The sequence below is a fragment of the Macaca nemestrina genome, chromosome 6, assembly GCF_043159975.1.
Source record: "Macaca nemestrina isolate mMacNem1 chromosome 6, mMacNem.hap1, whole genome shotgun sequence".
Classification (NCBI taxonomy): domain Eukaryota; kingdom Metazoa; phylum Chordata; class Mammalia; order Primates; family Cercopithecidae; genus Macaca; species Macaca nemestrina.
In genome coordinates, this window is record NC_092130.1 from 102,538,296 (window position 1) to 102,610,384 (window position 72,089).

The 72,089-nt window shown below is 42.1% G+C and overlaps 1 long non-coding RNA gene across 1 annotated transcript; it reads left to right on the forward strand.

Moving 5' to 3' along the window:
• Positions 1-24,336: 24,336 nt before the first annotated feature.
• On the forward strand, positions 24,337-55,413 carry LOC105475148 (uncharacterized). Its single transcript, XR_983164.2, has 3 exons — positions 24,337-24,534; positions 42,356-42,542; positions 54,372-55,413. It is a non-coding gene; the product is annotated as an uncharacterized lncRNA (long non-coding RNA).
• Positions 55,414-72,089: the final 16,676 nt, after the last annotated feature.

Here is a 72,089-nt window from a genome sequence, read left to right on the forward strand (position 1 = left end):
TCCCTATTCTCTGGCTGCTCATGTGTGAGCAGCCTACTATGGTCCTGGGCAGCCCAATTAAAAGGGGCATTGTAAAGAGATAGGAGGCCCAAATAGATGAAGTGGAAGGAAACATAGAATGGAAAGAGGAGAGAAATCTTGTTTGGCAAATAAATTATAAAGTAGTTGATCATTCGTTTCTCTAACAGTGCATTTAACTAAGGTAATCCTACTGTGATTCTTGCTAAGGGGTCCCCATTCTACAGTAGAGAACAGCAGCCATCACAGGTCACTTCTTAGCCACTGCAAATAATTCAACCCGAAGAGCCCCAGTTACAGAGACATAGGCAAGAAGGAAGAGTAAAGTGTGTTTGCATAGTGCACAGACAGTATTATCATTAGCATGATTATTGTTTGAGGAAAACCAAACAGAGCAAGAAGAGCCTGTATTTTTTCACTCTTTATGGAATGCTTTGCTAAATACAGACACAATTGTAAATCCTTCTGCTTCTAGGACATTTCATTTTGTTTGGATCCTACTGGTTTCCTGACCAGTCAGAGAAACCTCTTGCAGTCTGTGAATTAAAACACAGTATCTCCTCCCTAATTGGTCCTGATGTTTGTAAAGAGCTGTTTGAATTCCCAAAAGGGCCTGAATAGCAAAAGAAATGTAATTCTATTACTTTAATGCCTACGTAGTAACTCAACTAATGGCTATAAAATGTTGCCAACAGGGGGCCCCTAGGGACTTGGAATTATCTTTTTATCAAAAAACATTAATGGATGTTTGTATATAGAAGATTAAAAGAAAAATGTACTACATGGCTAAATTCTATATAGATAAGATTAATTTGTTTGTAATAAGCATACTGGTTGAAGAGGAAAATACATCCTGCTACATAGTTAGACACAGTCCACTCCTACATGAAATTTGAAAATTCCCTCTTCTTCCCCAATGTTTAAGATATTTACATTACTTTTCTTAAGTCCTTTTGGGGATCGTCATTTTCTTCAAACTCCACCTTCTTTCTTATTGCAGAACACAAAATATTACCCTGTTTCTCTTTCTTCCACCAATAATCCACTCCATGACTTTGCTGTGTTCTTCCCAATAGGGTCTGTGGAGTGGGTTTTCATCTAACCTATTCCTCATGTTCTCTGAAGACAAATGTGCAATCTCTTGTCATGTATTGATTTTGAAACAGACAATAGCTGAAATTGCAAATGTGGGAAAGTTATGAAAGTTCAGACACATAAAGTTATTCAGATCCCAACCCCAAATACCTTATTTTCTCAAACAGCTCTCATAAGCTCTCTAATAATGTTCTTTTTTTCCTCCCTCAAGTAATCTAGGTGTCCTCAAGGAGAGGTTTACAAGTGTCCCCAGGCCCTCCTGCCTAGGGATCTGAGCTGTCCGAGGCTACAGCTCCTCTTTCCTGTTCTCCAACCAGGAGTCACTCTTGCTGAGCGTATTAGGCTTGTCCGGCAGGGCGGGCTCAGTTGTGATCACTGAGTGCCAATGTTAGCCATGGCCTCTGGTAGAGTCAGGAAGAAGGGCTCCCATCCTTTTGTGTCACACTGTGTTAGATGTGGGACATGAGCCCAGTGGGCTAAAACAGCTATTGAAGCAGTTGCTCAAGTTTTGTTATGGTGCCTTTCCCTAGGACCTAACATGTGGCCTGAGGGACTGGGCTGGGCATTGAGTAGTGACCACTCGCTCCATGTAGATTCCTCCTACACCTTCTTTGAATTCTAACATTTTGTTACTCAGCCCTATTCCTGGCTTCTTCCTCTCTTAGAATGAGGTGTCTCCTGGGGGTACCTGCGTCCTCCCTGAGAGTGGAATTTTGCCTGGTACTCCACTAGACGGTAATGTGCCCAGATCATACACTTTCCAGCATCGGGTACAACGCTGGCTTGTTCCCAAGAGGCTGCTCATTCCCAATGCACTAGACCTCCATCTGGCCCAAGCCACCAGCTTAGGCCCAGAGAGGCCTGGACTCTGCAAGTGGATGGCAGAAAGCCAGGCTCAAGCTGAGATCCTCTGCACAGGGATGGTCTCTGCTTCCTAATTTTGAAATAGTAATAGAAGACCTGGCTGTTGGCCCTCTGTTGTCCATTTTCTTTCTGAGTATAGGGGTCACCAAACTCTTCCGAGATAAAAAATATACATTTTGAAATATTGAGTTTTGACTCTCTGTGAAGGCCTGCAGGGGGACATCAGGGATACCTGAATGGTTGCTGTCTGTTGCCTTTGGCCTCTGCTGTGTCACAGCCATGACCCTGCTTGGGCATTACTGGACAAATCTCAGAAGCATAGTCTTCTACCGATTCCTGGTTATCTTTTGACAGATTCAGAATTTAGTGTGATCTGAGTTGATAAGATTTTCCTAATTTCAACTTTCACATCAAGATGGTATGCAGCAAATTATATGTGATAATTATTAAGGATAGAGCAGATTTCAGCTTTGCGACTAGAAAAATACAATCCAGGCTATTCATATTTGAAAAATCTTGAGAAATTTTCTCCTGTGCAGAAGAAACCAACTTCAGAAGTCATGAACGTGTTAGACAAAGATAAGAGCCAAATCTAAGCTCAATAAAATATTTACTCTGACAGCTGTCAAGTTTGCATTTGTTTAGAACCTGAAGTTATCTGTCAGTTGTCTGTGAAATTCACTGCTTTAGCTTTCAGCTCCCCAGATTCTCTTCTATTTGTTACCATTTTTTTCTAGCTTCCTTTCTTCAAAATTCACCCACCATCTCTCATAGCCCCACTCCCATTGTGATTTCATCTTTCCCTGTGTCCTCAGAGGTCTCAGCAATCCAGCAAGACAGTGTACAATCTAGCAAGGCTGTACAGTGCTTGGTGCCATGGAGCATTTTTTACAGCAGGTTCTGTAAAGTTGACTGTAGGTTTAAAGCAACCTTTACATCCTATCTGAAGTGAGTTGATGTATGAGTCAATGTTTGGTAAGTACTCAGAGATCCTTACATTAAATGTAAGATCCAAGTGCACCGTATTATTGCTTCACTTTATTTGTCTTTTGTAAAGCACCTGGTACCATGACAATATTCACTAAATAAATAATAAATGAAACACACTTCCTTCTCTGTTTTAATAATGTACTATTCATGCAATTTTTTTTTCTCAGAACAAAGAATCATTGTAGGAAGTTGCTCTGACAATATTAGGCTGATATCTTATTGCAGGCAGAATGAAGAGATAAAATGGCATGACACAGGATAACTGATAAAGTTTCTTTTCAAAACAAAGGAGAACAAGGCAATAACACAAAATATGATAAGCCAATAAATGATTCAATAGAATTAATACAAATACGAACGTAGTTCCTTTGATATTTTAATGCTTCTCTCAGTTATAGAACAATACCCACATGCCCAGAGGAAAATTCAAATTATAGTTTCTTGATCAATTCTATGTTGTTTTTCTTAAAAGAAAAATCTGTTGTCTTCTCTGTTATGATTCCGTCCTTAGGGAATCATGCCAGAGATGTTTAACAGAGAGCAGAATCATTGCCAAACATTTCTAGTGGGAACTGAGCTACCAAATATTTCCCTCAAATTATAGAAAATTGCCATTTGTAAAGTCCACATTATATTTAGCTTCTTAATTTAGGATTAAACATCTGTAACTTATTGTTAGGACATCCGGAGAGTTTGCAAAATTCTATAATAGGAATATTGTCTCTTTCTTTAGTCCCATGGTGTCTCCAAAGAAAGTTGTTTTGATCCCATTTGTAAAGATTTACTGATGGTCAAAGGAACCACTATGTAATTTCAGAGTAAAAAAATTGCAATGTAATGTTGACATGTTTTCACCCCAAATTGCCACCAGTTGACCAAGGAGTCTGATAGTGGTCACTGTTTAAGCTGCCTCACGTACTCCAGCTGGGATCCAGTGAAACAGAAGGGGCAACTTTATCTCTCACTCCTTGGGCATCAGCTGGAGACCAAGATGCTGCAGTAACACAAGCCTTGGAGGAATTTAGGAATGGCCATGATTTCCCCCTGTAGGCTCCACCAACAGTCAACTAGGAAATAGTATGACTTATTCTTAAAACATTAAAGAATGGACAGTGATCTTTTAATGACTAAATTTAGCCAAGGGGCTTAGAATTTCTGAAGGGTCAAGGGAAATGTAATAGAACTTGAGTCTTGCATTTACAAGCTTTTCAGATTAGCTTTAGTTCATTTTCTTCAAACATGGTCAAGGAAAACTTCTGAGAAGACACCACATTGAAGCTGAGCTTTGAAGGATGATGAAGAAGACATAGGAATAAAATTCAAGAGGAGGTTTTCTGGCTAAAGGAGTAGAGTGGGTGAAGCAAAGAAGTGGGAAGGGACATGTGGGCTTAAATATTCATCGGAGCTCCCCAGTAGCCCTGGAGGTACAGATGAGGCTAGAAACATGTTATAACACTCTGTTCTCCCAAATTATTGGCACTGATGTTATTTTCCCTGGAAAGGCTTATCTGACACTGGATCAAGTGCCCTTTCTCTGCTTCTAGAACCCTCTGCCCTTGCTCCAATTTAGTTCTTAGAGAAATATATGCATTTATTTATTTTTTCTTATTTGACTTCCTCTCTCTGTTTTAAGTTCTTTAGAGAAGGGTCCTTGTCTTCACCACTTCTGCCTTCTTACTGCCCTAGACAATGCTTGATAGGTGCTCAACGAATATTTTTTGAACTGAATAAACAATGCAAGCTGTTCCTTAAATGCTGCTTTTAAAATGTTTTAAATTTTGTTCAAAGGCCTTAGACTAATTGTTTTAAAGGCATAAACTAATGTATTAATAATGAATGTGAATATTTTTTATAGTTAAACTATTAAAATGAACTTACTCTAGACCATTATAGAGAGAACAGAATGCAATACCAGATGAGTACCTTTTGGATCCACCTGAAGGATTTCAGCTGTCAAATTGTTAAAGTACCTCTTTATAAAGGAGTTTAATCTGTGTGATAAATTGCTTATATAAGGGACTATTCAGATAGCAGTACAGTAAGTCCTCACCTAACATTGTTGACAGGTACTTGGAAACTGCAACTTTAAGCAAAATAGTGTATCATGAAATTTTACCATAGGCTAAATGATATAACAAGAATTAAGTTCCTACAGCATATTTTTGATCTCAAAACATCAAACTTCTGAATAAACACCAAAATACTTTGGATATCAAACGTTGAAATAAATTTGAGTTATACATAGATTTAAGAAAGATTAATACAAACAAGCAAGATCATTGTTCAACTGCTTATTCCAGTTCAGGGTCGACAGTGGTCAGAGCCTATCCCAGCAGCTTGGGGCACAGGGCAGACACCAACCCTGAATGGGACACTTTCCCATTACAGGGTGCACTCACCCACACTCACTCAGGGACAATTTAGACACACCAATGAACTGAATGTGCGCATTTTGGGGATGTAGGAAGAAACTGCAAGACCCTGAGAGAACTCACACAGACATGGGGAGAGCGTGCAAGCTCCACAAAGACAGCGGCCCTGGGCAGGAATCTATTTTTTCCCTTCTCATCAATGTTATAATGAAATAATATTGAATGAAACATTATTTGAGGACCTGCTGTGGAAGTGGGTAGAGTCCTTATAATCTGCTTGGGAAAAACTGTGTTGGAGAGAACTTGGACATGGGGTCAGAAAACATGAGACAGCTCTGGAAATGGCTGTGGGAACCTGAGAAAACTATTCAATCCCTGATCTTCAATTTCATATCTGCACACTAACAAACAGCATATCAGCTCTGCTTGCTTTGCAGAGTTGGGAAGATAAATTAAGATAATGTAGACATGAGATAATAAACTACAAAGAATTCTCCTTTTTCTTATCATAATGGTGCAAGAAACAAGTTGAATTGATATCCCAAATCCCAGGATGTTTTTTATTCACAAGTTCAATCACATATTCTAGAACTTAGGACTTCTGATTTGATATGGAATCCATTGATTGTACCCTCACCTCTTTCTAACCTGATAAGGAAAAGAATATAAATCTCCAGTAGAGACCAAGATGCTGCAGTGACACAAGTCTTAGAGGAATTTAGGAATGGCCATGATTTCCCCCTGTAGGCTCCACTAACAGTCAACTAGGAAATAGTATGACTTATTCTTAAAACATTAAATAATGGACGGTGATCTTTTAATGACTAAATTTAGCTGAGGGGCTTAGAATTTCTGAAGGGTCAAGGGAAATGTAACAGAACTCGAGTCTTGTATTTACAAGCTTTTCAGATTAGCTTTAGTTCAGTTTCTTCAAACATGGTCAAGGAAAGCTTCTGAGAAGACACCACATTAAAGCTGAACTTTGAAGGATGATGAAGATGATATAGGAATAAAATTCAAGAGGAGGTTTTCTGGCTCAAGGAGTAGAGTGGGTAAATGTAGGGTTACAAAAGTTTATCCTTGGCAGGACACTGTATACGCTCTGGTATTTAACACCAAATCCCAGAGTCAGATTCAGCCTCCAGGTAGTTTTTATGTACAGCTTATTAGTAACTGCATGGAAATATCCAATAGCAGGTTCTGGCCACAGTTATGTTGAGTGCTGGCGGGACAGATGAGTTCTATTCTCCAGAACATTTCTCCCATTTTCTGCTCCTTTCCAGGCTGTCAGGGGGTGGCTTTTACCAACATGCTGAAAGGCCTGGCCAGTTTTCCTTCAATGCTGCTCAGACTAGGTTACAGGGAGGGTTGGCGTGTTCACCAACTCTATTTCTACACTGACTGTTCTGACAAAATTTAAACCTGATAGGGATTTGTCACTCCCTGGTGGCCCTTTGTCTTGGTTTATGACAGGCTTATTATCCTTGATCTTCCAAACCCAGGGAGTAGAGGATAGGTGTTTGATTTCATATACCAGGTACTATTGACTTTAATTATCTTCTTGAAATCAGTCCAGCCTGCAGGGATGAGGAACTGAAGTCCCAAATCACCCTGTAGTTTGGACAGTCTCTAAAACCACAATGTGCATATAAAGCTTAGTTATGCAGTATTTGTCAGGAAAATGCCATATTTTGCTGAGTTGTGATTTTCTGATATGCCCCATTTTAAATTAGACCTTTTCGTGTGTGTGGCAGATTTATAATTCTGACAGAGAAATAGCTATAAAATATAAAATATATAACCAGCCAGGGCTGGAACACAGCCATATAATTTCTCCATTTGCTCTGCTGAAATTGGTCATATGTAAATCCTCTTCTTTGCTTGGTGGCAGGGTCCATGGATGGGAAAACTGGAAGAACATTGTAGAGTGGGAGTTAGTCATATCATGTTTAACAGCATTGAGAGTCAAATATTTTTTCTCAATTTCAAATAATTTCTCTTAAATTTTGGTTAGTTACTTGGGTCCTGCTTAGTATATCGTTTAGTTCAGTCAACTGTGGAATTAGAGCTTGATAAAAAAATATATAGCCAGGTGGCCAGACACTGTGGCTCATGCCTATAATCCCAGCACTTTGGGAGGCCGAGGTGGGCAGATCATGATGTCGAGAGATTGAGACCATCCTGGCCAACATGGTGAAAACCCATCTCTACTAAAAATACAAAAATTAGCTGGGCATGATGGCATGTGCCTATAGTCCCAGCTACTCGGGAGGCTGAGGCAGGAGAATTGCTTGAACCCGGGAGGCAGAGGTTGCAGTGAGCTGAGATCGCACCACTGAACTCTAGCCTGGTGACAGAGCAAGACTCTGTCTCAAAAATATATATATATCTGAATCTGTAAAATTAAAATGGTGATATCTGTCTTATCAGCCTCATGGCCAGGGAGGGGATTCTATGGTGGGAGGGTGTAGGGGGTAGGGTGTATGAAATAGAAGGCTCTCCAGAGACTGTGATGTTCTATAACTGTAGTGTATTGTCATCACTCGGCCTACAAATACAGATATTTGAGGAAATGATAAAATGCTGTTGAAAAGAAGGCGTTGTGTTGTGCCCAGAGACATCCCGTGGCTCATGGGGAAAGGATCGCCATCATGGGCTGCCATATGGACCTCAACTTACAGGCCCCCATGGGGACAGAAGTCACGACCTCGATTTTGGAGATTGGTTCAGTGTAGGAACCACATTCAAAAGTCTTCCATGTATAAATTCAGAGAAAGTGATGAGCAAAAACGTTAGAAGCTGGTAGAGTGATGATTAGACATGCATTTATTTGCTTTACTTTAATGTGGGGTTTTAAAAAACCGGTAGACTCTAACAACTTTGTCAAGATGCCCATCCCAACTTAAACCATTCATTTCCTCTTTCTTTATCTCTTACACTCCAACTGTGGAGCAGCCTGTGGCTTAGCCGGCAGCCAGGCATGGAATGGGGGTCGGGGGTGTGGATGTGGGAATGAGTGTGCCGGTCTTGGAAGCTGGAGTCCGGGGCTTGAGTCTAGACTGCACCTCCACTGAGTAACTCGGAAACCATACTATCTCATCAATGCAGTTTGCCTGCTTCACTGAGTTATTGTGAAGCTCTAAGCAAAAGCTCTACAGAAACTGTAGAGTCAGCCATGTAAACTATTTTTATTATTACTGTGTACATCAATGTGCATGAATGTGTGTTTATCAATGAAATAAGCAGAAAGGAGAAAAGACGCCATATTACATTTTTACAAATTGGCTGCCTAATTTGTGTCTTAGTTAAGCACGTGTCAGAATGCTTGGCTGCCTAGTTGTGGTTGTGAAGGATGTGTCTAGAAGTTACTGATCAAAATACATCCAGGAGCTCTGCCCTGGCTGCAGAAAGGGAGGCAATCTTCCACTGGTGATTTTCACATTTTATATTGAGCAAAAATAACTCTTTTCAAAAGTCTGTTTGATTGTCAAGAAGCTTTTCAAAAACATCTTCTGTAGGAACAAAAAGACCAAACCTTCCTGCCTGCCCACTTCTGCCCAAAGGCTCTCTCTCAGTTATTTCTTCCCCTCCTCCTACGTGCTTTCTACCCCATTCTTCCTTTCCTACACGCCTGCTTACTGTGTATTTGCAGTCCAGAAGAGGCAGCTGCCCACACAGATGAATTCAGTGGGTCAAGGGAGACACTGTATCCATAGGAACCTGAAAAGAGCCAGGCAGCCTCTGCTGTCCAACCCACGTGTTTTGGTGTGGCCAGACTGGCTGATGAAGGCGTTTTGCTCCAGTTATGACACTTAGGAATAGACAGGGCAGAAACTGCCAGCTTTGATCCAGACCCTGGGATGTAAAATGTGCCCAGCGGGAGCCACTGTGGGCAGTTGTCAATCACTTCCTCTTAACCCGCTCCTGGGATCCTGCCTCTGGCTCCAAGCTGAACACTCCCAGCTCCTGGCCAGGCTGGCTATAGCAGGTAAACTAGAAGAGAACCTGAACTGGGAGCTTATTCTTTCATTCCACAATGATCAAATATGTACTAAACATCAGATACTGTGTAATAGTATATAGTAGTAATAGAGGAAATAGTATATAATAGTAATAGAGGAAAACCCAAATAAATAAGATATGGTTCTTCCTTTTAAGAAGTTGACAGTTGAATGGGAAAGACAGAAATGTACACAAATAATTATAATATGTGACAAGTGCTAATTCAGGACCAAGCACTGTGGGAACCACTGGAGGAAGTCACAACCTCTGCCCAGATGCTGGGAAGGCATAAGAGAGGTGTTTTTTGGCCAGAGTTGTGAAAGATGACTCACATTCTTCCACATGGAGGAGATAAGCATGGACATTTCAGGCACAGGAATTTGCAAGAAGAAAGGCAGGGAACCAGGAGGATGTTCGAGGAATTGTGAGTGTCCAATGTGGCCGAAGCAGAGTCTTCAGTGCGGGTGGACGGGGCAAATGAGAGGGGACTGGTTGAATGAGTCAGTTTGGAAAGGGGCTTGAGAGCAGTGCTAATGGGATTGAATGAAAAAAGAAGCCAAGGCAGATATTTTAAAAATACCTTTCATAATGAAAATCTAAGCCTGCGGAAAGTCCACTGCCGGTATTTATGCTAGTGACATCATCAAATCTGTGTTTTGGATGGGAGCTCTGGGGCAGTGTGGAAATGTACTGTTGAGGGAGGATGGAGAAGCTGAGTCAGGGAGGTCCATTAGATGGCTGTTGAAAAGCTATAAGAAAGAGGCTATGAGAAGCCACAGTAAGGCAGAGTCAGGAGGACTGAGGAGGAGCAGCTTAGTGGGGTGTTAGACACAGTAAGGCCCCAACTGGTTGGGGAGAATGGTTTGGGAGTCACAAATGTTCTAACTTAATGGATGAGGTGGAGGGATAGGAGTGTGAGTAACCCATCCGGGGAGCCCAAGCCCAGGAGGAAGCTGCTGGGGAGGATGGGAGAGCTTCCGACTCTACTTTCCACTTAAGACAGCAGTTCTTTGTCAGCTATTGAGTTCAAGGGCTCTGAGTTGGGAAAGGCCAGGGGCTGAGTTCAGCAGGCCTGTGTCTTGGGACTAACCTTTAAAATATTTGAAAGCAGCGATTTAGCCCTCCCTTGGCTTTCTTATCACTAGAATAAAGCCATCTCAATTCCTTTAATCTTCCTTCCAGGGCCTTCAGTAATTTGGGTTGATCTGTATTATTCCTCTCACTTAAAATGCAAAGCCCCAGGGTAAGATAACACATGAATATTTCTCAAGTTATAGATGTAATTATATTTTTTATGTTTGTTGTGTACTCCTAAGTGAATATTACTTTAATTCCCAGCTTTAACACTTTATACTTATTAAATATCTTCTTTTGCTATGAAAAATTTAAAATTTTTAATTTATTGTTTTTCACCTGCTCACTAACTATTTCATCCCAACAATATGCTTACCAGCCCTCCCCTTGGTAATCAATGTCTTCTCAGGAGCCCCTGTGGTGAGCTTCCTCTTCTCATGACCTGTTATTACAGAATTGCTACATTGACATTGAAAGCAATGGCAAAAACTGCCATTACTTTTGCACCAACCTAAATTTGGGTAAAGTTCCAGACTCTGATTTCATTAAGGAAGGATATCCCCCTGGCCAAACATCAAATGAAGGAACAAACACAGCCTGTCAGGACAGTGGTGGTCTGGGGAAGTCTTCTAGGAGGTCCAAAGACTGAGTTTGCACTGGAAGAAGGACTGTGCTGGTATCTTGGAGTTCTTTGTCAACACAGAGAGAAAACAGCACACACTCTTAATGATGTTACAGTTGGAAAGCATTGACTGAACAGTATCTGGCCTAATCATTTTAGGCCTTCTGAATACCCTGCCTGACAGGTGAAAGAAAAAGACATGGAAATTTTAGGAAGTCCTGAGTTTCATTCAAAGATATTAATGAAGATGTTCCCCGACCCAGAGAATTCTTAATAGTTGGTCCCGCAGGTTACAGCTTGGAGGGATCTCCTTTCAGCCAGCCTTGCTCCTTCCAGAATGGTGCTGTCACTGACTCAAAGCCTCCTGGACCAGAAGAAGGTGCCCAGGAAGCACCTCCTGGGTCAGAAGAAGGTCCCTCCCCTGGGTCTTGCTACCTCCCTGGCCTCTACCAGCTCAACAAGGCCAAGTTCCTTCGCCACATGGCCTTGGCATTCTGCTGGTTCCCTGGCACTTTTCTCTTTGCTGTCCAGGATTCTTTGATGCCTTCACTTTCTTTTTTCCTTTCTCCTTTCCTCCAGCCGGCCTTTCTCATACAAACCATGTAACTCAGAAAAAATTTTTTTTTTTTAATTCTCCCAAGGATGATAAGTGTCACTCTAGTTTATAGAAGTTAATTCATTTGATACAATGGGCATTAAGGCTTAATTCTACCATGGCAGTTTGGTTGAGAAAAACTGTTGAGACTATGGAATATTTTTCCACCCTGGGAGTGGAGAAACGCTAGTCCCCTCAGTCCCACTTCTGTCACTAATGACATTTGTCTCAAATATTCTGATTTTGTTGGGAATTCTCTCTCATCTATTAATACCAAGGGCTTAGGTTTTTATAAATGTTAGGGAGAAAGAGACTGTCAGTGTTCCTCCCATGCAAACTCCTGCCCTGATGCGATGGGCTCAGGATTATACATTGGGGAATTGTTTGAATTGGGGAAGGACCAAAGAGGAGAAATACTAAGGGAGAAGAGGGTCAAGAGATTGTCTTCTTATTACCTTTAGATGACAGCTATCTTAAAATATATCAAGGTCTAGTAAGTGAGACAAGAAGTAGTAGGCTTGTCATACTTCAAAAGATACATGTGTTAAAGTTAAAATACTAGTTGCTGAAACTGATTCCTCTCAAATTTCAGTCACTAAACAAAATAAACATTTATTTCTTGTGCATATCACAGGGAGGATGGGGGTGGGGGTGTGTCTCTCTTCCACACAGTCATTCAGGGATCTAGGTTTCCTCATCTTGGCCTTGCCCTCTCCCTGCCTCCAAAGTCCCTTGCATTCAACTGGCATATGAGAAAAGAGCAAGGATCACATGTGGGAGGATTTTATGGACCAGGCTTGGTGAGATGTGTAACACCTGGCCTACATTCCACTGGTCAGAGGCAGTTCTCTGGCTCCAGCCAACTGCAAAGGAGCCTGGAAAAGGTAGTCCAGCTGTGTGTCCATGAAGAGGAAGAGGATGTGGGTGTTGGTGGTAGCCAAAGTTTGGATGTTTGAGGATCATAGATTTTGGCTCAAAATGAGATGCTAATTACTTGTGAAAATTATTATGCTCAATGGCAGGTAACCTCATGAAGTAATATGCTTGTTGTTACTAGAATGTTGGTTGCAGAACAAATTCCTGCCATTTCCACTTTGGAGTCATGTAATTACAGTTCCCAAACAGCATAGCAATTCTTCCTACTCTTTTGCTTCCACTTTCCCTGTGGTGCAAAATGTTTGGTTTATATTACTGACCAAAGAGTGGGCCACATGGTTTTACCTCTTCTGGGGAAGGTCTTTTTAATTTTTCTCTTTTTTCTTTTCTATGATTACAAGCTGGAGTATGAATGTTTAGGTGGCCTTGGTGGTCAGCAGGCAGGGCCCAGAGGAGCTCTGTGTGTGGGGAGGGTGAGCCTGCTCATTGCTGGTATACATGCCTCTGGGGACAAAAGTTATCATGGTCCTTTCACATCAATAGAGCATAAGTAAAGGAGAGCATAATTACCATAAGGGTAACATTCCAGGATCCTAGTATTTTAACATTGGAAGATATATTAGAATTCATAGAGTCGAACCCTTTGTGTGCTGAATATGAAGAGGAACAGAGGGGCCAAATTCTTTGTCCTCAGGGTTATACAGCTAGAATGGACAACACACAGTTAGAATCTGGGCCTCCTGACTCCTAGGCTTCAGCTCCAGCTTGCTCCTCTCACCAACAAAATGTCAGGATTTTCCTGTCTTGAGGATATTGGTTGGTGCAAAAGTAATTGCGCTTTTAGCTGTTAAAAGTAGTGTCAAAAACTATAATTACTTTTACACCAACCTACAAGTATTATTCAATCAACCTTGTCCAGATCCTGGTTGGAACCATATAGAGACCCGGAGCCATGGGAGGCGGGAGACAGATTTGGTTCTGCTTCCAGCTCTGTGTGACCTTGGCTGTGTGGAAGGCCCTTAGGTTCCTCAGATATAACCCAAATAATTTGATTAGATCAGTGGTTTTCAAATGATTTTCATATAGGGAGGTGCAATGTCTTCTGGAGCTCCCTTAGTAGCTATTTTGGCAAACAGGAATGGAGTTTGGCTATTTTATGTATCAATTCCTTGTTGACTTTTGTTAGAAGTTTCCATGACTTAAAATGGTTTGGAAACCCCTGGAGGAGATAGTCTCTGAGGTTCTTCCTGTCTTTAAAATTTTATGTCTCTTCTAAGTATACTTCATGCATTTCATAATTAAGGTACTTCATAGAGAAGCTGTTTAATTCATGAAAGAAGACACGAAGCTTTGAGTTGTTCAAGAACAAACCAAGGTTTTCTGTTTGTCACAGTTGCAGATTCAAATGCCTTTGGGATCAAGCAGGTAATCTAAAGGAGGAAGGACTGTGTCATGGACTGAGTGTGTCTCCCCCAAATTCACTTGTTAAAGTGCTAACCCTAGTACCTCAGAATACGACTGCATTTGGAGATAGGGTCTTGAAAGACGTGATTAAGTTAATGCAGATTCTTTGGATAGGCCGCAATCTGTATAACTGATATCCTTATGAGAAGAGGGAATTTGGATGCAGGCACGCACAGAGGGAAGATCATGTGAAGACACGGGAAGAAGAGAGCCATCTACAAGCCAAGGAGAGAGGCCTCAGAATGAAACCAACCCTGGCGACACCTTGATCTTGGACTTCTAGCTGCCAGAACTGTGAGGAAATAAATTTCAGCTGTTGAAGCCACATAATCTGTGGTGCTTGGCTACAGCCGCCCTAACAAACTAACACAGAAAGGTGTGTATGCATGTCAAGGAATGGGGAGTTGGGGGGACCCCGGCAGTTCTGAGTGAGCTCATCCCGGTTGAAAGGGGAAGGTGCTCTTCAGCTGGGCTGATTGTTGCCATCTGGGAATATTGGCTCAGAGGTGCCAGATGTTCTGAATTTTCAAGTGAGGCAAGACATTTTTTTAAATGTGAAATTTCTCAATTGTTAAGATATATGACATGGGCAAATAAAACATGTCTGTGGGCTGAAGTTGGCCCACAGACCACTAGTCTGTGACCCCAGGTTTGAGGAAACAATTTAAGTGACCTCATGAAGCAGGACGTAACTAGAGAGTAAACATTAAGAGCTGGAATACTGAATTAGAAGCCAGGACACCTGGCTGGCTTTCATGGCTAGACTATCTTGCTGTTAGACCTCGAGCCAGACCTCAATTCCCATTCATGTCAGACGAGGAGGCTGAACTCCCTTCCAGCAGAGGCCATCGGAGATTTCAAGTCTGAGTGCCATATTCTGTAAACATCAGAGAATTATGGCCAAGATAATTACTCTCCACCTGGCTATTTCTAAGAGTAAGTGTCTGATTTTCTAAAGTCAAAAAGAAAGAGATGGAATGTAATTAAATATTTAAGTACACAGGAGTAGATAAAATATCCCCATGTCTCAGAAAAGGCTACTCAAACTGGGAAAAAACAAAACAACAACAACAGCAAAAAACAGGAGAAATTGCTTCAAATGACTGTCATTAAAAATATTGGCAAAAGAGAATAAGAACTTCTGCCATTCATTATCAAAACCTGCTATATGAAGCTGTGTTCCTTTGCTCTTGTATTAGAATTGTCACTGCAGGGTTTTCTTGGCTCATTTTTTTTTTTTTTTTTTGGTCAGCATTTCAAGGACAAGGTATGGTAGACATGAACTAATAATAATAATGACTGAGCCCTTACTATTTGCCAGGTACTTTACATATACAGGCATTTCTTCTATAACATAAAATTACACTTTCTAGAAAATGTTGCTGTCTGCAAAACTTGGCATAAAAAATAATAGGACCTCTGGGAAAAATAGGGCCAAGGCAGACCATTCAAATCTCATGCAACTGTGATTAAGGAAAGCAATCACTGCTACCCGGGGAGATCATTTGGACCACCTTGGCAGCAGCTGAGAGGCTAGAAGCTGCCACATGGGTATTAAAATGCACAAAAGCAATAAAGATGAAAAGCTGGTAACCCTTTAATTAGACTGGCACTGGCAGGGTCTGGGACAGGGCAATGGAAATGTAGCTTGGAGTCACAGGGCTGTTGTTAAGGAGCACACAGGAAGCCAGACAACCTTCCACAAGCTGAGAGCTCACGAGGCTGGAGGTGCACCTACCTGAGAAGGTAGCCCTGGTGGCAGGTACTCATTTAAACATTTCCTGGAATACAGCAAAAAGATTTCAGCTGCTGTTGCAGCAGCCAAACCTCAAGCCTTTTCCTTCCCATTGAAGGTTATGGTTCTACTCCTGCTATCTCAGGACTTCTTGGTTAGCAAAAATTACCTACGAAATTATGGAAACCAGTGCAGTTTTCACATTATACTGATGTCATTTCTCTGTGATCAATCTGTGATGGGCTAATTCGTACTATGGAAATGGTAGCAGAACAGAATGTATTATCTTATTTAATTCTCACAATTCTATGAGGTATTGGAGGGAGCGGTGGTTTCCACATTAACATGCATCAGAATGACCTGGAGGACTTGTCAAAACAGATCCTGCTGTTCTATACCCAGAGTTTCTGATTCAGTAGGTCTGGGGTGGAGCCCAAGAACTTGCACTTCTAAGAAGTTCTCATAAGGTACTGATGTTGCTGGCTGGGGGACCACATTTTGAGAACTACTGTATTACAGGAAACTGATAATGGGCAAGATTTTATGACTTGCCCAAGATTGCTGCGGGAATGGACCCAAGGCAGGCCTAAAACTTGGGCCTAATGAGGGTACTAAGCATGAGAAATAGACCTTTTATGACCTATAGACACTTAGGAATGTGCTGAGGTTGGTTTCAGTAGTTACTTGCACCTAGTTAGCAGGCAGGTATGTAGCTTGGGCAACTGGAGGGATGGGTTTGTGGTCAGCAGCAGCTGTATATTTTCGTGGGGACTGGGAGACCTGGGGGGTCTATACCTCCACCTGCTGGCATGCTGTGTGGTCTCCTGTTTTGTAAGACATCTCCCTCAGTTTCTGTATCACCTGCTGTTTAGGAATTTACTCCTGGTGTGTGTCTGTTAGAGTCCCACCACCTGTCACATGATCTTTCCCTGGAGGCAGCTGGCAGGCACCCGGCCCCAGGATCTCTGACTCTAGCACCCAGGAACTCTGACTCTCGCACCTGTGTCCTCCCCTGCTATGGTCTGAACGTTTGTGTCCTTTCAAAATTCACATGTTGAAATCCTAACTCCCGGTGAGGAGGTGGGGCCTTGTGGGAGGTGATTAGGTCACCAGGGCCCAGCCTTATGAAGTAGGCCCAAGGGAGCATCTTTGTTCCTTGCATCATATTAGGACACAGTTGGAAGGGGCCATGTATGAGCCAGTAAATAGGCCCTCACCAGACACCAAATCTGCCCATGCCTTGATCTTGGACTTTGCAGCCTCCATGACTGAGAAATAGATGTTTGTTGTTTCTAAGCCACCCGGTCTATGGTACTTTGTTGCAGTAGCCCAAACAGACTAAGACTTCCCCCGGCTGGCTACAGTGCCCCCTGGAGACTTTTGTGAGAGCTTCCCAAAAGAGAGAAGGGAGTTTCCCTCTGACTGGCTTTTACCCCCATTGAGTGTGACTCGCTTCAGGGAGACATGAGACAAGGTATTCGAGTGTGGTCGCTCTGTGTGCTTACCAGATCTCTCAGTAACTGACTTTGCTTACTTTGCTTTTCAGGTTGTAAAATTCGTGGGGCAAAGTTGGTATAGAGTAATGATAGGAACAAGAATGCTGTCCATTTTTACTGTGAAAAAACTCCCTATTTCAGAAAGGTGTACATTAGGGTTGTGAGGTTGTAGGCTGAATTAAGATTGGAAGAAACTCGTTGATTATTATTAAATGCCTCTCGATATTTCAGAAGACGTTCCCCCACCCTGAAAGTATAATGTGATAGAAAGAGCTATGGAGTTAGGCAACGTGTGATTTGAGTTGTGCGATAATGGGAAAGTTACTTGTTTAGTCAAAGCCTCTGTTTCCACTTCCATCAAGTGGGATAATAATATGTACTTCACTAGGTTATTGGGAGGAGAAATGACCACCCGTACTGCAGATACATTTCTGATACCCACAGCTTCCTGAGCAGGGTATAGATTAGCTATATCTTTGGTTTCCCTGAGGTAGCACAATGGACCCAATAAAGTTCTTATAAAATGTGTTGTTCTCAATTTTGCACTTGCTTTGAAAGAACCAGAAACCGAGGTGTGGTGCCATCTCGAGAAGACAGAAGCAGAAGCCTGCCAGAAACTGGCTTGGTTGAAACTCTGGTTCAAAGCATCAGGAAGCTCGCCATTTTCCCTAACTTCTCACTAACATATATACAAAGTGATTTTTTAAAAAGATAACATGTACAACACTGAAAAATGAAAAATGACTAACAACCAAATTCCAGCATTTTGAAGAAACTGACATTAATTCTAAGCCAGATGGAGAGAACCAAGAATAACTGGTGTAGCTTTCCTCATATGTCATACCTCCACTTTGCCTCCCCGATTTGAAGACCTGGTGCCTATATCAAACAGAAACGTTTCCAGTTTTGTGAGGAGAGCAGAGTGCCTCTCTTTACGTTGCTCCCACAGCCACCTGCCCCTCTGCCTCTTGTCCCCACTCAGGCTGCCATCCTGTCATATTTAGACCAAGACCCCAAATCTCAGAAAAAAGGTGATCAGGAAGTAGTGGTGGGCTGACAATGGTCCAAGGCCTGTGAGTGGGATGGATACACCCTTGAATAATCCCCTCCCCTTGAGAGTGAGTGGAAACTGTGACTGGCTTCTAGCCAGTTGAGTAAGGTGAAGGTGATGGATGTCACTCCTGTGATTATGTTACATTATCTAAGAATTGTCCTAGTGGGCTGTAACGAGAGATTCTTTTGCTGGCCTTGAAGAAGTAGGCTGCCATATCATGAGTGGACCTGGGAGAGGGCCACATGTAAGGAACAGAGGGGTCCTCTAGATGCTGAGAGCAGCCCTGGCTGACAGCCAGCAGGAAAGCAGGAACCTCCATTCCACAGCTGCAAGAACTGAATTCTGCCAGCAACCCCATGAGCTTCGAAGAGGATCTCAAGACCCAGAAAGAAATGCAGCCAGCCAACACCTTGATAGCACCCTTGTGAGACTCTGAGCAGAGGACCCAGCTAGGCCATCTTCAGACTCCTGCCCTCCAGAGATTGTGAGATAATAAATGTGTGTTGTTTTAATTTGCTAAGCCTGTGGTCATTTGTTATGCAGAAAAAAATAAACAAACAAACCGGTACAATGAGTTATAGTCTTCATGATGTAAGCATTGTGGCAGGAAATAAACTCCCAGGAAGCAGAGCATGCTGGAAATGAGAATGATTAAATGGTTTCTCTGGAAGCAGAAACCAGATAGTGGAGGTCAGGGGAAGGTGCCACCTCAAGAAGACTGAAGGAGTCTGTGGGAAGTGAAACTTTGCCTGAGAGCTATAGATATACAAACCTGTCTTACAACTGTAAATCTGATAAAGAGATTCCAACACCCTGCATGTGACCAAACAAGGGGTGAGAAGGGCCAGAGAAAATCAACTTTTCACAAACTTACCAAGAAATATCCAGGAACAACAGGAAAAGAAACTTACAAAATCCTAATGTGAGACTAAAGAGAAGCCTTCCTATTGAAAATATTAAGTTCTTTTTCTATAGATTAATCTATAATTTAATGCCATCCCAATAAAAATCTTAATGGCATTTTATTTGGAATTTGACCAAATAATTCTAAATTATTCAGAAGAATAATCCCTTAAGAATAGCTAATATATTTTTGAAAAGAATAATAATGAGGGTGTCTTTTTGCCTTATCATAAAATTAAACCCGTCTTAAATTCATGATGATTATAATGTATATAGTATCAGCTCAGGAATAGGAAGGCGGGCTAATGGAACTCAACAATATAAGCCAGAACATACCCAAGGCTATGTACGTACACTTGTGTATTTGTGTTGTTTTGGTATACAATAAGAATATTATTTCTAATCAGTTAAAAAAAAAGACTGGATAAATCTATAAATGGTGTTGGGAAGAATGATCAACCAATTGGTACAAACCATTTATATCACTACCTCATACATGACACACACACACACACATTCAATCAATTAATAATTATGTTAAATTAAGTTTAGCTCAAAGCTGTCTCCTTACCTATGAGACTTTTGGCCTAAAGTTTCCTCCATACGTAGTGAACTGAAACCCAGCTGGATGTGTAAACAGACTGCAACCTACTCTTGTACAAATCACCAAGCTTTAGCCAACGAAAGGCAGCTGATAGTTCATACCAGGTTCAAATAAGGCAAACACAGAGCTGTAACCAATCAGGCTGTTTCTGGCATCACTTTTTAATTCTGTCTGTAAATTCTCTTTGATCACATGCAGTGCTGGAGTGTCTCTGAGTCTATTCTGGTGGTGGGGGAGGTGCCTATTTGCAAACCGTTCTTTGCTCAATTAAACTCTGTTAAATTTAATTTGTCTATAATTTTCAACAATTATAAAAGATAAAAATGTATAGGTTAAATAAAATATGAATGAATAATTCTGATGTTTTTGGGGGTAGAAAAATCATTTCCAAGCAAGATACCAAAGCCAAGAATCATTAAAGAAAACATGACTGTTATAGTTGATCTCACAAACAATGAGAACTTCTATGTGTCATAAAATTTCACAAAAATCTTGAAAGGCAAACAAATAGAGGGGAAAAAATGTGACATAAATGCCAGGTGTTGTTAAGCTTTGAGCTTTTACTGATCAGTTAGAAAAAAATAACCAATTGAAAAAATGAGCCAAAGCTAAAAAGAGGCAACCACAAAATACAGCAGCCCATGTGTTTGCTTAGCTCTGCATACTTTTCTTTTCCCCCAGAAATTGTGATTTCTCGGGCTTCCAGGAACAGCACTGTTGGGGCACTGCACTGCTCCCCAGACTCACTGTATTTTTCAGGAGCTGTCCAGTACCAATCATCTTTCTGTCAAGGCTGGTTTTCCTACACATTACCCAGGAATTTCCAGTAAATGACTAGACCGTCCTTCTATTAAATGATATCGCTAAATGGAGATTTTATACCCCTCCACAATTTCACCCTAAAGAATGGATCAATTACTAAAGCCTATTTTATTAAAATAATTATATTTCAAAGTAGGTATGGCTTTATCTTTTTATGATTATGAAAGCAATTCACACTTCTTGTAAAAATATTCCTGTTTTTCAGAAAGATATAAAGAAAACAGCAAAAATACCCTTCTCTTGTTGTCCAAAGATAACTTCTATTTTTTTGTGTGTGCACACATTAATGCACATACATTCATGTGAGCATGTGTTTACTTATATTTTTATAAAAATGAGATCATACTTTCTTCCCAGTTCAACCTTATATCATATCTTCCCTCGTCAGTAAATGTAGATGTACCTCATCATTTTAAATGAATGCTTATTATTTTTCAAAATGAATATGCTATAATTAATTTAACCAGTCTCCTACCGATAAAATTTAGGTGTTTTTTTTTTTTCTTAACCATTATCAAGAGCTCTGTAATTGACTCTTTATGCATATTTTTGGCCATGTGTTTGGCTGTTTCCTAAGAATAAGTTCCTAGGACAGAGATGATTAGTCAGTTGTCCTAAGGGAAGAAAGAGCCAGACAAGATGATTTGATGCAATGGTAAACTATGATATTTGAGGAAGAGAAGAGATACTGAGTTGATCACAGTCACTATCACTTGAATCTGTGCCCAGCCCAGCCCTGTGGCCACATGTTTGGGTCCTACGGAGAGGAGGTGCTAGCTGCACTGTTTTCAGACCCTTGAGACAGTGGGTGCATGAAGGAGAGAGGGTTGCTCCTCCAGCTCTGATCCAAGCCATTATGTAGCACTGGGTCAAGCCAGAGCAGGGGCAACCCCAGTGGGATGGGGATTGTTTGTATGCACTTTTCTGGACTTCTTGGGGACTCCCAGAAACACAAAGCAGAGGCTGGTAGAGACATGTGCCAGGGAAGTTTGAGTCATTACTTTTGCATGATTCTATCTATATGCAGCAGCAGGGAAGGCCTGGAGAAATTCAGTTTATACTATGGTTACTTGTGGGTATAAACCAACTCTGTGTGCTTAATGCTATGAGAATACTGAATGTACACTCTATTTTTAAGCACGTACACAAGGCTTATCCTTTCTGTCATTTTACAGTCTTAGTACCTTGGGGCTTGTTTTGTCTCACCTGTTGTGTACTCATAGCCAAAGTCAGGCCTCTTGGACTCTCTTGACAGCCATTTGCCAACTCAGCCATATGTCACTTAAGTTCTTTCACCTCTTTGTTTAAAATTGGGTATGCAATAGGTTCTCTCAAATGAAGCCTTTCAGTAATTTATAACCATATAGAGATTATGGTTTTGTCTTTATTCCCACTTCCTAGCACAGTGCCTTCCCACAGTTCAAGGGAATCGGGTATTGAACAATGAAGAGCAACCAAAAATCCAAAGTAGGGGAGTGTGGCAGACACTGTCTATTGTCATCCAACACTCATTCCCCTTCCTGCCCACTCTCCTTTCTCACTAAAAAAAAGTCTAATTTATTCAGGAGCTGGGTATAGGCTCATTACTTTCAGCCTTCTTTCCAGGTCCCCAATATAAAGCATGATTAGTTAAAACCAGTAACCATCATCTCACTTTGCTTGGCCTTTCGTTGGGTGAAGGATGAGGGTGTGATCCTGTTTTGGCTGCCAGTGAGATGTAAAGGACAGTCCAGTGAGGTGAGTGTAGTTTCCCAAATAGAAAAAGACAAAATCCCCCAAGAACGCATTTTTCTCCTACACCTTCTACCTCCCTGGAATGGGGAGGTACTATCTAAAACAGCAAGGACCATGACATGGTAGGCATGAGGATTCTAAGATGATGAATCAGTGGAATTGAGAGTACCTGGGTCCCTGAGGGCATAGAGAGCAACTGAACCCCCCAGCAGTTGCTTTTCTCCATACTTGCTGCTCAGTGAGAAAAATGAATTCCTACTTTTTTTTTTTTTTGGTTTGAGATGGAGTCTCCCTCTGTCATCCAGGCTGGAGTGCAGTGGTACAATCTCAGCTCACTTTAACCTCCACCTTCTGGCTTCAAACAATTCTCCTGCCTCAGCCTCTGAAGTTGCTGGGATTACAGGCATGCACCACTATGCCTGGCTAATTTTTCTATTTTTAGTAAAGACAGGGTTTCCCCATGTTGGTCAGGCTGCTCCCCAGCTCCTGACCTCAGGTGATCTGCCAATCTTGGCCTTCCAAAGTGCTGGATAACAGGTGTGAACTACCACACCTGACCACATGAATTTCTATTTTTAAGAGTCACTCTCAGTTGGGTTTTCTGTTACTTGCCACCAAAGCATTCCTAAGTGATATCTAGAATAAATAAAACAAGAGTGATGTGACTATCAAGGAGCATAAACTCTGGAGACAGAGTTGCTGTTTTGAATCTAAGTTATTTTATTTGCTAGTTAATTTTGAGACGTTGGCTGTGTTAGCCTCTCTGTGCCTCAGTTTCTCCATCTGTAAGATAGAGACAATAATAGCACCTACTTAATAGACTGTGCATGATAGTCCAGAATAAATCCCAAAATGTCAGCTTGACTTCTTTTTGCAGCTATCACAATATACAGGTATCAAGTTGGAAAATTACACCTATTTTTAATAAAAGAATGTAATGCATTTTTTAACACATCATTTGAAGTAAACTTGGATTGGAAAATGGTTTGTAAACTTTTTTAGCCCTTCTCATATTTATCGTGGCCAAATGTAAAATTGTTAGTCTCTGGGATGGCCTAGAATAAATATTTATGGTTTTCCACTCACATAAAACAAAAGAGTAGAGCTATTCCACATGTGTCTTAGACTTACTTGGCTCTAAGGAGTGAAACTCCACCTTCATAACTATAACTCCTACCAAGTTTGTATTTCTTTATGTGCCCATCTTTCCTCTATATTATTCCTTTATATTATTCCTTTATATAAAAGGAATAATAATTATATTATTCCTTCCTAAGTTTCTATTTTTTTCTCAGTAAGTTTTGAAATCTGATGGAGTTTGCATTTCTGCCTCTTTCTTCTAGTTGTATCTTTTTAAGAAAACCAACAAACAATGGTTTATGTTAATGAGGTGTCGAGAGAAATACAAAGGAAGCAGACACCAGTCTTTGCTCTTCTACTGTTTATAGTATTGTATATCAGGGTATGAAGTCACCTGGTGTTTTGCTTTTACAGGAGGGTTTATTAAGTATGAGGCATTGGGCATTCATATCATGGTTGGCCCTGAAACTTGGAGGTATTCCTCTGCCACTGCTGAAGAGCAGGTGGTTACTGAAAGAGAACAAGAGGAAGGCCCATTTAAAATCGGGTCTCAAATAAATTTGAATACCTTTGGAATTGTTTGTTTGTCCGGGCTTCTGATTTCAAGTGAGTTGTATGTGTTTGTCAGGTAACACTATGGCAATGGGAGCGTTAAATTAAGAGGTAAATAGGACATTCTATCTGTGGGTGCTGCCCTCTTGACTTGGAGGAGACAGGCAGGTCTGATTCTGGCACATTTGGGAATATGGGAGCAAACACATGCCAACTCCTCCAGGCTGCTAATCTTAGCTTGGATGTCGTTTGCCTCAGGCAGCCACAAGGATTTATTAAGCCCCCATGTGGGGCATGGTGTTGGATTAAGAACTCAGATTCTGTTGAGGTTCCAGCTTTGGAATTCAATCTTACACTTTTGCTTGAGGTAACAAAACATTCACAGTAACCTCATTCTTCTGTAATGCTCTGATGATGACTAAAGAAAAAATCATTCCAGTGAGCCAACATTAGGTATCCCATCCTCTGGCACAAATAATCAGGAAAGAGGTATTTAAATAGAGCAGAACCACGTTAGTTTGAAATTCGACGACCTGAAACCAGGCAGTCAGAGATGGAATCAGAGAATGTGAGAATCGGAAGGTAATTTAGTGATCACCTAGACCACCGGTTCCCAAACATTAGCATGCATTGTGATCACCTGGTGGGCTTGTCAAAATAGAGACTGCTGGACCCTATGCCTACAAACTATAATTTGGTAGGTCTTGGGCCTATCCGAGAATTAATAACTTAATTGGGTTGGATCCAAGAATTTGCATTGCTAACCATAGGGCATAGTGATGCCACTGGTTTGGCTACCTCATCTTGAGAGCCTCTGAATTAGAGGACTCCTGTACTTTACCAGTAAGGAAGCTGGAATGGAAAAGTTGATGAACTGTTCAAGGTAACAGTGCAGAAAATGAAAGAGCCAAGGCTAAATCTAGTTCTTTTGAGTTCAGGTTCATTGTTCTTATTTCTGTTCCACCATTCGTGACATAAATTTACTATGTCTACAATAACATATATTTTCTTAGGAATAATAGGAAACTCCCAAAATCTTTGCACTCCCACTTGGTATCAATTGACTTTGGGAAGTCATGTAACCACTCTACTGTTTCAGTTTCTGTAAAGTGGGAAAAATAATAATAATTGTAATAATAGGATGACAATCCTGTCTAATATGATGGTTGTGAGGATTGACATACAATATTATAGCTATATAGGTATATATGTCAAATATTTATAAAGTTCCTAGAATAGTGCTTTGCAAACTGCTATTATTGTTACTAAATATTAACTATTTCTAATTATTTTGAAAATATTTTATATTACCAAGATTTCACTCTATCTGGTCAAACTGGTTGATACAAGAATAGTAAAGGTGTCTAAGAGAAAAAAAGTCAGAATATGGCTAATCCCAAAACAGATGATTTAAAATAATTGGATATTAGAGTGAGCGTGATATTCTAAATTATCTCCTCCAGCCTCTCTTCCTATGTAGGAAACAGAGAAGTCACAGAGAAATTAAGCGATATGTCTAAGCTTTTATAGCTAATTAGCCATATTGCAGTTCTATAACTCAGTTTAATCCTATGCTAGTCAATATTTTTGAATGTAGCATTATAATATTGTCTTAGTCCACTTTCTTTTGCTCATAAGAGAATACCTGAGACTGGATAATTTATAAGAAACACAATTAATTTTTTATAGTTCCGAAGGTGGGGAAGTCCAAGGTTGAAGGGTCATATCTTATGACAGCCTTCTTGCTGAGACCCTGCAGAGTTCCAAGGTGGCATAGGGCATCACATGGTGAAGGAGCTGAGCACACTGGCTCATGTCTCTCTTTCTCTTTTTATAAAACCACCAGTCCCACTCCTGTAATAACCCATTATTCCATTAACCTGAAAATCCATTAATCCACGAATGGCTCTACCCTCATGGTCTGATCACCTTTTAAAGGCGTCACCTCTCAATACTGCCACATTCGGGATTAAGTTTTCAACATGAATTTTAGAGGGGACCTTTAAACCATAATGAATATCTTCTTACAGTTTTGTCTCTATTTCCTAGTGCTATGAATTCAGCTGAACTGTAGAGTTGACAACATACCACTGCTTCAGTATCTTGTCCTGTTTGTTCTGAATGCTTTTTCCTCAATGCTTTATTGTTGTTGCTGTTGTTGTTGTTCCTGCATAGGGCAAAATGAGATGCCTTTATTTCTATTAAGTTTCAAAAATACTCAGAAGGATATGTGAAGCTATTTCCTACCTGCATGTTATTCTCCTGTGTTTCCCCTGAAGCCTTCCATGTCTTGAGATGAGTCAATGCCTTGGAAAGCAAATTATTATTCAGTTTAAAAATCAAGACTCATTTAAAGTATCTAAATTCCAATTTGGACAGCAAAAGGTTAATAGTGCATAGAAAAAAATTCCAGCAGCCCACAAATCTAAGCATAATTATGTATGAACATGAGGCTTTTATTGCTGTCAAAATTAATTACTTTTCAACTTCCAGCTGTTAAAACCCTTCTGGCAGTTCTCCAAGCAATTCCCCTACAGTTACTTTTCCTTCAATTAATTTCTGGTGCAGTTCACAGGCTCCTGTTACATAAGAAGCAACTGAAAAGTTGACTTCTCAGGCTTTCTTTCTCTTTCCTTCCTTTCTTCCTTTGCTTAAAACTAGAAAACGACAGAATATGAAGCTTACTACTTTTACTCTTTCAGCTTGACTCTTAAAATCTAGAAACGAGCAGTGTGGAATTAAAGTATTAATGTTTATTATAAAGCACTTTATGTGTGTGAAGTGATTTGTAATAATTTTTATTAGCCATTTCTTTCCACTGTCCTCTGAGGTACATGAATGTTGTCATGTTTGCACTCTACAGCCCCACCCACTTTTCTCCCCCAGAAACTTTGCAGGAAATGGAATTTACAAATCTTCAGCACTGGGTTTAACCCCAATGGTATGCACCATTTATTTCTGGGATGGTGGTTACCTTCGCCACTCCCGTAGGCATACAGGTTTGTTGTGGTGGGAATTGTCTCAGAAGGAGAAGCCATGAGGTGCCTGAAGTTGCCCAGTAGCCTAAAAGCTCTCATGGTGGACTGCACCCCCAATCCCTATTCTAGAAGCAGCTGCCAAGAGACTGGTTGAGTTCTGAAGGGCAGAGGCCTATGGCAAACTATGCCATTGTGTTGGATAAATGATCACAGTGTATGATTGTATGAAAGTCTGCATCTTTGCATTTGCTTGGCACAGACCGAGTTTTTGCACATGGGTACTGGGTCAGATGTGCTGTCTTTCCAGTCTTCCTGGGATTCCAGAAGAATAGTTCTTGCATCTTTTCTCACTGCTGTAGAGATCGGAATGAAGGCTGAAGCTGTGCTTCCTAGAGACGGGGAGTTCTAATTCCTCTCACCTTGCCTGTGATATCAGGGCATGTGCTCTTCCACATCTGAGTGAGTTAAGCCAGTTTCATTTCCCTGGTTTGTCTCTCCCAGATCCCTCCAAAGTTGCCTGCCCTCTTCACATCTGGGGTGGAGGGCGCCTTCCCTGGGCACCCTCCTCCTCATCCACCCTGCTTCATGCTCTTCCATAATTGCACGTTAAAATGCTGTAATGAACAGATGCTTCTAGTGTGTAGTCTCTTTGTAATTTCTGCTATCATCCTCCATTTTCATGCAAAATTAACATATTTCCAGATGCTGATTCCTGAGCCTTTCTATCTGATAGTGGCAGTGCATGAGGTCTGAAACTGGGCAAGGGGCAGAGGTAAAAGAGTAAAGAGTAAAGAGGTCTTGCCTATTTAAAAAAATGTAAGAATGCAGCAAATACCTTGTAGTGCCTGTTTGTTTTATCATGAATATGCAGTTCTGTGCTACCCTATATTTATGTGGTTGGGAGGAGAGACTGCAGATGCAGAGGAAATCTTCATTCCATTCTTATCATCCAGACTCTAAAGTGGCTTGTCATTGAAAATCTGGGCTTTGAAAATTCAAGGCTGTCATAATTTAGGCTATGGAGCAAGATTTCTTGCCCAAACAGGAGTCTTGCTGGTCAGTGGGTCGGGGAGTGATTTGTGTGAATTTATCTCAGCTCAAGGCCCCTGAGGCTGGTTTCTAGACTGCCTTGGTTAAAAATAGCCTGCTGATGAAATCGCATCCTAGCTCAAATCTAGCCCAAGGAAATGGCTCGAGGCCCCAGCACCTTACTGGAGTATGGAGCAGAGAAAGAGTCACCAAGAAGTCATCAGGTTGTCCCTTTACTACAGTTTGCACTGCAGTGAAAAATCTGTGTCAACCTCTCCCTCCTCCTTTGAAAATTAGCTGGTTAGCTTCTCCTAGGACTGCATTGATTGACTCCAGTCAGGGTAATTTGGACAAAAATTACTGAGCCCCGAATTGATGGCCTAGAGTGAACTGAGTCAGGATTAAAACTTTCTCTGAGTCTGAAGACCACAGGCCAAGACTCTTCCTTTAGGAAGCTGCCAAGACATCTAAGGGACAGGCTGGAGATCATGTTGAGAGCACCAAGGCCAGGAAGGACTGCTGATGAAGTTTTGTCCTTCTGTTCAGTATTTAATGTACTTCCTATTTGTAAGACATTCCTTAAAAATTGCCACAGGCACAGTTTTTGTTAATTGACTTACATGACGTGCGTGAATATTATTTTTCACTTAAAACACCTTTTTGTACATTATGTGCTTGTTTCCTTAATTGGATACTTTGTGGGTGGTTTGGCTAGATTTGGTGTTCCCTAGACCTGTAGATTCTATCATTCAAACTCCAAACATCTCACCAAACTCTATCAAGTGTAAATTAAAAACAAATATGTATGCAGTCAACAAGTTGGGGAGAAGAAGTTCTGTTTGGCGTTAGAGTCACTTTGCAGTTGGCAAAATACAGTTACAGTAATTTATATTGCTGTTATTCCATCTGCTTTATGGCTTAAAATGTCCTAGATTGCCTCAAACTCTGTATATGCAATATTTTCCATTTATAAAATTTTCCTGCATAATCCATTTTATTTTTCAGAGAACTTTTGAAAAACAACATTGGTTAGTTTCACATTTCTAGAGCCAAGTTTTATGTGATATGATTTTTAATCTTATAAATGGATGATAAAGCCTGAAGAGATAATCCAGGGAAACTTCTAGAAAGTAAATGTTTGTCCCATGGACTCAGTGCAAATTCTGCCAACAAATGAACAGTTCACAGCAGCTGGACTTTGTAGAGGCAGAGCCCACGTAGTCTCAAGTAAATTCCTTCTGAGGCCTGCAGCTTTCTACTCCCACCCCCTGGTTATGCTTAAATACTTTCTGCCTCCATGTCTCTTTGGAACTTTGAATTTTTTTTTTGGAGCCATGGAGGCATGAGTGTTTATAAATTATCTTCTTCACTACTCAATTATGAAAGGACGGGTAGAAATGAGTGCACATGGTAAAGATTATAGGAAAATACATAAGTTTCAAAGTCTCTATGATTCTGGGACAGGGGAATGGAGGTGAGGGGATAGTAGCCGGTCCTGGGATTTGACACTCCTGTCTGTTCATTTGCCAGGAGTTACACTCACCCACTTCTGTGTACAGTATTAGGGAGGGAAGGTAGGGATGGAAATCATAGAGTAAAGAGGCTCATCAATTCCAGCCACATCGCCTGAGTTTTCAAGTGATAAATAGGATTGTTTGGAAGGCATTGGCAGGCTCTTTTCATGGCATAAGGTACTATTTAGAAGAAAATGATTCGAAGTTCTCTTCTTAGTTGAGAAATATTTGCAAGGATTTTCTGTTTTGCCTCTTTCAACATATAACACTATTAATTAGTTTAGTTTTGTTGTTGTTGTTTGTTTGTTTCCTGAAACAGGGTCTCACTCTGTCACCCAGGCTGGAGTGCAGTGGCACAATCCTGGCTCACTGCAGCCTTGAACTCCCTGTCTCAGGTGATCCTCCCACCTCACCCTCCGGAGTAGCCGGGACTACAGGCATGTGCCACCATGCCCGGCTAATTTTTTTTTTTTTTTTTTTTTTTTTTTTGAGACGGAGTCTCATTCTGTGGCCCAGGCTGGAGTGCAGTGGCCGGATCTCAGCTCACTGCAAGCTCCACCTCCCGGGTTTACGCCATTCTCCTGTCTCAGCCTCCCGAGTAGCTGGGACTACAGGCACCCGCCACCTCCCCCGGCTAGTTTTTTTTTTTTTGTATTTTTTAGTAAAGACGGGGTTTCACCGTGTTAGCCAGGATGGTCTCGATCTCCTGACCTCGTGATCCACCCATCTCGGCCTCCCAAAGTGCTGGGATTACAGGCTTGAGCCACCGCGCCCGGCCGCTAATTTTTTTTTGTATTTATTTTTTGTGGAGCCAGGGTTTCACCACGTTGCCCAGGCTGGTCTCAAACTCCCGGGCTCAAGTGATCTGCTGGGCTCAGTCTCCTAAAGTACTAGGATTAGAGGTGTGAGCCACCGCACTGGATCCACTAGTTTAGCTTTTATCCTACAAAACTGTCTTCAGTTGAATTATAACAATGCCTTACATTTGAATTCTACTGTCTAATTTTCACAGACCTTATTTCATTCAATACTCCTGTGATCAAGACTTTTTTTTTTTTCTTTGATACGGAGTTTCACTCTTGTTGCCCAGGCTGGATTGCAAAGGTGTGTCCTCCTCACGGGTTCAAGCGATTCTCCTGCCTCAGCCTCCCAAGTAGCTGAGATCACAGGCTCCCACCACCACACCCAGCTAATTTTGTATGTTTAGTAGAGACAGGGTTTTGCCATGTTGGCCAGGCTGGTCTCCAACTCCTGACCTCAGGTGATCCGCCCAACTTGACCTGCCAAAGTGCTGGGATTATAGGCGTGAACCACTGCGCCCAGCCCTGTGATCAAGACTTAATTGGAGCCGGAAAGGAAGGTATCATTAATTCACTGCTTTGGGCATTGAAATTAAGAGAAAAGTAACTTGTCCATGGTCACAGGGCAAGTTGGTGGCAAAGTGGGGACTGGAGCCAAAGTCTCCTGGCTCCTAGTACAGTGTTTTCTATTGGAAAAAGCAGTGTTTAGTGATGCGTATTAGCTTCACATTGGCATCCTTCATGAAGATGGTAACATCTCTAGTCCGTCAGGAGGGAGGTACATTGTGCTTTCCTCAGTAGATACTCACATGTAGGTTGTTCTTCAGTTTGTAACTGCCCACAGCACCTGTTATGCCAGGTTATTCTTACCTTGCCTGATGGATTTTCTGAACAACCCATAACCTTTGCTAGAAAGAAGACTGCACATATTCTATTTCTGGAGCCTCACCAGTCTGCCAGCAGTACTCAGGTCCCCAAGGTACCTACCTATTTCAAGTTGCTTGAAGCTGTGCTCCTGGGCACCTGGGAAGTGCGTTGGACCCCTAGAATGTACCTGCCCTGGCTGATACTTAACACAAAAGTTGCCTCGTTACTACTGTCCTTTTCTCCTTATCAGCTCAGTACCCAGGGAGGTGTTCAGGCCTGGACATTGCTCCTCAAATGATAGCTTGGCTTCATTCCAGGAGCTTTCGTTGTTGCCGTCTTATTGGCTGTTATTTGGAAAGCTTAGAGGTGAGGCTGGTTTAACAGGTCAAGGGTCACTGTGAAATATCTCAGTTTTGCTGCCCTGTAAAAACAGAATACATTCTCTGATTTTGACTGTGGTAAGGAGCTTGATGCTGGATTGATGCTAGAACAACTTCAAGGAAGTGCTGGCTTTCCTGAAGGTACAAAGAGTTGAAGCTATCACCATTTAGCTTTTAGATAAGCTGCACATTTTGTTCTTCCCTCCTGCTCTATTGCCAGAGTTTAATAAGGATGCCTTAGAATATATACTCTTTCCTTGCAATTTAAATCAATCACCCATTAATTGACACACAAACCTCTCTAGAAAGAGCTCATCTTCTTGGTTTTTGGGAATGTGACCTGGTTCTCTGCTCAGGTATAGGGTCACCTTTGTTCTCTCTGTATTTCCCAAGCTTTAGGTAAAATTTCTAACCAGGCATGGTTTGTCTTCAGCTCTATTTAATTCATGTCAGAGGCTTCTAGTCTCCTTTAGATCTTTTCCTTTCTCCCTCCAAACTTCAATTTGAAAATGAATTCCTAATGCAATAATATTAAGGCTGGGGCCTTTAGGAGGTGATTAGATCATGAAGGCTCTGCCCTCATGAATGGAATTCGTGCCTTTATACAAGCGCTTGAGGGAGTCTATTTGTCCCTTTTCGCCCTTCCATCATGTGAGAACACAGCATTTACTCCTTCTGCCACATGAGTTTGCAGCAAAAAGGCTCTTACCAGACAGTAAATGCTGGTGTTTTTATCTTGGACTCCCCAGCCTCCAGAACTGTAAGAAACAAATTTCTGTTTTTTATAAATTACCAAGTCTAAGGTATCTTGTTGTAGTAGCAGAAATAGACAAAGTCTCATGCATAGACTGATTGCTTTCCAGCTGCTCAAAATTATTTGCTGAGCAGTCCTAACTGGGTTCGTGTTTGATAGCATCTGTGGGTCATTACAAGGTTCTTTCCCTCTCAAAATTCTCCTAACTTCTCTTGGCAGCCCTGCCCTTTCTGTTTGTAATAAACAACTTCTCTTTTTTAAAAAATAGCCATTATGATGATTACTATCAACACTATTATAACAACACCATTACCTCCTACTCTTTGCCAAGCCGCGAGAACACACGAAAAGACGAAAAGGCTCTCTGCCCTGGGAGAGTTTCTAATCTGGGTTCAGGAATATCAACACTATTGATCACAAGTCAATTCCTGTCTTACTTCTAGGATAAAATGCTTATGCATTCCAATAGGAAATATAAGAGCATGATGCCTTAGCCCATGGTACTTTTGAAAGGCCAATGAGGAGATGTTCAGAAAACATAGGGACCCTTAAAAAATCATATCACATCAATGGGTGTCCACAAAAGCCTACCTTTAACCTCTTCTCTATCACCTGTTTCCAACTGATGGCCCTGTGATCATCCATAGTGAAACCACACAGGGTGTACTTGGGGGTGGCCTTGTTTGTTGCGGGGGTGATTCTGTGAGTGTTGCTGTAGCTCACCCTAAATTACTCATGTCCATCCTAAAGCACAGTGGAAGAGATGTACATGACTGTCAGACCAGAGCTTCTGCCAAGCAGAGGCAGGATGCAACAAGACACATGAAAGCAGAAATCTTCCTGTTTCTGTAACATTTCCAGCTGGAAAACCAATCAGAGCCACACATTCCAGCTACACTTGGGAAACACTGAAATATCCAAGTAGTAATCACCTAGGTATGCTGCTAACTGGAACTCAAAATAATTCTGGGGTTGCCACTGCCATGTGCCTTGTAGGCTTCCAATTACCTGTGCTCACTTCTCTCTTTTCTCCAAGACCAATTATTGGGGGAATTTGGCATTCCTCCTCCTCTCTGCTTCAGCCATTCAAAGGAAGGTTGTTATACATCAGAATGTCTGACCATTTTAATTAAGCCAGTCAAAGGTAGGTGCTGAAACAGTTTAGCCTCTGAAGCATGGATTAAACACTTAAGGTTGAGGAACATAGAAGTTAGTTACTGTCAAAGAGTTGGAAGAAACCCTAGAGTAGGATGATCATACATTTCAGTTTAACCCGAAAATTCCCTGTCTCAGTGTAATTATTATCACTTCTTTTCTCTCAAAAGTGCTCAGTTGAGACCAAAAATGATATAGCTACTTTGTCTTAAAGATTATCTAGTCTGCCTTTCAGTTTGGTTCAAATTTAATGTAGAAATTGTCTTTCTGTGAATGATGGAGACTTGGGAGATGTAAAAAAATAAAAATATATAAATAAATAACTTTCATTTTATTTAAACCTATTTATTTTTATTAAAACCTTTCTGTTTTCCTTCCAAACACATGGTCATCTGTTTGCTATTAATCACCAGTAATGGGGGACTCATACTTTGCAAGAAATCTCTAATTAGTGAGTTCTTAGTTCTGCATCAAAATCTTCCTTCCTCTGGCTTCACTCTTTGATTCTAGTTCCTTCTTCTGAAACAATCTAGAGTAAATTTCTTCTCTCTTCTACAAAATATTTTCCATTTTGGTGTATTTGTGGTGTCTTTTTCAAGAAAATACTCATGTTTACTTTACTTACTTTTTTGAAATTCAAAGGAAACTGATCCGATTTTGGACTGATACACTTTATTTTATTTTTTATTTTTTTGAGACAAGGTCTCACTCTGTCACCCAGGCTGGAGTGCAGTGGTGTGATCACAGCTCACTACAGCCTTGCCCTCCCGGACTTAAGTGATCCTCCTACCTCAGCCTCCTGAGTACCTGGGACTACAGGAGCATGCCACCATGCCCAGTTGATTTTAAATATTTTTAGTTAGCAACTAGCTCTTGCTATATTGCCTGGGCTGGGCAGGTCCTGAACTCCTAAGCTCAAGCAATCCTCCCAAGTCAGCTTCCTAAACTGTTGGGATTACAAGCATGAGCCACCTCACACAATGGGACTGATATATCTTAAAGACAAAAGCAAGAATTTTGCTAAGCTCTATTATAGAACTCCTAGGTACGTACATGCCCAATTGTTTGGGGATTGTAGGTAAGATCATGCAGGAGTTACCAACACAGTGACAACGCCAGCATCCTGTAGTGAAAACTTCTTTATGACATTATTTTATGAATGCAGGTGCATGACCTAGATAATATCTCTAAAACTTTACAGGCAGGACATAAGCATAATATGAAGAAACAAGGCTCTCTTTAAAGATTTTTCCAAGCTAATGACAGATGCAAGATTCATCTGTTTTGTTTAAAAAGAAAATGCATTTTATTATTGTAAAAATAATGCAGGATGATTGTTGAAGATTTACAACACCTCAAAAAAAAAGAAAGAAAGAAAAAAAAGAAAAAGAAAAGACCTACTTGTAATTCTACCATTGGAGATAATATTCCATGCCCAGTTGATTTTTAAATTTTTTTTGATGTATGTCCTTTTATTCTTTTCTCTATGTGGATATACTTGATAAATAATTTAATAAAATGAGAATCATATTGATATAGAGTTTGCTCTACTTTTATATTAATATTAGATAACAATTACTCCACTGCACCATTAAATAAGACTTACAATTTGCTTTTATGATTGCAAAAGACTCAATGACGTGTATTTTGTACTTTTCCAAACATCTGTTGGTAGAGATTGAGGTTATTTTTAACTACTCCAGTAATACTACAGGCTACATCCTCAATCCTTGCCTGCTTCACTGATTACTTCCTTAGGATAGACTCCTAGAAAGAGATTCTGGTTAAAGAATCATATTAGTTTGTTTGGGGTGTCATAACAAAATACTGCAGATTTGGTGGCTTAAACAACAGAAATTTATTTTCTCACAGGTCTTGAGGTTGGAAGTCCCAGATCAAGGTGCCAGCTCTGGTGAGGGCTCTCTTCCTGGTTTGCAGATGGCAGCCTTCTTGCTGTATTCTTACATAGTGGAGGGACAGCTCTGGTGTTTCTTCCTCTTCTTATATGACCACCAGTCCTATCAGTGAATCAGTTATGGACCCACCCTTATGACTTCATTTAACCTTTATCACCTCCTCCCAGACTTTGTCTCCAAATACAGTCACATTGGGGGTTAGGCCTTTAACATGTGAATTTCTGGGGGACACAAGGCTTCAGTCCATAACAAAAATATAAATCTCTTTAATCTCCTTGATCTAAAAATATCAGATGTAAGGTTGAACAAATTTAGAGTCCCACCAACAAAGGAGTGGGATTTCAGTACACTTTTCTCAATGTAGAGCATCATGATTAAAGAAAGAAAAACCATAGCTAATTTGTTATTGGAAAAGTTGTAACTCATTGCTTTAATTTGGATTTCTTTGATTCCTAATGAGGTGAACATTTTTCATATGCTTATATGCTATTCATAGTTTTATTTCATGAATGAACTCATCATGTTTTCAGTACTTTTATTTTTTTCTATTTACTAATTTGTATGAGCTATTATAGAGAAATAATAAATCACAACTGATGTTACTTAGCATTTACTATCTACCCATATTGAAGCCAAGAAAATAACATATAGGCGCTCCTTCAAGTATTCATAAAACTCTCTGCATTATGCTCTAAACCCCCACTTTAAAGACAACAGTCCTGAGACAGAAAAATTAAGTCGATTTCTTAGAGAAGTTTATGTCTACTACATTCAAATTACATCTGTGATCATTGCTCCGGTCCTACTGTGTTTGGGTTCTTTGTCTTGGTAACTTGGTTCTTTGTTCTTGCCTTTGGTAACACCTATTATTTGCAGATTGAATTTCCTTTCTTTGTGCTTTACAAATATCATCTTCCCATTTGCCTTAAAAAATGACACATTTTTTTTTGCCCTCCCTCCCCCTTTTATCTTCTGTCAACTCCATTCTGCATATTACTGGTTAGATTTCCCAAGGTCCGTTTTACTGCCCTCAGTGCTGACTTCATTTCTCATATTGTAATTTCAGCCTCCTTATCTCACCCAGCTTCCTTTTCACCTGGGTTTATTGTCTTTACGTTCCATGGCGTTGTCTTTTCATCTCATCACGTTCTTTCAGTTCAGCTTTTTGGCTTTCTGCTCCTGTTTCAGAGAGGCCATATATTCTTAGATCCTACTGAAAATAATAAAATATTTCATACTATTTTCTCTTTTTTTTGAGAGTAAATCATCTTCAAAGGTGTGTTCATCTTCTTGATCTTCGGGATATTGTTCCCTTTCCCCTGAGGTTTCATACTTTTTTTCATAGGCCCTCTATTTAGTTTGTTGTTTACTAATCCTTAGATTAGACAAGTTCCTTCTGCATTCAGTGTTTGCCAACACACAGATTTTGTGGCTCTGCTGTAGAGAAATGAGATCTCATTCTCTTGCTTGATTATTTGACACTTTGAACTAAGGGAGTTGGTGGAAATTTAGAAGCCCAGCACACACTGTTGTTGGATTTCTTAGAGTCTTTTTTCTTGCTTATGTAGCTTCAATATGAGGGCTACATCCCCTAGGATGCAGAGCATGATTCTAGACTCCGACAGCTTCCTGCTCATTGCTTTCAGTTCACAGATGCGATAGAAAATGTGAGTGGGGTGGGGTTAGTGGGAGAGGACGCGGTAGAGAACAGGTGATTGGTGTTTTATTCTGGCACCTTAGAAATAAACACTTGCACAATAGAACTTACTGTTCAGCACTGACCTGGGCCTTTGAGACAGGGCAGACAGTGGGAAAGGACCAGAAGCCACCTCACTTTCTTTTCCATGTATGGGCTTCCCTACTTCAGGAGAGCACCTGTAGCTTGGCCACTCACTGTTTCTCTGAATCCACCTTCCTCTCTCTTGAAGTTGGTAAAAATGTTTCTCCATATTTTGGCAATTCCATTTCTGTATTTATGCTAATTTTGAATTTAATTATTTAAAACATGTAGTGGGGAATGTACGTATATTTACTGGGAAATTGGGAGAGGTTGAGTCATGGACTGCCAGGCAGGTGTCATTTTAAACTGGAAGTTCTTCGCACTGCTATTTTTTTGCTTGACAGTTTACTCCCAGACACTGAGCTTTGTCTGGATGCGTATTAGTGGCACCATCAGCATCTAATCATTTCTTGACACCTCATTCACCCACTTATCCATTGCCAGGTGTTTTTGCCATTGGTCTTGTGTCTGTGGTCTTCTTTCCATCCTCACCACTTCCACCGTGGCTCAGGCCTTCACTGTTTGCCATGGCGTCGTGTGCTTGCTGGCTGCCTGGACTGGCAGTCATCAGCCTCACCTCCTTTTCCATGCTTTGTATTACTGTCAAACACACTCTTCTTACTGCCTTGGGACAGTATCATGGGTTCCTAAAACCACTCAGTGGCTCCTCTTTGTGATTCTGATAATTTCCAGGTTGAGATAGACATTCTAGGTACCTCATAACCTGTACCCAACCTACCTTACCAGTCCTAACACCTTTACTCTATTCCTGTACCCTTTGCTCTTACTAAACTGGCTTATCCTCCATTTACAAGCATGTTCTATATTTCTCTGCCACCACCCTTTTACTTATATCATTCCTTCTACTGTGCTGGGATCTGTTTCTCTTTTATTTCTCTTTGCAGCAATCTGACCCATCTTCTAGAACCGCATTAAATGCAATCTTTTCCGTGAAGCCTAAATGCAATATCTTTCTCTGAGCTCTGAAACTGGATCATCTATTGAATACATTCTGCTTTGTGTTGTAGTGTGTGTGTGTGTGTGTGTGTGTGTGTGTGTGTGTACTACCTGCTACCTCCCCTAAGTGATTGTAAGCTTCTTGAAGTCCCCCATCATATTTTGCATTGGTTAAGCTATTCTATTTTGCTAAGCCTTAATTTCCTGATTAAAGTGAGCATAATAGAAGTGCTTAACTTCTAAGTTTGCAGCATTATTAAATGGAATAGAGCATCTAGAGTGCTGAGCAGAGACCTTGGTATACAACAGGTCCTCAACATTTATTGGTGGAACAAGTAAATGAACGAGTCTTCTTGTTTTCTCCTGAATCCTATATTATTGCAAATGCAGAACGTTTTCCTATCCTAAACTTTGCTAAATTTGCAGGGCCCTCAGTACTAGTTGCATTCCATATTTTTCTTGAGCATTGCCAGAAAGTTTAGGGGCAAGAAGGGAATGATCAAATATAACTACCATTAGTGAAAACCACAGGCACTGAACAGCTGGATAATGTGAACAGACAAGTTCAGCTGAACCTCCAGAAATGCATCAATCATAGGATGATGGCAGCTTCTGGGGAGAGTTAAGAGATGCTTGAAAAGGAGCCAGAGTGTGGAAGAAAAAAGATGTTTAGAGTTGGGTTTTCAAAACCGAAGTCTTCATCATGGCCAACAAACTATGGGAAGGTGGCAAATGTGTGTAAAAAGACCTTTTCATTTTCTTGAGTTCTTTAGAAAATTGGAGAGTTTTGTTTTGTTTGGTTTATTTATGTGTTTATTTTTGAGCAGCTTAATAATAGAAATTGCCTCAGGGATGGCGTCTGCCATTGCTTTACAAATGCAATACTGTTCTCCCTCGGGGGATTGTGCTGCAGGCTCCTAGAGTGAATATTGCAAAAGCCACTAATAATACTCCTTCTCAGGTAACATTTTCTGGTATAAAATATCTTGGCTTAATATAGTCTAAATACATTGAAGTGTAATGTGGCCAGCATGATAACTTTCTGAAACGCAATACTATTGTCCTTTCTTCTGTCTTGGTTTCTGTGGTGTCAGAGGCCCAAAATGAATCAAGATGACAAATCCTTAGCTGAGGCAATGTAGAAGCCACCATGGTACTGTACAGGAATTATAGTCTCTTATTTTTCCCGGGAGAGAGAGCATGGGATAATGTAAAGAACACTGGATGAGTGTCAGGATTCAGCTTCAGGAGGCAAAAGCCAATAGACTTGGGCCCAGCACTTAACCACTGTGCGCCTTATCTCTTAATTGGAAGGAATTGGGCTACAGAGGCTTAAGAGTCCTTCTAAATATGAACTTTTCAATTCTGAGGTTTCTTCTGTCTGGAGAGGAGCATATCATGATGGATCGGTCTCTGGAATCAACAGGCTTGGTTTTGAACTAAGCCCTTTTGTAGCTAAGAGATCTTCGACCAGTTGCTTACCCACCCTCCTTTTTCTTCTATAAAAGATGGGGATAGTCATATTACTTGTATCAGTTTGGATATGCAGCCGGTGTTGATTTTTTGATTCAGCTGCTCAACAGGAACCCATGCTCTTTTTGACAAGTTCACCATCTTTAATTTCATCTTCATGTTTGTTGCCTCATCTTATAAGAAGGCATCAGCCTCTCCAGGTATTAAGTCTTCATTCCCAGCAGAAAGCAGGGGGTGGAAGTGGGAGGTGATAGCAGGATTTTTTTTTTTTAAGTATATGCATGGGGAAAGGGTCTACGTTCTAGGGCTTCTTCCTCCTTTTCTCTGAAAATGAACAACTTTTCCAAAACTCCCACATGACTTCCCATTGTATTTTATTGGCCAGAACAGGACCACAAGACTCCTCTCCTGTGAGGGGAGTTGGAAAAGTCTTTTTCAGCTTCTGTGATAGTGGTTAAGGGAGAAAGGGTTGGAAGTCCTTTGAAGTCAGTCAACAAACAGGTTTGCCAGACTGCCCCAAGTGACGTCAGAATGTCATGAGCTGCGTGTAGTGGTTAATGCTGGTTGAGTGCTTATCTCCCCGGGTCACAGCTTGACCCAGGGCCAGCACTGGATAACTGTTACTTACCCTTCTCTAACAGTCTATTCTTCCCTTTGCACCTGATTCAACCTCAGTGCAGTAATTTTCAACTTTATCATATGAGAATCCAGAATCCTTGATATTCAGCTCTAGAAGCCACTTGAGTTCTTTCTCTTCTAGTAATGCAATAGCTTTCCTGTGCACTGCTCATGATAGCTTTAGTGTCTTGTCCAGGAGTGTGTGTGTCTTAAACTGACAAAAGGAAAGCAGGGTCACAGATCAAGGGAGGCTGAGATTCTCCTGTACAAGGTGTTTTGCCTGAACAAAGCCACAGGCGATTCCTTATGCATGGGGTACCATGCTTTGCACAATGACCCTGTTCTATTCTGACCTTAGCAGTCTGGTCCAGAGGATGGTGCCTGACTCAAAAGGCAGCCAGTGAGAGGCTGCAGTGAGATTTCTGTCCAATAAGAGAGGTCCATAGAGAGTAGTAATTAATGGAACTAATCAGTCTCTCTGTCTTAGTGTCACTAAGTGCCATTCAAATATGCCAGATTCTAGAGATGTGCATAAGCTACGAGGCACATAGAGACAAGTAAGCAGATGGCACAAGAAACAGAAGCTGTGAGAAGGCAGAAGCCATGAGATGGATGAATTTTTTGAAGAGGCCGTAGCATCTGAACAGAGAATGGTTGACCTGCCATTATGGGAGCAACAGCGCATGCTGTTGAAGGACAAGATCAGATCTCGGGAGCTGCTGCTTTGCCTAGAGTGTTGCTATGGACTACCCTGGCACGCCCCAGTTCTCCCCTGGCTGGGCTGCCGTCTTTCTTGCTCCTCCTGGGCCCCTCTGTGAACCCCTTATTCTGAGAGAATGTGCAAAGATCTCCAATCTTGGTAACTATGGAGCCTGATTTACAAAGGAATTCAAATAATTTAGGCACAACTGTGTTGTCCTGTTACTAATTAGAGTAAGAGAAGGTGGCTGGTGTGCAGACTTCTTCCGCCTGGCTGCCCCTCATGGAGCAGCCACCCTCATGGTGGGAGAAACCTACTCAGCAAGGATGAGCTGCGATTCTGTTCTGCGCAGGCCCAGGGCCCACCAGCTGGGCACCAGAGCCCTGGCCCCCCTTTGCTGGCCAGAGAGTCTCTTCAGAGTGGAATTCAGAGGAGCCTGCCTTGCCACCAGACAATGGCTCCATTTACATAATCCTCCCTAGGCTGTGGCTGGTGTAATTCAGTTATTTGATTGATTTTATATTGTGTGATGCTGGAAGAGGTGAAGAAATAACAGGTTTTTGGCTGTACCCTCTGGCCTGTTCTGATCTGTCTTGTTGGCTTCAAGGATTTCACGAAGCTTTGTGCTGCTGCCAACTGTCTCCCTGGGTGTTGTTCACAGGCAGCATCCTGCTTCCCATGTGCATATCTCCACGGAATCCGTAGGAAGTGGGACCTAACCCTTCAGTTGCCGGCTCGTGGGTGGAGCGTGTGGGCTGCAGAGGTTTGCGTGGAGTCTTCAGTAGCCCCACGTGATGCCGAGTTTCTCCAGTGTTTAGTGCTCAAGCTCCATCCTGTCCCTTTTCCCCCAGGAGAAATGGCTGTGTATTAGTTTGATTGGAATGATCTCGCTATGTCTGGCAGCTCTAACACAAGTTAACACAGCTTTAAAAAACCAGTTTTCTTGATGTCTTGGCACAACAGGTTTCCTCGTATGGAATTGTTAAGCCACATTTCAACTTCATTTCCAGGCCTGTGTCTTCCCTGTTTGTTTGTTTGTTTTTTGAGACAGAGTCTTGCTCTATCTCCATGGAGGCTGGAGTGCAGTGGCGCCATCTCGGCTCCCCGCAACCTCCGTCTCCTGGGTTCAAGCGACTCTCCTGCCTCAGCCTCCCGAGTAGCTGGGACTACTGGCATGTGCCATCACGCCCGGCTAATTTTTGTAGTTTTAGTAGAGACGAGGTTTCACCGTGATGGCCAGGATGGTCTTGATTTCCTGATCTCGTGATCCGCCTGCCTCAGCCTCCCAAAGTGTTGGGATTACAGGCGTGAGCCACGGTGCCCGGCCCTGTTTGTTGACTTGAAGGTTCTGCCATTTCTTATGGAGCCTCCATCTCTGGCATTTATTATTGATACATTGTTTCTTTTACTTATTGTATGTTTATTTATTTTTTATCCAAGTGAGACTCACGTTGACACAGTTTGTTTTTTCTTTTCTTTCAGCTTTAACCAATCTTGAGTAAGAACTCCCTGACTTGGAAACACTCAAGTATCCCACACGTGACTGGATGGCCCTCGCCACACTGGGAACGGAATGGGGGCCTCCCATTGGAACTCGGGGTGGAGGCGGAAGCTCTACCAGCTATTGTGCCTCCTACTTCCATTGACAAAATAAGTGTTGCAGACGTGGGTATGTGGGATACGGGGTGTGGGGGCTGGTTAGTGCCTGGCATCTGGAATTAAAACCTAAACACATTTCCCCTTAGAAACAATATTATTTACAAGGGCCAAAAGCCCACTAACCACTGCCCCTCTCCCCAGAGCTGAACACTACAGTGTAAGTTCTATTAGTGATTTTTAACTCTGGCTGTGCATTAAAATCACCTGGATGTGCTTTAAAACCCTGTATGTGTTCCTCCAGCAGAGGTTCTGATTAAACTCATCCAAGCAAGAACCCAGGCATAGGTACTTTTTAAGTCTCCCTTGGCCAGGCGTGGCAGCTCACGCCTGTAATCCCAGCGCTTTGGGAGGCTGAAGCAGGCGGATCGCCTGAGGTCAGGAGTTCGAGACCAGCCTAGGCAACATGGTGAAACCCTGTCTCCACTGAAAATATAAAAATTAGCTGGGCACAGTGGCATACACCTGTAGTCCCAGCTACTTGGGAGGCTGGGGCAGGAGAATTGCTTCAACCTGTGAGGCAGAGATTGCAGTGAGCCATTATCATGCTACTACACTCCAGCCTGGATGACAGAGCGAGACTCTGGAAAACAAACAAAAAAGTTTCCCTGGAAATCCTAATGTGCAGGCAGGGTTGAGAGCCCGGAGATTTTGTATCTGGGTCGGGACTAGGCTGAAGCCAGAGAGGTGCCTAGGTACAAAGCGTAAGGAGGTGCTCACACTTGGATCCGTCTAAGTTGGCCCATTTTGCAGGTCGCATTAGGAACTTAGTCAACATGGGAGTCGATGTCTTGGATGGAGATGGGTTTTAGTTTTAAACTTACCTATTGTAAAGAAAGTCTTTAGGGCACAACCTGTTTATAATTTGGTGATTTCTCCCTTCCTTTCTTCCTACTTCTTTTACTGTCGTACTCTTTTAACTCCTCTCACTCCAAACCTCTCTGCCTTGTTTTTACTCTCTCCTCATTTCTAGCACTTTCTTCTCCCCCTGCCTCCTCCTCCTCCTTTTCCTCCATCTTCTTTTCCTTCCATGTTCTCTTTCCTCCAAGGGTGGCTCTTCTCTTTGTCTTTTCTTGTGTACTTTGGCCACTTTTGTTAGCCACATTCCCTTCTCATTATTCCAGGCCCATTCATGTGTCCTGGATCGCTTTTTGTTTTTCTACCTCCCCCAGTCCCTCTAATGCAGCACGCCCACCACTGCCCCACCACTGGCCAAGTAGCTCCAGTCTAGGACAATCCTACCAAGGCTCCTCCCAAACCCACGCTGGCTGCATCAGCCTCCAGTGGCTGTTCATGGACCTTGCTTGGCCCTCAGTGACACCAGATGGATTTTTTAGGTTGGGAGGGAGGGTGAGGGGGTAGTTCAGGAGGAGGAAATAAAAATTGGCGAGGATAGAGAGATTAAACTGTCATTCTTTTTCTCCCCGAAGCTACTTTGAGGAGTAAAGAGAAATGCCTGTAAAAGTTGTAAAACCTTGATTCATGGTAGAATCGGGAGGCAGGTTCCCATCCTGCCACCCATCCCTGGCAGTAAAGCTACCCAGGCTAATCTTTTGACTGTTTCTACCCTCTGGGCTTCCTTGAAAGATAAACAATTCTATCGTCCTTTCCCTCACTCAGCCCCCTCCAGCACTATTGGCACTTCTGAAGTTAGAAATAAGCTGCTTTGCATCAGAAATGGGCCAGATCTTCAGAGCCCGGCCAGCAGCTCCTTTTTCTTGTGTGGGAAACATCAGAGTAAGGAGAAAAGCCCAGAGCCCAGAAACATCAAGCTGGAACTGTTGAAAGGTTTCCTTCCTGCCAGACTGTCCAGACAGGCGGATAATGCAACATCCTAGGGAATTTGTCCTGGAATGGTCTGAATCTTGTGGGAGAGGAATGAGGTGCTTGTCCAGGACTCTGCTCTTTTATCCATAGCTGATTGCTGTCACTTTGGTGCCTTGGCCCGTCCTCATGTACCCAGTTCCCATCTGTATCCCAGGAATGCAGGACAGGGTGAACACAGAGTGGTGGGGGAGGCCCAGCTGCAGGCCTCTCTGCTCACTCAAGGAGCATGGCCTGGGTGTGTCCACCTATGTGGGACTGGTCTTTGGGACCAACCACTTAGGTCATCCGATTTTTGGGTGGCATTAACAGGATATCTGGAAAGAGGCTGAGATTGCCCACAGCAAGCCTGTGAGGTGAGGGCAGAGGAGGTGGGGCCAGGATGGCATTCACTGCTCTAATCTCCTGCTGCAGGAGTGTGATAGAGAAAAATGAGCGGACAGCCTGTTGGGCTTGTAGCAGGCTGGCTAAGAGAGAACGGACATATTTTAGCTGAAGGGTACACTGTCTTTCCCTGTAGACAGGGCAAGAGAATAGAGAAGCAATGTTAGGTGGCAACCGTAATAATAATTACATGGTACATGATACATGTCTTCAACTCATTTTCATAGGCACCTTGCTGGAGCCTGCAGATAAATACAACACAGCAAAGTACTCTTATCCTCATATCACAAGAATTCAGAGTGTCATGTGACTTGTCTAAAATTTATATTGCTAGCAAATTGCAGAGCTGAGTCCTGTCTTGGCCCATACCTTGAAGTGTCCTGCTTAAGTGTCATGATACTGCACACTCTGAGGTTCAGCCAGCTGCTTTGGTGAAACCCACATTGGATGTCATCAATGGAGTCATACAAATGGGTAAAATAAATAGGCAACTTAGTGAATTTGAACTCAGTCTGGGTTGGGATGGCCGTTGCAGGAGGGTACTAGAGGGGCAGAAGTGGGAGTGGCAGGTGTTCTTCTCAGTGGCATTTGCCAGGTATAGATTAGGGCCACAATGTGTCCACTGTAGTCAGTTGGCAATCCTCAGGAATGGGGTCCAGCTAGGAGGGGAAGAGCTGCCATGGTCTAGGGGAGGAAGCCTGAATTTTCAAAGTCTAGGGCTAGGGTTTCAGTGAGAAACTGAAAAGATGGTGGGAAACCAAGGCCCACATAAGATGATGGTGAAAAATCTAAGCCTTCCTCATGGGGCAGAGTGGGAACATTAGGACCAGATGCTTTTGTGGCATCTAGGGGCTGAGTCTGTCTTATTTCCCAGTAGATCCTCTTCTCTAGTAGCTATGACAGATTGTACTTTCCAAAGATGGCTGCAGTAATATCTCTCATCTCACATGCTTATTTTACACTGTAACTTTAACACTCCTCTCATGGAGAGGTGGAATCTATGTTCCCTCCCTTTGCATCTTGACATGTTTGCGACTGTGGAAGAAGTCATGCTATATGTCTTCTAAGACTGGGTCAAAAATGGTACCATGGTTTCTACCTTACTCACTGGAATGTTCATGCCAAAGCCCTGAGATGCCATGTATACAGCTTGACTTCCCTGAGATTGCCATGCTGGGAGGAAGCCCAACTGGTCCATATGGAACAGCCACAGGGAGAAGCCCTGAGACTGCATGAAGAGAGATTTCTGGCCAGTTCCCAGTTTGTCAGTTTCCCCACTATTTCAGCTCTCACCACCAACTGACTTCAACTGCCTGACAGACCCTCAAGCCACAGCCACCCAGTAGCTTCCCAAATTCCTGATCCAAACAAAATATGAAAGATTATAAAATGATTGTTGTGGTTGGAAGCCACTACCACTAGGCTGGTAGTGGCCAGCCTAATGGTAGTTACCATGATTTGTTATTCAGCAATAACTGGAACCATGGGAAACCCAGTTCTTATAGCTCAGGTGGTGCTGGGATCACTGGGAACAGGTATGAACACCTGGGCTGCATTGGGACGAATAAACCCAAGGTCAGACCCTGATGCTTGCTTATGTTTGGAGAAAGCCTCATCTAGCATGGCATCTTGTGAGTATGTAAAAATTCAAGAAGGTCCAGTTGGCTAACATTGAGAAGGTCCCAAATGAGAGTGCAAGGTATCCCAATAGGAGGTGGAATGTATTAGTATTCAGATATCCAGGCGCATTCAGTCCATGCATCAGACTGGTGTGCAGGGACAGAGATCAGGTGTGATAGTGGTTCTCGTGAGGTGTGGTTAAGTATTGAATGAGGTGAATCTGAGCATGCAGACTAGTTCTAGCACATAGAAGGTTCTCAACAAATACTGAGCTATTATGATTATATTATTACAGACTTTTTCTTCTTCAAGAGGTTGTTGTTGCCATTATTGTTACTATTTGGCCTACCAGTGTAGGCAGAGCCATGGTTCTAGAGAGTCGGCATTAATTAACCGTAGACAAAGACCACAGTGTTCCTATTCAAAGCCAAGTCTCATAACTCTAACAATTCAGAATTCACAGCTTCCAAATGATACTGTAGTAGTTCATTCACTTCCTCACTGAGGTAGGAAAGCAGGTGTTCTTAATGTCTCCAATTTCCAGATGAAGAAACTCCAATTTCCAGATAAAGCCCAGAAAATCCACTGATGTCTAAAAAGCTTACAACTAAGAAGCAGCTGAATCAGAACTTAAATTCAGAGCCTCCAGTTTCAAATTAGGTCCTGTTTTCTCTATGCACTCCTCTGTGTTGACGCATAAGACCTAAGTTCCTCAACTCCCTCTTGGCCAGAGACCAGAGCAGGGCTGAGCCCACTCATAGCCGCAGGCCAGGTGGTCCCCGCCATGCCGAGTGGAGGCGGGAGAGGCTGGGCGCCTGGCAGGTGACAGTGCTTCCTCATGCTTCACAACTGCTAAGACAAAAGGAAGGCACTCTGGGTGGGGACAGTAGCTGCTGCCAACCTAGAAGTAGTTCAGTGGTATAAGGGAAGTGGCCTCCTGCCCTCAGGGCCTTGGACGGCGCCGTGCTGTCCAAGTCCAAGCCATTTCACAAAACGACCAAGTTTGTGAAAGAGCAGGTTTCTGTGAGTGTGAAAGTGGATCCAGATGAACATTCTCTTCCAAAGTCTTCGTGGAGCTTCCCCAGTGGGAATTTGGTGTCTTCTCCCCGTGTCACTGCAGACACGTTTCCCTAAGTTTAGTCTTGTCACACGATAGTGCCTGCTTTTAAAGTTGCCCATATGTGAACCACACGCTCGCTCTCTCCCTCCTCATGGTGTTAAAATGTGGGCAGGTGAAACACTCCTCCCAGCTGAAATCCTTGTCGTGTTAGAACTATGTGTCCATTCTGTCCCCCGAGGGAAATGGAGGTCTCTGGATTTTGGCTAAAGCCCCAAAGCAGAGTGCAGTGGGCAGTAAGTATCTGTATATCATAAAGAAAGCAACCCCTCCAGAGGGAGACCAAACAGGCCCTTTGCCCTTCACCCTGCCTACTATCCCGTGAAGTCCACATTAGCAGGAGACACAGACTCATAGCAAGGGGAATCGCTGACTGATGAGCTGAGGGCTTTTGGGGACGGGGCTGTGGCATTTGTCCTCCCCTTCTCATGGTGCCCCCTTCAGGCAGGTGAAGGAGGGCTGAGAAGAACCCTCATCAGAACTGCCCTTGGGTGTGGCCCCTGCTGTGCGCTCTTCCTGGGAGACAGGCCCTCTCTGGAATTCCTCAGCACACTCCTCCCCACAGAGCAGGAGCCAGAGCCTGTGGGATTAAGGGGGCGTGTCCTCCTGGAAGAAGAAAAAGTGCCTCCGCCTCCCTATCATGTTCCAGGTGTCCAGGCCTTCAGAATGTGTCTCTTTCCAGGGCCTGCTCCAATCTACTTTGGGTCCTTCCCCCAAGGTGGACTGTGCTCAGCTCTGGGCAGCAGTTTGGGAAGGATGTGGGTGGATCTTGGATGTACAGTCTGGGTGGCTCACTGCCCTTATGGTGTGGAAAGCAGTTGAGGGTGGGAAGAAAAGCAGAGCAGCTTGTCGGCCAGCGACAGGGTCTGGGGAGGGGAGGAAAATCTCAGATTCAAATTCCAAGAAGACTGACCATTCTAAATGCAAACTGACCTTTCAGGCCATTGAGGAGCTCTATTTGTCAAGGTGGGAAGCTAGAACTTATTTTATTTAATAGTAATTTTGACTTGACTTGTAACTTTGAAACATTTCAATATTTGGCATTTTGGTCTCCATTTGGCTTTTGCCTTCATTGGCTCTTGCAATGTAAGGGGGACCTGCAAGAAGGGAAGCTGTCCTCTGCTCGCTGGCTGGCTGACCAAGAGGTACAGAAGAGCAGGGGTTTACCCACTGCCTCGGGAGAGGTTTGCACGCATTCCTGAGAGTTTAGGGGTAGATGCGAGCCTCAAGCCTGGAGCTTGCTGGCACACTCTGAACTCAGGGCTAGCTGGGGTGTGAGCTTCCTGTGTGAGGTCCAGTGGTCCAGTCTTTAACTGAACTCTTGTCCTGGAAAGTGAGGGTTGCCATTGGGTGGCACTGAAAGGCCCCTTATGGAAGGTCCTTGGTATTTCTTGGCCACGGCCAGATGTGGGGATGTGTCTTCTCACTACCTAGGGGATACAATCAACCCAGTGCTCTCTTTTGGTGGCCAGATGGCAACAAAACTGGTGTATCAGATATGTAATCCTCCCCTCCCTCAGCTCAGAAAGACTGGAGGAAATCCACTCTCGGGGAGTTTAGGCTGCTCTGATATTATAAGGATGTACGTTGGCCGAGGCTCAGAGTGAGTCCTTTGGGAACCAAAAGTCCTGAATGATGGTATTGTTGCATTTGATTGCCTCTGAGGAGTGGTCTGAAAGAAAAGAAGAGATAAAGTAGAAATGTTAAATGTTTCCAACAAAAGCTATTAGGGGAGAATTTCCTGACTCAGTATTTGTTGGCATTTTTTGAGGTTTTTTACAGACAACATAAGGTTACTCTTTCTTATGTGTGTGGTTTATTTTGTTGTTGTTTAGTTTTTCTTTCAGCTTATTGGTTTTCATTGATGAGAGTGTTGTGCAATCCAGGAGCCCAGGCATTGCCAGGAAAAGAGGGGAGCCATTCGGTGACCGCTCATGCTCAGTGCCAGCGGAAGCCTGAGCGTGGTCCTTGCTATCCTGGCCTCTGCTGAAGTTTGACCCACCCTCATCTAAACACATCAGAGCTGTTCTCTTGGCAGCCTCCAGTCCTGGGAGTGTTTTCCTTCCCACTCCTGTGGAGCACTGGCTTATTAACCCACACACCATGCAACCCCCGACTTCTGTGGAGCAGTGAATTGTGTCTTCCTCAAATATATATGTTGAAGTCGTACCCCCACTACCTCAGAATGTGATGTATTTGGAGAGAGGATCTTTACAGAGGTGGTCAAGTTAAAATGAGGTCACTAGGGTGGGCTTTAATACAATATGACTGGTGTTCTTATGAAAAGGATAAATTTGAGGACAAACCCACACACAGGGAGGACACCATGTGGAAGACAAAGGCAGAGGTTGGGGAGATGCTTCTATGTGGTAAGTAAAGTCAAAGATTGCACACATGTTTGAACATCAAATACGACAGTTTGGCATTTGAGAAAACAGCAAAAGCAGGAAAGTCACTATCACCTTCCCTTAGCCCTTTTCTCCAGAAGTAGGTCATAAAATCTAGAAAGAATTTTCTGAGCTTTCCCTGCAGCAGATCATAAGACCTTTATGTGAGAGGTGCCCTCCCTATAGCTGGAGGAAAGAAACATCCTTATCTCTGAGGACAGGGACACAGAAGAATCTGAACAAACAGGACTTGCTAAATTTCTCCCCCCTCCCCCCCACCAACTCCGTTTATTACCATTAGGTAATAATGGTACCTCATGGTACCTTTGTCCAATCATACTTCTCTGCAATTATCCACTTCTTCACCAAGCTTAGGATAACATTACAGACGTTTCCCTCTTTTTTTGGGTCTTCATCTCCAAAGGTTATGCTGTGTAAAACTTACATGAAATAAATCTGCCATGCTTTTCTCCTGTTAATCTGTCTTTTGTTATAGGGGCCACAGTCATGAACCCAACAGGGGAAAAAAAGATATTTCTTGTCCCCTGAAGACTTTTAGCCTCCAGGACAGTGAGATAGATAATAAACTCCTGTTTTTTACCCACCCTGTCAATGATACTTCATTACAGCAGTCCTACCAAACTGATACTATACTAGTTAAATAACTTGGAATTCTCAAGTTGGCTTTCTCTTCCTCTTTATGGTTTTCCTCTCCCCTTCCCCTTGCCTTCCACTCTACTATGTTGGATTAGGTCATGCTCTGGAGCCAGATTGGTCAACTCAGAGCTCTGCCATTTACTAGTTGTGTGTCCATAAGCAATTTGTGCCTTTGTTTCTCCATCTATAAAATGGGAATAATAAGAGTAACTCCCACTTCTTAGAATAAAGGAAATAATTGATGTAAGGCGCCTAAAATAGTGCCTGCCTTGCAGGGTAGAAATTCCCCGTCACTGTGCACAATCCAAGTATGTAAATGTCAAGGGTACTGAGTGGCTACTCTGAACAAACCCAGTGGTGTCAGTATTGAAGGAATAGATTCCAGATTAATAGAAGACATTGTTTCTGTTGAGCTGTTTCACTCCTGGGATTTATGATGTAATTGGAGACATGAGACACTCAGAGGAAACAGTTCATAATGCAAGGCATGACGTGATTACAGGATCGCAGGATCAGCATGCTGGCTCTGGCAAGCATTTCTGACCCTGACAGCACCTGAGAACCCTTGAGGGTGCTTTGAAAATAGACCACTGCCTGGGCCTTTTCCCTAGACCAGTTAAACAGAATTTCTGAATCTTGAATTAATTGGTGAACCCCCCTTTGCCTCCATTTCCTCATCTGCAAAATTAGGGCAATACTTTACCTCAAATCTATTGCTGTGAAAATAAAGAGTGAATGCATGTAAATGCTTGTAATAGTGCCTGCCACATAAATATTCAAACATGAATACCCAGTAGACGCTGCTGAAGCTTTTCAGAATGTTGATGCCTATTCACTTGGAAAACTCTCAGAACGACTTTCTCTGCTGTCCTTGTCGTGTGAAGGCTGTGGCAGTTTTAGAGTGCTTGAAACTAGCGCTCCTTGTTGGGTAGCATAGGAGGACAAGGTCCTTCAGTTGTTTACTTAAGTTGGTGCACACAATTTAGAGACATTTTAAAGGAATATTGCAGTCAACAGCTCCACAAATAATGCTGCAGAAACGCAAAGATGAGCTGGCTGGGCCAGTGGAGGAAAGGCAAATGGGTTCTCTGGTAGATTCAAGAGGAAAAGTGATCCCAGAGCTTGAAGGTTTAGGATATTAAAGACAATGGGTTTTTGCTAAGCGCTAGGCCTTATACATGGATGATTCTATTTAATTCTTACACCAAATGGATGGTTGCTATTATCCATTCCCACATTACAGATGAGGGATGAAGGCCCAGAGGGGTTAAGTAACTTGCCTGAAGGTGGTAGACAAATGATTTAAATCCAGGCTGTCTCCAGATCTGCTCTCTTAATCACAGCATCACAGCCTCTGGACCCACGTAGAAGACCCTGTGGCTGAATCAACGGGTGGGTCACCTCAGATTCATCCTTCATCCTTTCCTCTTTAACTATTTTTCTTCTGTTTTGATCACCTCCTCTTGAAAGGGATGGATTTCCATCCTAGGTATGCAGGCATGGCTGAACGAGATACGATACCTGACACTGGACAGATGGTATGAACGGTGGTTTATTTATACATATGTTCACTCAAAGCCCCAGGAGGAGGACATCTCATGCGTGCAAGGCCACATGGCTGCTGCGCTTGGAAACGGAGGGAACAAGCAGAGGCAGGCAAGCTTTGCAGTATCAGGAGAGTGGTGTGCCCCCTGATTTGTGAGGGAGAATGTGGTTACCTTGTTTGAATAATTCCTTGGTCTGGCAGGGAACTGAAGCCCACTACTCAGGGGTAAGCAGGAACTGTACCTGGCTGCTGCTTTTTTTTTTTTTGGGGGGGATGGAGTTGCTCTTGTCGCCCAGGCTGGCGTGCAATGGCACAATATGGGCTCACTGCAACCTCTGCCTCCTGGATTCAAGTGATTCTCCTGCCTCAGCCTCCCAAATAGCTGGGATTACAGGTGCCCGCCAACACGCCTAACTAATTTTTGTATTTTTAGTAGAGATGGGGTTTTGCCATGTTGGCTAGGCTGGTCTCAAACTCCTGACCTTGTGATCTGCCTGCCTTGGTCTCCCAAAGTGCTGGGATTACAGGTGTGAGCCATCACACCTGGTCTCTTTTTCTTTTCTTTTCTTTTTTTTTTAAGAGATGATGTCACCCAGGCTGGAGTGCAGTGGTATAATCATAGCTCACAGCTCACTGCAGCCTCAAACTCCTGGGCTCAAGTGATCGTACTGTCTCAGCCTCCTAAGTAGCTGGGACTACAGGTACAAGCCACCATGCCCAGCCCTGTCTGATCTCTGATAAAGAGTGTTGTATGGCTAGAAAACCTTATCCTTGGGAGCGGAGTGAGGAGGGGAACTCGCATCTAGGTCATTTGGGGCCTGCCATACTTTGCCAGATGTCAAGGCAGCACGTAATATTGGGTGTTGACTTTAGGTCTTACATCATACCTTCTTCTTTTGTCTTCATCCTTTCCCCCACTTCCTGTGCTTTCCTTCTCTCTCCTCTCATTCTTAGGCAATGGGTTTAAGGTCAACAACACAGGCCTGGGCTCAGATTCTTGCCCTATCACTGACCAGCTGTGCAGTTATAGGTGAGGTTCTCAAGATCTCTTGGCTTCTGCCTTCTTATTCCTAGAAATCAGAAAATATAAGTCCCTTTAAAATGCATCTGTTTCGAGATCTAAATGAAAGCCTGAAAAGCACTTTTATCACAGTGAAAAGTGCTCAATAAATGTCAGCCATGCTCATTTAAATGGCCTGACTCTGGTAGTGACATCTGGGGCCAAAGGGTAGCTCTTGATAGCTGTATCTGAAAGCCCATTTCAGGATGAGGCAGTGTCAGCTCTGTTAAGGTGACAGGATTGGGCCTGAGCTCTTAGAAACTTGGCCTCAATAAGACTCTAGCTGAGGTATCTTTTCTTTCTCAAGAATCTCAAGGTCTTAGGCCAGCACAGCCTGTGCACTCATGCTTACAAAAAAAAAAAAAAAAAAAAAAAAAAAAAAAGACCCAAAACCAAACAGAAAAACGCAGCAACAATAGCTGTTTGGACCCACATGTCACTCTCTTATCTCCCACTGATGGCCTGTGCCAGTACAATCAATTGTTCCACTGTCCCATTTGGTAACTTGGAAACTGTTTGTGCTGAGGATCTATGATATGCACTTTGGCTGGAACTCATGTCCTTTTGGAGGTGAGGAGGGAGAAGAGGAAAGCAAGATGACCTGGTTGGGGACAGGCAATTCTCTAAATGCTGGCATAAAGGGATTGAGTTCTTGAAAGCAGGTAACTAGAAAGAGAATATTGTTCTACTTCCTTTTTTTTTCTTTATTCTCTGGGTTCACATTTCTAAGATCTTTAATTTTCAAAACTTAAACAAGAAAGTGTATTAATCTTAAATGTCTCCCATTAATCATCAAGTCCAGCCCAGTGACGAGAGATAGATGACTCACTTCCACAGTGGATTTCTTGGTAATGGTGGGTCAAGGTTTGCCCCTCCATTTCCCCTCCTGTCTCGCTAATGGAGAAAGCTTCCCCTTAGGAAGTACCCGTCTTGGAGCAATTTGTCAAGGGAAAATTGCAGGTGGGAATAGCCACTGACATGAAAATATTTCTCTTAGGGAAACAAGGTGAGTAGCATAGCATGGTGATTATAAGCATAGGCCCTACCTTTGAGAGTTGTTGTAGGATTAAATTACAGAATTAAATAAAGCACATAATTCAGTGTGGGACGTAGTAAGTAGGTCTGCGATAAATAGTGAATACTTACTACACCCCTTTACATGCCAGACACTGTACTGAGGACTTTTGCCATCATTTGAGCCTCATCATATTTTATTGACTGAGCTATTATTTCCCTCTGGCTTGCAGACGCAGAAGCCAAGATGCTACGTGATTTGCTCAAGATCACAGAGCTAGTAAGAGACAGAACCAGGATTTGTACCCATGTAATCGGACTCTGAATTGCATGTTCCAATCACTACACATGCTGCTGTCTCGGTGAACAATGACTCTTACTATGAAACAGGAGGCAAAATGAGCTTGCTGCCATGAGGATAGAGCCCAGGATGTTGTCCTGTATGTTGTAGAGTGATGTATCCTCTTCTACCCCAATGACCACTGGGGTCCCTGTAGGCAAATTAGGGGTGATTAGCCATAAGGAATAAATCCAGCCACTCCACTGTTTTTGCTGACTGATACTCAAAAGTTCTTTTCTAGAAACTTGAAATTCCACAATATCAGTAGGGAGGAATGAGAGGTTACTTTTAGTTCCCCAGGCAGCATGCCAAAGGTTAAGACACTCTTTAAACAATTTTAAAGAGTTACCCTTTCTGACCCTGACAAATCTCATCCCATAAATGTCAGATATGTTGCTCTGCCACACAGCAGGTGGTCTGTCCCCAACTCCCAGTTAATGCTGGGCCCTGGCAAAGTCAGGAGGTCGTGCTGTGGGTTCTACAGAGGGGCCTGTCCAGATGTGGATGCCCTGGGTCTTGGGAGAGGGCTTCCAGAATGTGGGGCAGGAGGTAGTGCTGAAGGACAGCTTCAAATTCTGGGAATACTTGCAACAGTGAAAAGGCAAGTCTATTTTCATGTGGTTGAAGACAGTCCTACCCTCTAAGACCATCTGCAGATGTGAGTCTGGCAGTTTCTATGAAATGTCTTTGTCCCCAACTGGCAGAATCTAGAAAAACCCCGTGGGGTTGGAATGACCCAATTTGCTGACTCCGAAGCCAGGCTTTGGTTATCATGCAGGCAATTCTGTCTTCACGCAGTTGCATGTGGGTGAGGCTGGAGCAGACAGCATGTTCCAGAACACCTTAATGATGTCAGGACGCTTTTCATTGCTCATCTATCACATAACAGCTCAGATTTGCAATGTGCTACCCGCATTCTCCCTTGAGCACAGACAATGCATTCTTTCAACAGTGTGCGGTTCCATGGGAAGGGCTCTGCTGAAAGTGAAGTGGTGGGGTCCAGAGCTGCCCCTCTGGGAAGAAGGGGTGTGGGGGCAGGTGGGGACCAGATGCCTGGCCACAGCTGAGCTGGGGATGAGCACATGGAACAGCCACTTCTGGTTACACTTACTCATTTCTCTGTGCTGAAAGGTGTCATATAAATGCTAAGTAGAACAGAGAGATGGGGCCTATCTATTTGCATTTTGTCTAATGTGAGCAGATGCAGATAGAAAAGAGGCTTAGCCACGGCCGTTCACCTGCCCGCTAGGCCTTCCGTCCAGTTCATTTCAATGCCTCCCATATCAGTTCCACTCCAGCACTGCAGCAGACATGGCATGGGGTGCAAAAGGGGCACATGCCCTCTGTCCTCAGTGGGTTCGCAAAACTTGTGAAAGAGACAGGTTTAACCACAGGAACCATCTGAGGACCATACAACCCAGCATATGGCTCCATGGTAAGTCATGGGGAACAGATGAAATGCTGGAGGAGGTCGTGGAAGAGAGGACCATGCGTGGATGGACAGGAAGACTTCTTAGGGGAAACAGACTGGACTTGTCCTGTGAAGCTGGCCAGCAGGTAGGGGGGCAAAGATGGTGAGCATCAAGGGTCTACGCCCTGTTCCAGACCCTCACATCTGCTATTCTGCTGACATACTCCCCTCCTCTCTTTCAATGGTTGGGACACCCTCATCAATTAGGACTTGGCTTAAAAGACTTCCATGAGGGCCTCCTCAACTGTTCTAAGTAGGAGCACTCTGTGCTGCATTATTCACTATCACAGTATTCTATTTTTTTCTTCCTCTGCTTAATACGATGCGTAATTAGATATTTGCTTGTTTCAGTCTTCCCCATTGCGTTTCAGCCACCACCCAGCCATGTGTCTGCTTCATTCACTATTGTATTCATAGACATGCACAATGCCTGGAGCCTAAGCGGTACTCAGTAAATACTTGTTGAATGAATGAGTGACCTTTGAGGAAAGCCTCATTTAGCAAATGTATTTGTTGGCCAGTTGAATCCAAGCTCTTGTTTTATATTCCAGAAAGAAAACCTGCAGATTCCATTGATCTGGCTTGGAGCTGGATGTTTTTCAGGAAGAAGAGTTTTCATTAAAACACAACCATAACAAAGCAAGAAAAAAGAGCAATTGATGTAAGCATGCCAGTCAGGTCCACATGTCAAGAAACAGAATAAAAAGAAATAAAAATAGACAAACAATTGTAAATTATACCAAGGCCCTGCATAAATATGACTTGTTATTATGCATAATACAATACATGGCATTTTAGTCTTGGAACCTGTCCAGTGTGGTTTATTATTGGAAGAATTGGGTGAATCTTGTTAAAAAACAGCTTCACCTAAAATTTGATCCCTAGATATGAACCCAGGGGACAATGTTAGAGGGAGTTTCCAAATATGGTTTTAAGTAAGGAGTTGTGGAGTTCTCATTTCATCCTCTTCAAAACTTCTTGTTTTGAATGGATGAGTAGATGGCATTGTTCTCCTTTTTAAAAACAATTTTTTTGCTTGGTGAAGACCAGAAGAATCATGCCAGCTCTAATGCAGGAGAGAAATATATTTTTAAAAATAAATATCCTTGGCTATACAGTTTATTGCCTTTCTATTCAAATTTAGTCTGAGCAATATATAATTTTAATTATAGAAATTAGATGCTAAATATCAGAAATATCCTTACATTTCTTGAGTTAACAAAAATGATCTTCCTTTACTTGTGTAAAATTTCATTTGGAAAAAGAGAACAGAGAGTAAAGAGATGGAGTAAAAAGATGTGCATTTGTAATGCTGGCTCTGTGCAATCAGTATCTTGATAACTATATTTTATACAAACTCTCCAGCAAAACCAGAGAGTCAAGATGTTTTAGGAATTACTCCTCCCCACTCCTCCACCCTCACATTCCACCACTGGGAGTCAAATTGTCTGTGGAAAAATACATCCGAATATTGAAAACGGCCTTCTGATTGAACTGTGGTGTATTCTTGAAGCTGCCATGCAGGAGTCTCATTTAGCAAATGCAAGAGTTTAAAAACCCCACAGATCAGGTACTTTATGATTTACAGAAGAGGAAAAATAACGCTGGTGGTTTGAGTTTTAAAGCACTTTGTCAGGACTGCCTATGATCTTCTTAATACTGACAAAGAATAATGACTCATATTTCTAACCATTATGGTTGGGTTGAGGTGAGGGTCAAAAGCTGGGCTGTATGAGATACTGGTTCCTAGCCGGTCCCCATCCTCCTCATCCCCACTGTTCTCTGGGCTGAGACTATACTCAGGCAGAGGAGAGATAATTGCTATAGTCAAACTCAGGATTGCTGTGAGGGACCTCTTTCTTCTCTTCTTTTCTTTTCTCTTTTCTTTTCTTTCTTTCTTTCTATTTATTTATTTTTTTTGAGATAAGGCCTCACTCTTTCACTCAGGCTGGAGCGCAGTGGTGTGATCATGGCTCACTGCAGCATTGACCTCCTGAGCTTCAGTGGTCCTCCCATTTCAGTCCCCCTAGTAGCTAGGACTACAGGTGCACATCACCACAACCAGCTAATTTTTTCTCTGTGTATTTTTTGTAGAGACAGGGTTTCTCCATGTTGCCCAGGCTGGTCTGGAACTCCTGGGCTCAGGTGATCCACCTGCCTTGATCTCCCAAAGTGCTGGGATTATAGGTGTGAGCCACCATGCCAGGCCAGGATCTATTTCTTTTGTACCCTGGTTTACTTCCGGGTGTTATATGCAGGACACTGATCAACCCTCACATTCTCTGCCTACAGTGTATATAACTGTGTTCAAAGGGCCTTTTCCCAGAGCCAGACTCTAAACCTTGGATATATACAGATGCCCAAATGCTGTAAAGTACTATAGAGTACAGATCATTATATAGTATGAATATGATCATTTCCAAAAAGCAATGTGATTTTAAAACTTGCTTTATTGCCTAAGCTCTGGAATTGATTATTTTTCAATCTTTTTTGGATACCTGTGTTATCTTGGTCTATTTAAATTAATAAGAATGATGGTTATGAATAATGTGCTGTCATTAACATTTACTTGGATGTCAGAGAATGGATGTTGGCAGTGGGGATATTTGTGTGGATGCAGAGCCTGGGACTCATTCCTTCTTACTCACTACCTTTAGAACTTACTCGTCCTTCTACTGCAGAGGATTGCACTCTAAAAGGGTAGATCTCTCAGTCTGGCAAGTGGAATCTCCGATGTGGAAATCAAAGAGACCGTATGCCTTCTAGCTTACCTTCCTGAAGAACTGTCAGACACTTAACAAATTTTTAGGCTTGTGTGCAGCATCAGGACAACAGGAATTATACGAGTAGATAGAAGGCATTAGGCTCTAGCATGCATTATTTTTAAGCCAGAGAATTAAACTGAAAGAAAACCGAGAAGAGAAAAACAAATTGATGAAATAGCATTGAAGATTGAGAAACAGATCAGTACACATGTTACTTGGACATGTATGTTAAAAGTGGTATAAAAATCAGTGGGGAAAAGATAACTTACTAAATTAATGGCGTTGGAACAATTTCCAGGGAGAAAAAAATTACTGGATTCGTTTCTCATACCACACACAGAAATAAACATAAGAAACAAAGTTATAAAAGAATGAGAAGAAAATACTGGATTTCTTCACTACTTCTAGAGTGAGAAAACTCTTTAAAATACCAATAAGTATATCCTATAAAGACAAATATTTATCCATTTGAGTATATAAAGTGTAAAATTAAAACAGGAAGGATGAGGCAGGGAGAGAATTTATACCAGGTATTACAGGCAAAGGATTAATGTCCGAACTATATGAAGGAAGAGGGTGGGAGGAGGGTGAGGACAGGTAAACTACTTACTGGGTACTACGACGATTACCTGGGTGACAAAATTATCTGTATACCAAACCCCTGTGACACACAATGTACCCATGTAAGAAATCTGCAGATATACCCCCTGAACCTAAAAGTTGGGAAGAAAATAAAAGAAAATATAAACATTCAAAAAAAGAGAGATAATACATAAAAAAGAAGCCACTTTAAAAATAAGCAAAGAGCAGAGAAAGACAATTCAAACAGGAATAAATCCAAATGGCAAATAAACACATTAAAAAACTTTCTATCGTATTGGTAATCAGCAAAATGCAAATAAAGACAAGGAGATACCCTTTTATAGCCAACAAACTGGCAAAATCAAAATGGTTAATGACATAAACTATTGGTGAGAAATGGGAGTTTACATTAGCTTATTAGTATGGTTCATGAATGTAGTCAACTCTCGAGAGCAATCAGCAGTTTTTGGTAAAATCTTTCATAGGTATAATGTATGACTCAGCAGTTCTACCCCTACATCTCCTTGTTTGTAGAGGTGAAGAATTGGAAACAACCCAAGTGTCTAGTCAGTACAGAATAGGAGTGGTTTTCAAGATATTTAGCAATAAAATAGGTACAGGCACCAACCAATCACAGCATATGCTGTTCATAGAGTGGGGCAAGGTCCTGCCAGATCAGGGCAGAGTGTTTGGGGCAATATTTTAATAACAGGAATGGCTGTACTGGTGAGGATGCCTGAATTTTCCTGGGTTATTTAGAGTGGAAGTCAAGGGAAGGGATTCTGGATTCAGATCTTCTGGGGTTGAATTCTAGCTCTGTGGCTTAAGAGCTGTAAAACCCTGGGCTGATTCCTGTTTCTCTCTTGCTTTACTTTCTGTCTTATATGCAACAGGGATTATAACAACGTCTTCCTCATGGACTTGTTATGATGATTGAGATAATACACAAAAAGCTTTTAGAATACTTCCTGGCACATCATAAGCTCTCAATATATGTAGTAGGAAAATAGAAATGGATAAATAAAATGCACTGTATACTAATGGATAGAATATCCCACAGCAATTAGAATGAATGAACTGTATGCATTAACCTGGATAAAGTTCAAAAACAATGTTGATTGAAAAAGAAAGGCTTCAAAAAGATCAATTTATATTATTTATGAATGCATATGAGAAATTAAAAGAGAAACATGGACCAGGGAGATACCCATCAAATTCATGATATTGATTATTTCTTGAGAGGAAGAGGAATGTGATTGGTGAGGAATACAAAATGGATTTCAATCTTCTCAGTAATTTTTTAAATCTAAAAATAAAAAGTTCCAAAGCAAAATGACAAAAACATCATCATTTGTTGAGTAATGGTTTGACATTTATAATATTCTCTGAACTTTTCTGTATCTTTCATCTCTAAGAAAAAAAGAAAGAAGGAAGGAAGGAAAGAAAGGGAAAGAAAAAGAGAAAGGAAGGAAGGAAGGAAGGAAGGAAAAAGAAAGGGAGAAAGAAAGGAAGGAAGATGTTGGGCTAGATATCAGGAGATCTGAGTGCTAGTACCAGTTTTGCCTCTAATTAGCCATGTGACTTTGAGCTAACCACTTAAATCTTTCTAGATTTCAACTTCCTCTACTGGAAAATCAAGTTAAGAATAATATTTACCTTAAGGGAGTGTTTTTGAGAATTCAATGAGATTTGGGGCATAGTTCTGTAAATGCTAAAGCTCTACTCAAAGTTAGTTAAAATAAAATTGGGTTGGTGGATTAATAATTCCCGAGACTTCTGTAGCTCTGATGGCCTGTGGCTAGTGGAGGTATTTTGAGGAAGAAGCAGGACTATGTATATAAAGTTCTTAGCTCAGGGACTGGCACCTCGCTTGGAGCAGAGACTGCTGGATGCCTACTCAGTATCAATTCTCTCCTTCCTCACTCACAGGTTCTGATTTTATTCTGGTTGATGATGGGCCTAGAAACAGAGACATATTTCCTAGCCTCCTGTAAGTAGGAGTTGTTTGTTGGGTTTCCAGAAACCTTCAAGAATCCTGCCTCAACTGGGAGAGCTACGTGTTTTGCCTTTCCCTTTTTCCTGGTTCTCTCCTAAAAAGCAGAAATGGTGGCTGGCGTTCCAACAGCTGTCTTGGACCATGAGGTGACCTTTGAGGATGAAAGCCACAGCTAAGTATGATGGCAAAGAAAGATAAAAAATCACCTGGTCTTCAGTAACTGTGGAACTTCCATTATAGCCTGGGGCTGCCCACCTCAAGACCTCTTTTATGTGGGGGAAAATAAATTTGTATATCATTAAGTCACTTATGTGGGCTACTGTTATATGCAGAGGAACCTAATCCTAACTGATACATTTTTGTTATTCTGAAGATGCTTATTCTCTTCCTATGTGTTTTGACTAGGTAAATGGGTAAAAAATGAAAATAATAGTAAGGACACCTGTTGCTCTGCCAGCTATGTAAGGAAAGAAAGCCCTCAATTGCTCTCTCCCTGCCTCACTGACCTGTTTTGTTGCTATGAAGATTGTCAAGGACATGCCTCCAGAGGAGACAAACTCAAGGAAGGCTCTGCTGTGTAGCAGTCCCATGGCCCTGGGCTGTTCTTAGCTCTCATTGTGCCATTCACATTGGTGAGTGGGGAGGAGCCCTTCCCCCAGTAGTCTTAGATGGCGAGCATTAAACTTGTTGCCCCTGGTCATACTCAAAGGCAAGACCACAAAAGAACACAAGATAGCTCTGCCTAAAAGTGGAGAGGAGAAGAAAGAACATGATTCATGTTTGTCAAATCTTGCATTTATTATGTAGTCCAAAGCTTTCTGTGGTCTGATACTGCAAATTGCAATTTGTACTCTGTAGGAAAAATATTATACCAGTCATAAATAAGTACTAATCAATACTAACCAGTAAGCAAGACCTCATTCAAACTTTGGCCATGTGGAGAGCTAGAGGATCATTTTTTAATGTAGCAGAGAAAAGAGAGAGAGACACAAGATGTTCCCCATAAGCTTTAGTAGTAAAGAGGATATAAAAGGAATCCACCAGCCCCTTGGAGCCATGTGTGATAAGCAAGGTCCCAAATGAGAAATTCTCTGAAACTTAATGTGATAGTTCCAGCAATTTCACTCGAGATACAGATGTTAGGGAAGTGGGTTAAAAGGGGAATAAAAAAGAAGGAAAAAGAGACACAAAAATTCAGAGAAAGCAAAAGAGGGGAACATAAAAAAATGAAAGAAAAAAGCAAAGAAAAAGAAAGGAAAGCGAAATGGACAAGGGAAAGAAAGAAAAAGAAAAAAAGAAAGAAAAATGAAAGTAAGAATGAACAAAAGAAAGAAAAGAGAAAGGAAGGAAAGAAGGAAGAAAGAAAAAGAAGGAAGGAAGAAAGAAAGAGAACAAGCTTAGAAACCCTTCGCTGAAACTTTTTCTACCTCCTGAGTCAAATAAAAGCTCTTTCTTGGCAGTGGGTTTGTGTGCGAGGTGTGGTGACTTGAATTCAGGAAAGAGCCCGAGAGAAGTGTGCTTCTTCTACCGAGAGCAGTAGAACCCTTAGCATGTCTTCCTGCATTTATAGGCAGCCAGGGAACTCCAGGCCATTTTCCATGGTGCTCACCTTACCTTCAGGGGGTAACTCAAACCTCAGTCCTGGGCAGCCTCATCTGGGTTTTAATTCCGATACTACCATTTATGAGCAGCGGGCCATTGGGGAGGTCGCTTAACTACTTGCAGTCTGGTTTTCCTTGTTTCCAAATCCTGGGATTATCACCCCTCCCTTGAAGAATTGTTGGAGAGAATGAAAGGGCCATTGTGCATGAAAATTATTGGCAGAGGGCTTGACCCAGAGGAGCACTTCCATAAATGAGACACCTGCCTCGTGCGTTTCTTCTCCCTCACTCTGGTCAGATGTTATCGGAGGTGCCCTGTGCTGCATTGGTGAGATTCTCCCTGGCTCTGGGGTCATGGGTGAGAATAACAGGCAGAAGAGTGCAAAGGGCAGGACATGGCATGGGGAGCTCCACCCAGTGCCAGCAATAGGGGTGCAGATCTATAAAGAATTGCAAAACAATGACAAATCAACTAAAATGAGATCTGTTTTTTGGTTTTTTGTTTTTGTTTTCCTGAGACACTGTCTCACTCCCTTCGCCCAGGCTGGAGTGCAGTGGCGCAATCTCAGATCGCTGTAGGCTTCACCTTCCAGGCTCAAGTGATCCTCCCACCTAAGCCTCCTGAGTAGCTGGGACTACAGGTATGCACTACCATGCACAGTATATTTTTGTATTTTCTGTAGAGATGTAGGCTCACTATGTTGCTCAGGCTGGTTTTGAACTCCTGGGCTCAAGCAATCCGCCCACCTCAGCCTCCCAATGTGTTAGGATACAGGCTTGAGCCACCACGCCTGGCCTCTTCAAACACTGCATACAGCCCCTGAGATCTGTTTTTTACTAGCACCATGTACCCCCACTTCTAAATAATGTCATAATAAAAACTCTTCCCTGACAAAATTTTTAATGATCTAAATGTTAAACGATAGCTGTGGTTACTGTTGAGTTTTAGTACTCTATAGGCTTCAAATCAGCACATTGTAATTCTTTACCTTTTTTTTTTTTTTTTTTTTTTTTTTTTTTTTTTGGAGTGCAGTGGCGCAATCTCGGCTCACTGCAACCTCCACTTCCCAGGTTTAAGTGATTCGCCTGCCTCAGCCTCCCGAGTAGCTGAGATTACAGGCACACGCCACCATGCCCGGCTATTTCTGTACTTTTAGTGGAGATGGGGTTTCATCGTGTTGGTCAGGATGGTCTTAATCTCCTGACCTCGTGATCCACCTGCCTTGGTCTCCCAAAGTGCTGGGATTACAGGCGTGAACCACCGCACCTGGCCAAATTATTTACCTTTTAATAAATATGTCTTATATGGAAGTTAATCCAGAAACTTCCTGGTTATGTGAAAATAAGCGCTTATTTGAAGAGTCAGTTCATAATGGCTTGGAATTCTTTGAGCTCGCGTTGCCTGCCATTTGTTTCTTCCATGCTTATTGTGCTGAATATTCCTATAATAGATTTGGAAAAAAAAAAAACAAAACAATGATTGCAAAAGACAAACAGAAGTTGAATTACCTCATTTCTGACACTCAAACATTTTGAGTGTTTATTTGTGTTTAAAATTTGAAACTGAAACACTGAAAATTGGTGCGGTATGAAATTTTTGTTAAGTGCAAATTTTAGTTCATACATAAAATATTTTACTGAATGTAAATCATAGCTTTCAAATGGGAATGCACTATTATTTTAAAATTATAATTATTCCTTTTAAAACTAAATAATAAATCCAGTAAATAAAATATTACCACAATGGCATGATTTCACAGCTGCCTGACTTGTATTTTTTGTAGACATTTTGGTTTTATTAAAATTTACTTAGAAGTCGCCAGACAATTCTTTATATAAAATAATATATTATAAAGGATCAAAGCTCATGCTGTAAGGTGGATATAAAACCCTTGATTAAATAGTTGTGCCTTTCCCTTTTATGTATGTATAATAAATTTTCCCTCCCTCCCTTCCTTTCTTCCTTTCTTTCTTGCAAGGCTGGCTATATGTACAAAAATATAATAAAGAAAAATTTTCACTGCCTTTCCTGGCCACATTATTTTTTAAATTTCCAATTATTGATAGAAATAACTTTGTTGAATAGAGGAGGAGGTATTAAGGATGATCTGCTGTGGGTGTGAAATGTGGGAGATAGGCCACTGACAATAGGTTTCCCTGTCCTGAACACAGAACACCCAAAAAGGCATGTAGGTGCCAAAGCACGGGGCCTCCCAGTTGTTTAAAGAAAATACTTTTTCTCGGCTAAGGGCATTGATTTTCCACAGTCCTGTGAGCTCCAACCTTAAGGAAAATAGCAGCAGCAGTAGTCAAAACAAATAGCTTCTCCAGGCATCAGGCAGCTATTTCCATCCTTTCCTTTCCCAAATGGCCCAGACTTAGACTTCCTTCAGTCTGCTTCAGACGGTCCAATAGTTGCACCTTAAAGTCAGCCCACTCTGCAAACTGTGGAGGAAGGAGCAGCCACGTTGTAATCTTTTCTCCGTAAAGTTCATTGATTTCTTCCTGTTGCAGTGCTTTTTTCCTAATGCCCTTTTGAGACTGAATTAAACTTTAATTCTAGCTGAAGAGGAAGCGCCGGGAGGGTTGGACAGCACTGCTGCACCATCAGTGCGACCATTGGGGAGTTAATTATGCTCTAACTCTTTTGTGGCTTGGAGCTCATTACTTCCCCTTCCCCTTAGCCCCCCTTCCCTTTAGAGCTGTTTAGTTATTTCCAGCTGAAGTTGCTCATCGCCTGGAAGAGTCTCCTAGGACTCAACTGCTTACCAAACAATAACTGGAGCTCTTTCTGTCCTGCTATAAATGCTCTACTTCACTGGAGATGTTTCTTTTCATGATAAAAGCCTGGCTTTGTATACAGTCAGAGCAGTGCCCTCCGTCTTGCTGGACTGGGCCAGGCCAGGTCAGTAGTAAAATGCATGATGCAGTGTCATGGGCAGACAGCAGCTAATCTATTTCCCCAGCATGTCATTAACACAGGTGAACACAATCCACATCAAACATGGTTTCTTTTTTAAAGGCCCTATTTATAGCCCATTAGTAGTTAGGGCGAGTGAGAACAAGGTTTTTGGTGGTAAGAATGCAATCCATCACAGTAATTAAATGGGTTTAAGTATGGTACTAACCTGGAGAGTGCAAAGTGTTCTAACTTGACATATTTACCCCCCAGAATGAATAAAGGCAAGGAAAGTTCCTGTCCACTGTCAGAACAGGAACCTCTGTCTTTCAGTGTGTTTCTGCTTTTAGGAACTCTCTCCATCTCTGTTTTCCTTCATGTTCTGTCTCTCTTTAAATCTCTTTCCCTGTATATCCCTGTCTTTCTTTGTTTTCCTAGCAGATTTCTTTTTTTTTTTTTTTAACAAAACACTTCCTCACTTTAACGCTACAATATCGAATAGCATAAGTAAATCTTCCAGAAATTAAACCAAAAACCAAAACAAAACAGAAAAACCTTTACCATATTGCCCCTACTTTCAGCATTTTACCCTCTAGGCATCTTGCCAACTCCAGTCAGAGTAATGCACTTGGCTATGCAATTAGATTTTTCATCAAGATTTCAGAGTGGTCCTGGTACTGCCTCACATCTCCCTTGCTACCTGCTTTGGTTCAAGGGCAAAAATTCAAGCCACTTGGCTGATTAGATACCACCCTTAGCCTCCATCCCTGCTGAGAATGTGAGCTTTCCCATAAAATGCTGATCTTTGGTGCTTACAAAATAAGCAGCCAAAAGCAAATCTCAAGCTCTGAGCATGTAATTTTTACCTGTACACTGAAGCATATCATGGACCCTAGAGCCAAGGTGCTGAGGCGCCAGGGATATCAAACTAATTTCACACAACCTCCAGAAGCAGCTGCCTGCGGAGGGCCCCGGCCGCTGTTTCATACACAGAGCAGCAGCGCACACTGGTTTAGGATGGGAAATGAAGAAGTGGCACCATATCTAGTTGCAGCCACAGGGGTCACCAAAGCAGGCAGGATGTAATTATCCTTGATGCATCTCTTTGCCTCCCAACTTCAAGAAGTTTGTAATTCCTCCTTACATAAAAAATATAAAAAATTATATATGGTCATAATGCCAGCCATTGCTGGCTTCCAGAAACAGCTTTCAAATTTGCCTCTCTGGAAAAGGTGACCCAGGAGGGAGAATGCAAACACTAGCAACCACGTTTCTGAGGGCCTGGCTCCAGGCAGACAAGACAATGTGAGAATTTAGGGTCATCAAAAAAAAAAAAAACACCAGGTCAATCTATTTTTCATAAACATATATTTTATGCTACAGTAGTCATGGTATACCAGAAGAAGATTATATATTTTTTTACCCTTCTACTATAGCAGCAGGCTTTACGTTGATAAAGGGAAGTTATGTACCTAATAAATCACATTTAATGACTATAAACTATATTTTTTCTTTTACCCCTTTAAAAATCATTAACTATAGCATACATACAGAAAAGTCTAGTATAACAAATAATGAACACCATTATTTCAAAGGATGCAACATCATCAGTACCCCAGGAACCCTCATCTTACTTTCCCCCAACAACCCCTCATCTCCCAGGAGAAAGCACTCTATTCTGACTTTTAAGGTGATCACAACTTTCTTTACATTTTGACCACCTCTATATCCCTAAGCATTATAGTTTAGTGTTGCCTGCTTTGGAACCTTAGATAAGGAAAATCATACACAAGATATTATTTTGTATCTTTGCCTCTTTCACTCTATATTGTTTATGAGCTTCATTAATGTTAAGCGCATCTCTAGTTGGTTTGTTTTTATTGCCATTTAGCATCCCAGGGTATGAATATGCTACAGTTTACCCACCCCCACTGGGTATTTATTTACCCACTGGTATTAACATCTGGGTATGTTCCCTGGTGCCTGAATTTATCTAGGGTTTTTATGTAGGAATAGAATTGCTGGATCATAGAGATGTATGTCTTCAACTTGACTAGTGTTCTGTGTGTGTCTGTTTGGCATCCACTCATCACAGGGCCAAGTATATTAACTGTTTTTTTCTTATTTTCTGTGTTCTTGATTCTGTGGCGCTTGGAGGCATTGCAGATCCAGGCAGATGCTGCCCCTCCCAGAGTTAGCCAATTCCTAGAGATTGCAAAGGGCTTGGCAGAAAGCATACTTCTCATATACAAGCCAAACCAATCCAGGATCTATAGTCCCAACCACCCTCCTTATCTAACTCTCACACACCAAGCCAATACTTCTTCTGCCCTAAGTTATCCCAGGGCCAAGTTCCAGGCAACTTGAGACCACCCCTGTAACCCAAGGGCTGATAGAGGCTATTCAAACTAGCTCATCCTAAACTGTTTACTCCACCCCGCCTTCCCTTTTTAAGGAAACTCTGACAAAGGCTGTGCCCCCAGCTTTCCCCTACCTCCTGTCTTCTGCCTCCTGACCATACCCATGCTTCCCACGTGGCCCTGCATGGTGAACGTGCCCCCTTCTCTTGGGAAATGAAGTAATAAATTCTACAGTGGCATCAGCTTCTCTGTGTTGTCACTCAGTCATACCTCTATAAATTAAGCCCTGGGTATAATTTCAGAACAACTAGAAAATGTCAAACTGCTTTTCAAAATGCTGGTGTCATTTTATACTCCCACCAGCAGTGTATCAGCACCTTTCCAGAGATGCTCCTTGAATGAACAGGATATTTGATTGTTGTAATATCATGAAATCAGAATTTGAGTACGTCTGGGTGAGCTTCCTGTTTCAGAGATCTGTGCTGAATGCATAGTGAGGTCATTGCTGCAAAGCCATGGTCTTAGCCTTAGTCCTGGCGGTGGGGCAGTCAGGAGGGCACCTGACGGTATGCTCATTGGGTCTTTAAGGAGAAACCTTAAGATTCACAGTGAGTGGTGAATGTTGATTCTTTTGCATTCTGATGTAATGCTTTATTTTTAAAGCACTGAGCTATTTTCTGAATCCGCATATGCTTTAGTTGTCTGCTCAATATCTAGTTCTCCTGTCTTTCTTACCAAGAGAACTCTGATTTGGTTTGGGAGACAATGTGCCCAGCCCTAGTGATGGATCACGCCTGGCCCAAGTCAGTCGAATAATTTCCTTTCAGCTTACCAGCCTGCCTCACCTTTGGGGGTGAGACTATCCCTTGATCATGTGACTTGGTTTTGGCTGATGAGATATGAGCAGAAGCCTGGGGAGGAGGCAGATGTAGCTGGAACCCCCTTATCATTTCTTCCTGTGCTGACTGTTGGAGTTATCTCCAGAGCTTTAGGAAACATCTTGAGGTGATAATTGAATAGAATTTTCGAGTCCTGATAATGGCAAACCACTGAATCAATATCAGCAGCCACTTTGGTCCAGACTTCTTATGTGAGAAAATAAACCCTTGCTTGTTTAAACTGGTTGTTCGGGTTTTTTTGTTGTGCAGCTACACGCACTCTTAACTAATACACTGAAGGAAGCCTAAGTGTCTTTGTGCAGAAATTTGTAATTTAAAGGGGAGTAGAGTGGGAAATGTTGCGTCTGAATGATGCAAACGTGAACACATGGAGGATTGCCTTTGCCTTTTATTACGTACCCGCTTCTTTAATTTTTCACATATTAATCTATGTATTTTTCTATCACACATCTGAGCATTTACTATGTGCTAGGCATTGACTTTGGTGCTGGGGATAAATAAGACAATGTTGTTGTCCTCAAGGGCCTTGTACTTTATTAGGCAGACAGATACAGAAGTAGTAATATGAATACTAATAATGTCAGTGTGATAAGTGAATGACAGAGGAATGTCCAAAGTACATGGTTAGCACAGAAGAGGAGTGCATCACTTAGCCCAGAGTTGGCAGGGGTTGGGGAAGGGTGGCAGATAACCCAGGGAGGAAGTGAGTTATGGATAGTTGCTATTGTTTAATCTTGAAGTCTTGAAATGTCAAAGAGGATTTAAAAGTCACCTAGAAGGGAAAGGACATTCCAGGCAGAAGGAACAGGGTATGTAAGGGCACAGAGGTTTGGATCCATGTGATATGTTGGGGAACCACTGTCCAGTATTATTGGAGTGTGGCCCTTGAATCAGTGTAAATGTAGTTCCCAATATGAATGGGGCAGTAAGTGTCAAGTGCACATTTGTGATATAAGGTGACACATTTGAGTTGTCACTTTTACAGCAGGGGCCATGGAGTTCATCTGTAGTGGGACCAGGTCATGGGGTCCATTAGTCATGGGACCAAGATCAATCCTTGGCAGTCTTGTTTGCTAGGGATCATCTAATTTTTAAATGGCAAGTAAGTTTTGTCTTGTAGTCAGATCTGATTGGTAAGTAAGCACCCAGAATTCTATATTTTAAAGAATCAGAAGCTATATCTATTATGAGCTAGAAAGCCTTGATTGATGGTGTGGAGCCCATGGCCATGAATTTGCCACCCTTTTTCTAAATGCCTTGCTCTGCAGTAGTTCAGACCCTGTGGAGGAGCCCTCCAGAATCCAGCTCATGCTGTTTGCATATTGCTTGCTTTATTATGTGTGCAATGCTGCTCTAATCACCAGAGTTACCATTATAAACTGCATCAGCCATCTGCGTGCCTGGGAAGAACAGACACTAGGGTGAACACAATTTAAACTCTCTTGGCTTTCAAATGACAGGAAGATGAGGTACTGAATGTCAAGGTCTTATTTAAGGAATGATAAAACAACCCGCTTCATGTGCTATCATTAGAGCAACCACATTTGTTATAGATAAAAATGAAGAACAGTTTATATTTTGAGTCTTTCTCTCTCTCTCTCAAGCTAAAATGATCTCAACATTCCGTCCTACAAGCTGTAACGGTACAATGTGTATTATATAGCAGGCTGGTTTGATTCGCAACTCTGAAAGAATCAGTTTCCTGGTGCTGAAAAATAAAAGCCCTCTGTATTCAAGCAAAACCCAGCCTCAGGTAGCTGGGTTCTGGAACACATCTATATTAAATCAAGGGACTGGAGAGAAACAGTTCTAGGTGCTAAATTAATATGATCAATTTATTTTTAGTGCACCTATGGAAGACAAAGGTGATTTTCTTGTTAAATGGCTACTCCCAGATCATGTGGGCAGACCCCAGTCACATAAATGTGCATGCTAAACCTAAAAGACCCTTGACCTAATGAAGACAAGAAAAGAGACACCCTCCAATGCCACAGGAACACAGGTAAGAGCAGCTCCTGGGTGTCTGTGGCAGAAAGAAAAACTATAGAGCATTTTAGCACTGAAGTGACAGCCAGGAGAAATCATTCTTTGTTGTGTGGATTTGCATGGGTTCGTTGTCATCCCTGAACCCAGTTTCCTCATCTGTAAAATGAGAAAAATACTCCACACCTTCATTAAATCGATCTGGTCAAATGAGATTGTGTGTGTGAAATGGTCATTAAATTATATAACACCATGTAAATATTAGGTAGCATAATTACTATTGTTACCTCATAAGGCTATTACAAGATTCAGAAGAGATAATGTAGGTGAAATCACTTGGAAAAGTACTATGGAAAAATCTGGAAAAGTACCAATGTAAAATGGTAGTTGAAGTAATAGTATCAGTACTTTTAGTTATGAGAGGCTAGAGACAGTATGAGAAATACATGAGAGAGTACAAAGGCATTATGGAAATAAAAGGTTTAGAGCATTTGAAAAACAGGCAAGTGGTCATTTCAATAAAAACAGAAGACAAACCCTGGAATTTTCCAGAACAGAAGCATCCATGTTAGTGGAGTTGTGAACAGGTTAGGAGTCATTATTCAGACAGTAAGTCCATACGGCATTTTATACTTAATAGGCCTTTTCGATGATCAGAATGAGAGACTGACTCAGGTTACAGTGAAGAAATCGAGATTCATTGGTGGATACATGTAGGCAGAAATCTGTACCAGACCTCATGGTGGAATTGCAAAGAGCCAAGACTTATGGAGAATGGTATGTCCATCAGGAACTAGGAGGTTATACAGGATCAGAAGCAACTCGGGAGGCTGGCTTGTCTTGTGGTCCTACAGCAGCAGGAGTTTTCTAATTTTCTACTATTTATGCCACTGCACAACGAGTATCTCATTGCTCTTCTGCATGTCACTCAGTTTTAGCTGTCTAGGACTGCAGGCTTTCCCCTCACTTTTGCCTTCCCAGGCTTCCTCTTGCCTGTGGCTTCTGCTGCTCTAGGTTTCTGCTGAAGGCCTCTGGGCTTCTGTTTCCTTCCAACT